Source organism: Lycium barbarum, chromosome 12 (genome assembly GCF_019175385.1).
Source record: "Lycium barbarum isolate Lr01 chromosome 12, ASM1917538v2, whole genome shotgun sequence".
NCBI classification, from domain to species: Eukaryota; Viridiplantae; Streptophyta; class Magnoliopsida; order Solanales; family Solanaceae; genus Lycium; species Lycium barbarum.
In genome coordinates this window covers 44,092,135-44,164,223 of record NC_083348.1, presented here as the reverse complement: position 1 = coordinate 44,164,223, position 72,089 = coordinate 44,092,135, and positions in this window count along the sequence as shown.

The following is a 72,089-nucleotide window of genomic DNA, read 5'->3' as shown; positions in this document are numbered from 1 at the left end:
CCTGATAAAGCCTTTTTCTAGCAAATCTTTCAATTACTTTTTCAACTCTTTCAATTCTTCACGAGCCATTCTATAAGAAGGAATAGATATGGGCTTAGTATTCTGTATCACATCAATGGCGAAATCAATCTCCCGTTCTGGTGGGAGACCTGAAAGCTCGTCCAGGAACACATATGGAAACTCATTAACTATTGGAACAGATTGAAGCGTTGGCGAATTTGCTTTTGTTTCTTGGACCCGGACTAGATGATAAATACAACCTTTAGCAGTTATTTTCCTTGCCTTAAGATAAGAAATAAATCTATCTCTCGGAGACGCTGTATTACTCTTCCACTCTAAAACTGGTTCTCCCAGAAACTGGACACGAGCTATTTTGGTTTTGCAATCAACACTAGCATAACAGGAGGCCAACCAATCCATACCCATAATAACATCAAAATCTACCATATTCAGCTTAATCAAATTAGCCATGGTATGGCGGTCACAAACTACAACCACACAATTTCTATATACCCGACTAGATATCACTGGGTCACCAACGAGTGTAGACACTTCGAAAGGTTTAATTGACTCAGGTTTCACCCTAAATCGACCAGCAACATAAGGAGTAACGTATGACAATGTAGAACCTAGATCAATCAATGCATATACGTCATGAGCAGATACTGATAATATACCTATGACAACATCGGGGGGGGGGGGGGGGGACTCAAGATCCTATTGTCCAGCCAGTGCATAAATACGGTGCTGAAGGCTACTCGAACTGGACGCTCCTCCTCTACCTCTACCACGGCCTGCTGGTATCTGTGAACTTTGCCCCGGAGGGTGTACCGATGATGAAGAACCATCTGCTGATCCTGTGGGCTGGACCCTACCTCTACCACCTATCGATGGATAGTCACGCATAATATGACCTGGATGACTGTAGGCATAACAAACAACTGAACCTAATCGGCACTGTCCCCAATGTAATTTACCACAATGAGTACATTGTGGTAAGAGTGGTCTCATCTGGCCTGAATCACCCCTATAGTGAGAACCCAAAGCTCTGAATGTCTGACCTGGTCCTGAGTGAATCGGTCGATCAAATCTCTGACCCACAAATCGTAAAGGTGTACTAGCCGCTGAATGGCCTAAGTGCCTAGAATGCTGCTACCTCTGACCCCCTCTGAACTCACTAACAGGACCTAAGGATCTGGCCCTCTTATTGTTACCCCTGTCATGCTCACGCTCACTCCTCCGCTGTTGCTGTCGTTCTTCGAGATCCTGTGCATGGGGCTGTATACAAGAAATATCCATACCTTCTTGGAGTGAGGCTGTCAAACAATCATCTATCAAATGTGTCCCAAAACCATTCACAAATGGATTAACACGATCTTCCGTATCAGCTACCATAGCTAGAGCATACCGAGCCAAATAATTAAAATGAAGGCTATACTCTCGGGCACTCAGAATCCCCTATCTGAGGTTCAGAATTCTATCAGCTCTGGCCCGTCGAACCTCTGGCGCCAAGTAATGATGAAGGAAAGCATCCAAAAACTCTTGCCACACCCGTGGAGGCGCGCTCACCCCTAGAAGACATCCAGATGGTATACCAATGAACAACAACATCCCTTCATCTACAAGAGGCTAACTCTACTAACTCAACATCTGAAGCATGCATTACCTGCAATGTTCTCAGCATCTCATCTATGAAGTTCTGCAGGTCCTCATCCGGTTTTGACCCAAAGAATTCTGGAGGGTCCAAGTTAATGAAATCATGGACTCTGGTACTGACAGCCCTGTCACTATGACCCATACCCTGCCGTTGGGCCTAAGCAGCTACTAACTTGGTCAGCAAATGGATGGCCTCTCTCATCTCACGGCCTGAGGAATCCGGTGGAGGAACTGGGGGCGTTGGAGCTGCAGCTAAGGTTCCTCCATGCTCCTCTAGAGCAGGTGGAGTATGAGAGGACCGAGATGGAACAACATTCTAGGACTCGCCCTCATCTACTTCTGTAGGTGGTACCCGTTCAGTCCTCCTACCTTCCACTGACTTGCCCTTCTGGGCTGCTGTAGCTTTTCTCTTCACAGGCATCGCTGAAATCATAACACACTATTAGAAAAAGGAGAGTCCTCATAACCTGGCTCTATTGCAGGATCTAAGATGAGAAATAGGGGTTAATCATTCCTAAATGCCCGCAGCCTCCCGTTTATAAGTGTGGCGCGCTTCACACCCATAAACAAGACTCTACTGGACACAGCTTGTAGACACACCTTAGGAAGAACTGGTCTGATACCCAATCGCAGGGCCATGACGGGCAACCGGAGCTAACCTACCGAGCACCTCTTAGCATACTTCTGGTAATTATATCTTGATGGACCACATGGCTAACTCATAATCATCATGATCTGGGATAGACACCATTTCAATAAATATAAGCACGTCTATGTAAACATCATATCCTATGCCCATATGTACAAGCCAACAAGGCTGCCAAAATGATATACAAAACATGAACCGATGAGGTTACGAAACATCTAACTATATATATATGTCTACGAGCCTCTACAAGGAGTGCATAACATGATAAAGAAGGGACGGGACCTCACCATGCCTATATGTATATAAAAGAATAGTACCAGCTAATCTGCAGCTCCAAAACAAATGCAGCGCTCCCATACAATCACTGAAGTAGCAGCCTAGGGGTCTTGTCTGTCTCCCTATCTACCTGCGGGCATGAGCGCAGTGTCCACAAACAAAAGGACATCAGTACGAATAATGTACTAAGTATGTAACACATGAATAACAGCATAATGAAAATATAAAGATAACATGAAATAAAGAGATCAATTTATACCTCATAATACCTCTTAACGCGACTGTCATGTATATTTAACATTTCTCTGAAGAAAATGTAAACATTCCATATCTACATATATAATGATACTGTACCCGGCCATATAGGCTCGGTGTCACCCGTACCCGGTCATAGCAAGGCTCGGTGTTATTCGTACCCGGCCATAACAAGGCTCGGTGTTATCCGTACCCGGCCATATAGGCTCGGTGTCAGAAAATAACTTTATACACATATATATATCAAGCATGAGAATTAAAAGGAAACATTACAATTTTATCGGAGTGACATATGGTCGGTGAACCTCCGGTTACCATTACGGAATCATCAATATCATTATATCTTTCCTTAAAGGGTAAACTATCATAAGATGAGATCAACGATGATGAACAAGGTCAGCAAGATCATGAGAACATCAAGAACCATAAGCTTCTAGCATTGGTAGAAGTAGGGAGATTTTGGATATCATATATATATAGGTTTACAACAAAGGAATCATGCCTTAATAAAAAAAAAGGGTTAGCCTTAACATACCTTTACGTCTCCTGAATTACTTAACATTCTCCTCCCAAGCCCGCAAATCTACATTTAAGAGGATTCATACTAAAGGTTAAGTCTTAAAACACCCATAAGTTCACACTAGAGTAACGAAGGAGCTAGCAGAATTTGGGAAGCACTTCCCCTATTTTGTCTACTTCCACCAATTACCAAAACAACTCCCAAATAACCATTACAACATCCAAAATATCATAATCAACAAATTATATTCAATATAATCTCAAATTAATCAAAAATCTCCTTTCAAGTTCACCTCATGGTCATCAACTTCAATTCAACACTTTGCGGCTTCTCCACTTTAATTCTTTTCCTTTCAAGAGTTACTAAACCTTTAAATAAAATCAATCATATAAATAAGATGAAACACATACCTTATAATAGAAAAAACTTAACCTCACTCAACGTCTCTCAAGACCAAGTTCATCACAATCTTGAAGAGAAGCAAGAACATTCATCTTCCATGGATTATCTTGAGGTTTTGATGTTTGATCTTCTCTCTTGATGATAAAGAAGGGTTTGGAATATTTTGCAACCTTCAAGAACTCTCAAGATCTTTCTAATAATGTGGGGAAATAAGTGAGGGAGGTGGATATGAAAATGGGATCTTTTGGGACTTAGAAAGGTCTTAAAGACGCCCCCCTCCCCCGCTACAATTTGCGGTGGAGATGCGGCTCAACATAATAGATATGCGGCCGCATCTCCCCAATCTCCATGGGGAGGAGGTTGGGAAGTGAGTCCAGCCATTGTGATGAGTTTGTAGCCAATATGCTGCCCAACAAACTCAGTTTGCGGCTGTATATTGGTCCACAAACTCCAGTTTTCGCGAAAACACATTCTTTTCAATTCGTTTGACCTCCAATCTTTATGGAACCTTCTTGGCACTTGTATAAACTTCATTAAACATCTAAGCTGCCCTATATCTCCCTCTTAAGGTGATTCTAAGCTATTCATAACTTAAATAACACGAAATCTCCCCAAGACATTGCTCAAGTTTCCAATCTCTCAACGAAATTACTTCCGCCGATTCATTTAACTTCGAAACCTTAAGGTAAATACTTAAAGTTATCAAATACCATCATTAACCTTATACAAGATTCATTTACACTATAGGCTTGCATTATTTTTACTCATAATGCAAACGACACGAAATTTCCAAAGTGTAACACTTTCGGACTTGTCTTGAAAAAGAGTCCCCACCCAATTTTAGGAAATTAGGGAAACCAAGGGTGAGGGTTTATTCAAGCACTCTGAAAAATCCTTCGTAATACAAAGTTCTAGGTAAGGGTTTCGGTGATCCCATAGGGAAGGTATTAGGCACCCTAGTATTAAGGATCCGTACTATACGGTTGACCTTCGAATTACAATGCGTGGTTGTCTGCTTAAATTGCTTATTTAGTATTTAATCTCCCGCATTCTATAAAATACTGTCATTATTTTCATATTTTGTTTTAGAAAAAGAACTGAATGTATTCCCCTTATATATAGGGTACTTTAGGCTCGGATTTATAATATCCGGGTAAGAATAGGCTCCTTTATATGAGGATAGTGTATTTTATCTTGTAAAGTATAAAAAATATTTTGGCTATTGAAAATGCGTATGTACGTATAAGTTTGTATATATATCCATGTTTTAATCACACACTTCGTTTCGGGTCAATCCGTATGATACGTTAGAACGTCTTATCTTAAACTTCTTATTTACGAACATTATTTCAATCTTTTTGAATATATCCGATTTTATAAAAAAGGTGGTTTAGTTTTACTCTTATAAGTTCGTGTATACATGTGAACATATAAGTAGGCTTTAGCCCAAAACCATCTTTCTTTCTCATTTTAAAAAACTGGGTTGTGGCCCAAAGTAGTGTAAATTTTAAGTGGGTTTTGCCTCCCAAAATCTTTGGTTTCGCTACTAGGCTTGGCCCAAAATCAACTCATTCCTATTCAATTGCTGTCCAAAACTGGTGTTAACTTTGAAAATACACCATTCTAGTGAAAAACTGAGTTGTTTTTCTTAGAGAAATGACATAATATTTGTGGTGGTTTTTGAAACCTTTTATATCCATTTTGAACTTGTATCAAAACTATTTTATTTTGTTATTCATTTAAGCTTCGAAAATCCATACACTAGATCTGGGTTTGCAAATTTGTTGCCATTTCTTATTCGAGCTTTGCATAAAATCGTTAGCTTAACCAGTTTTATCGCATTCGAAAATCGTTGTGTTTTGACGGGGTTTGAAAAATCACTTGGGGGCCTAAAGTCATTTAACGACATAAGCACCGTTATCCTAAGATGTCTAGTTCATAGCATAAGTATTCCACTATAATACATGTTTTTACAAGTACAATGAATACAATGCAGATTTTAATAAAAATAAAAAGAAGAGTTAGGCTAGTGGCGTACCAAGCCCCTAGTTGGCCATTTTCACCTATGGCTGCACCTTTAGCGCATTTTCTCCGATATTTCTTCCTTTCCTCGTTTGTACTTGACCGTTAATTAGAACGAATTGGTCAGTAGGGCCTCAGCCCAACAAACTTGGTTTGACCAGGCCCAAATGGCCAATGCAGTGAAGGAGGAGGAAAAAACAAAAGACCCCGGTTAGATTCAATTGACTGATCTTATGACACGTATGTACAATCACACATATATAAAGGAAGCATATATAGATATACACATTATGCCAAACCATACAACCCACAGTTTGCGTTTAAAAGGGAAAATTTACTTAGGCCATATCCTATTTCCTTTTGCTTCCTATTTCCAATTAGGCATGATCCATAATCTTTTCTAAAGGTTCTGAAATGGGCTGAGCCCAATTGCCTTTTGAGTTAAATTGGCCCAGGACTAAGGCCCATGGCATTCACAAAATGCAACTGCCCTCCTCTAATTTTCTAATGGTGTGTCTATGGTATGTGTATGTTAACTGCATATCCTATGGATACTTCTTTGTTTCTCAATAACTTAATCTGCCTTTTATGTTTAATCTAGCTTTAAACGTGTCCTAAACCAATAGTCCTACTAACACTCTAAACAACTATCTCAAATTTTACAAGTAATGATACTCATCCCACACAAAGGCAAATTCAAGTTCATGCTAGTTTATTCAACACTAGGCAGATGGGCTACTCACACAGATTCAGTAAGTCCTTAAGCATTAACAGTTAGCACAGCAATACACAAGGAAATTTAATTGAGCATGTTGACTACTTCATAATGATAATAGGGAAGCCAAATTCCTATTGGGAATCAAACTCAAAGAAGCCACAGAGGGGTCATGGAGAAGAGTTTTCCATGTTAACAACAAATAGAAAGCCAAGTATAAAACCTATCATTTGAACAAAGAGGCACAACACAAGGCAGAACAATGTTCAAATAAGTTGTAGACGCTCAAAGTAGTAGGAGAATTGCCTTCAAGTCCTAGTCAAATTGGTGGATGCAAATGCAAAGGTATACCGGCTACATAAGTGAAATGAGAAGAAGGAAAGAGACAACCATGATATCCAGTTCCAACAACAATTGAGAAGAGAGATAGCATAAAATGCACATAGGTCAATTGACATAGATTCAATGCTTTTCTTTTTTTAAGCAGAAAGGGCTACTGTTCGGGTTTTAGTTTAGTCAACTCCTTTCCCTTATCTAAGAATTAATCCTCTTAAGTTGATAGTCCCTTTCTCTAACTATGCTAGCCATTCTTGATCACTTGGCAGGTTCATTCTCTTGAAATCTATGGTTTTAATGATAAGAATAGAGGACCAAATAGCATGTAGTCAGCAAACACATATCCCATAGACCTAAGGGCATGCCATGGCACCTCTTATTTTAGGGGGAAAGATATTACGGATCAGGTTGTACTTGGTTATTCTCAATCCCCCCATTCTAAGGTCCTTTTAAAAGGCTTCCCTAGGTCATGTGACTCAGAGTTCACATACACACATTATGACCTCCTCCCCATTATTTAACCAAATCAGGCACCAACAGCAGAGACAACTATCATTTTATAGGTTAATTAAACTTAGGAGATTGATTAGGCACCAACAGCAAAGGAAACTATGATTTTATAGGTTAATTCTACTTAGGAGATTGATCATGACAAGACTCTGACCCTATTCTCTACTTTTTGTTTAAAAGAAACATAGTGCCCAAAAATCCTTCCCCAGATAAATTTTAGTTTTTTCTTAACCAACATAGATCCCTTATGAGTCCCATAGCCATGGGAATGAAGCTTAGGAGGGAAAAAAGGACCTCAGGGTCCTAAAAGAGAAATAGGATAGGGTGAGGGTCATCACTTCCCCAACCCTTTCCTAAATCATACTTCCAGTAAAAAAGGGAGCAAATGTTCCATTGGTCATCACTTCCAACTCATGCCTAAGCTCACCTTTTACTCTCATGAGACACCCTCAACCCCTTCAGCACATCCTCATGCCTTAGTGACAACCACTAGAGACTCTATAGTTAAGATTAACCTAACACATATCCTTAAGTTGAACCCTAGTTAATACTTAACTAAATGAGTTGTTCCTATCAAATAAGCCTAGGATTTTAATCAATGAAGCTGTTTTTGAATCTCTCTCATCAGGACCAGGGATAAAGAACAAAGAGCAGATCATAGAGACATGTAGATTAAGATATACCTTTTAAGACAAAAGGTATATCTTTGAGCACACAATATCACTTTCTTATTATTACCTTTTGAGCAGGCAGTATCACTTTCTTATTAAAACCAGCTTTCAAAATAACCATGATTAGTTTGTGCCAAAACTATCAGTTTGAATAACCTTTGTCAAAAGAAAGAGTCAAAATCACACACATAGGGATGGGATAAAGGATAATGCATGAAGGGGTCAGAGGGTTTCCTACTTATCCTTTCTTTTTTCTTCTTCATGTTTCGGATTTCAAATTACTTATAAGAGGGAAAATGTCTAGCCTTTAGGGATTACTCATAATTAATTTCACACATCATCCAGTTCAAACAGTCTTGAGTGATAAGCAGGCCAAGTGAAGTGCATCTTAACTCTTCTAGTTTTTCTTTCCAGGTTATTTAGACAAAATTTTACAATACACGTGCAGAGGTTTACCTTCAGCCATTGATTCATATAATTACCGAGGACTTCTGCCTATATCACATTCTTTTACTTAAGTTTATGAAAGCAAACCATTCCACAATCGTATCTAGGTCATTTCAAGCACACATTTAGACATATTCAGCCAAAAAAGACTCCAGTCATACTTAGCCAGATCTAAACTAAGCCAAACATAGTTAAGTCTACCTGAATCTTTACAAATGTTTCAAAAGAAAAGAACAGGTTTTGAACTTTTTTCAAATGCACTTACATTTACCAAAGCCTTTTTGGGAATATCCAATCAGATGATCCACCACAAAAAAAAGGAAAACATGCAATCACATAGAGGTTTCCAGGTATTAACAAATATTCAAATCATCTTTCCGAAGATGTCATGCAAGTCTTATTTTGAATAGACAAAATGACAACCAAGAAAATTTCCTAAGGTCCTATGATCAGTTTAGGATGAAACCACATATACAGCATGTTAGCCTGCTTAAAGGCTTGCTAGGACTCCCATCCCCCCTCTTTTTTCCCATTCTATAATGATCCATGCACAACAGGACATCGTAAGGTCAAACAAAGTATTTTGACAACCCTCAGAGCCCAGACCATCCCATTTTAGTTCATTCATTTCTCTATGGTAATTGTGTATTTCCCTTTTGAACATAGACACTTAGCAGTCAAGACACCCTATTAATTGTCACACCCCACTCTTGGTAAGGTGTGATTGGCACCCGACACCTTACAGGAACCGAGCGAACCAACTTATACCTTACATCCTTCGTGTCTCAAATGGAAACAATAAGATCAAGAGGCTAAATATGAACATAATATCATGCATAAGTAAATGTACAATAGACCCATGATGCCGATATTACTACTGTCACACTATGACTAAGCTGTACACAGGAACTGTCTGCAAAGCCTCTATGAACATGATTGAAGTATCTAAGTCGGGACAGGGCCTCTATGATACCTCGTACTCTTCTTAAGATCTCTGTCATGTAAACTACTCGTCTATAGGAAAAACATGTGATACACATCCATACACAACATACATACATATGCATTCATACACACTTACTATATATACATCTATCATATCTGTACCCGGCCCTTTCGGGACTCGGTGTCATCCCAACCCGGCCCTTTCGGGACTCGGTGTCATCCGTACCCGGCTCTTTCGGGACTCGGTGTCATCCGTACCCGGCCCTTTCGGGACTTGGTGTCATCCCCAGCTGATCAGTGGGACGCAATGCATACATACATACATAAAAATGCATAAATGAAATCAACATCATCATTAGCATTAACATTATCACTATATCATTCCTTGAAGGATCAACCATCGTTAGATGAAATCAATAATGTCATGAGAGTATCGAGAACCATGAACTTAGATAGCATTAAAAATAGAATCGTCATCGCTATATCTCACCTCAAAGAACAAGTATTATGAGGTGGGATCAATCACAAAGAATAGTCTCAAGATCATGAATAAGCTCAATAATATCATAAGGACCATGAGATTCATAGACTTCTAGCATTTGTGGAAGCAAGGATATTATGGATATGGCACAAAGGTTTATAACAAAAGAATCATGCCTTTAGAAAGAAAGGGTTTAGCCTTAACATACCTTTTTGGTCGCTTTAACTTTAACTACTCAATGCTTGTCTTAGTCCTTCAAATAAATCTTTTTAGAATTTGCCGATATTTCGGCAGCATCTCCCCTGTTTATATGCCTAGCCCAAAATAGTAATTCAGCAACCAACAACAACAACATCAATACCAACATTAATCATAATATTCTCAACACCAAAATACTCCATAAACATCCCACACGATGTTATCCCAATTTCCACAACCAACCAACTCGCTATACAATTATTTAACGACTTTATCTCCGTAAATAAACCAAAATTAACATTCATAATAGGAGATTCATACCTTATTCTTGTTAAAATAGAGATATCTTCAATATCTACCTTGAATCCACCGCAAAACCATACTAGAATCACATCCATGCGTTTATCCGAGCTTCGATCAATACTCCTCGCTTGAAAATTGCTCACTTTGTGATCCCCCTCTCTCTCTCTTCAATTTTCTGGAAATTTCTGGGCAAATCTGGTGAAAAACGTTTTTACCCTTTTTATAAGGGTCAAATTCGGATCTAGTTCACTGTACTGTAGCACGCGTTTCTGCTCTGTCAACTGAACTTGTAACGTCCATAATTCTCTAGTTCGATGTCCTATCGATGAGCAGTTTGTTGTGTTGGAAACCAGACTCGACGAAATTCATCTTAGGCTTTTGTTTCACCTTAAAACACTTCATATGCTAAGAGATATGCATCCCCCAAGTTGGACAAAAATGTTCACACAAAACATTGCCCATCTTTTCTCCAAAGTCGTACTACTTCATTTCTTCCACTCATTTTGTCACGACCCAACCCCGTAGGCCGTGACTAGTGCCCGATCTGGGCACTCAAACGCATTCTAGTATATGGCAAAAGCCGACAAGGCTTTATTTCAAATTTAGATAATTTCCAGAAAAATTTCGGCAGAGTTTCCTTTGTTTTACGGACTATCCCATATACCCTGCACGCAGAAAATACCAACAAAGGCCACACAGGGCCAACAAAGCAACATTTAAATATATGCGGACCGGCCGCCGCGGCGAATGGGATCGCCCAAACACAACATAAGCACACATCTGTACAGAAAGACCCCAACCCACAACCATGTCCACAGACCTCTAAACAGACCGACAGAATCATATGGCGGGACAGGGCCCCGCCGTACCCATGAACGAGAATATACATATACGGTGATGACAGACTGTACCAAAAGATGGGCTCTGGAGGAAAGAGCGCTCCAAAATAGCAGAATAAGATCCTAAGCGGGCGGATCTGCAAACCTGTCGTTGGTACCTGCGCGGCATGAAAACGCAGCCCCCGAAGAAAGGGGGTCAGTACGAAATAGGTACTGAATATGTAAAGCCTGAATTACAGAAACAAACTCATAACTGGTGCAGAACATACAGAAAGTAAACGGAAAATCCAGAGTATCAGATACATAATTTCAAAACATGCAGAGTGTGTACAGAAACATATGTCATATCAAATCCGGCCCCTGCCAAGGGACTCGGCAGACAGAACGTGGCCACCCTCCCGACGCTGGTGCCACAACACAGAAGAATCAGAATAGGGGCATAACCCCGTAGCATAACATGTCATATCAAATGGCCATAGCAAATCATATCAGAACAAGCGGACATGGCACATCATACTCCACAAACCCATGTACGCAAATACCTGCCCCCTCACATCGAGGCACGGCGAACAATGCAGAGGATCACGCTTGACAACATATCCTGGCCCGGGCTCAGTGTGGGAATCATTGGGGCATCCACGAATGGAGTAGTGAGAGACTAATGCAATTAAAATATCATAAATGTTTTCAAGGACTCAATGAGGCATGTCAAGGGCAAACAAATCCAATGAAGTCGGACGGGATCATAATAAAAGCATTTCGGACATCATAATAAATCACAGAAGTATAACCTTCCTGAAGTCGTTCCGAGTGTCAAAATAATTTATCAGGCTTAATAGAATATTTAAAACCATATTCGTTAGGTAATTAAAAGGGTAGTCAAAACGTTTCTTTCAAAAATCGCTCGAAAAGAAGACTTTAGTACATTAAGGGCAAAACCGGGAATAGCGGGCCCGCCTCGGGACAAACAAGGCGGCGGGCTCAAATTATGCCCTCTAAGCTTACGGGGTCACCTAAAAAGGTTCTACGAACATTCTATGGCTTTCCAAGTAATTTAGAGCAAATCTGCATATTCTTAGGAAAAGCATACCAAGATGGTTCAATTCTACTGAAGGAAAAGACGAGATTTTCTCTTGCGGATTCCGACGGCCAGGAAATCTTTCGAGGCCCGAATCCGACCCTAACACACTAAGGGCATGCCAAGGGAAGAATTGGGGTAGCTTTACATACCTTTTGAGCTTTTTAAGTCTATCCAAGCTCACTTCCCGTTTCTCAAAAATCTGTAAATGGTCACATTTACCAATTGTGAGTTTTGGATGCCATGATTTCAACTTAATGCATATTTGTCTACCGAAATTTCGGCAGCACTTCCCCTATACATATAGCGCCCCCGAGAATTTAACTCGGCTCAAAGTCATCAACAACAACCCAAACAACAACATTAACATCAATAACGAACATTAGAAACACAATATGGCACAACTAGTTCTACTTGCCGACAATTGCCATAACCTTCATTCCAACCCAAACTTTCAAACTAATATCAATGATTCCACATTCATTAACAATCTAGATCATCACAATATAATCTTAGAAACACTTCATATCGTTTTCCTCAAGTTATACACACGATATACATAATATACAACCTTCCGCCAAAGTCGTGACTTGTTCAAAACATCTAATCTTTGGCATACATATTCATAACATGTTTCCAGCTTCCAAATTCATCAATGATTATAACAACTAACAACCAAATAACTTCATTTTTCTAATGTCGGAAAAATCATGCTAAAACAACATAAGTTTCTACGTTCCATTTCAATACAAACTTATATCATTTTATCTTCATTTACATCGCAAACATCACAATAACCCATTAACACACTAACCAACTTAATTCATTTCCATTCCAAGTCCAACATACCATACGACCATATACTCACTCTATCAACTTCAACTAAATTCATTCAGCTTCCAATTCCAATATGCATTTCATCATAACCATAACTAGAACATAACATGAATTCAACATCTTATGGCTATACAACATATACATGCACACGGCCACACACTTATAACACACACCCACTTTGCAAACTTCCATTTTTCCATACAATCAACACATTTCTATATGCTACAACACAAACAAGACTTTATAACACAAGAATAAGGAATAAATTCTAACCTTTTCCTCAAGTCTTCTTCACTTGAACTTGTGTTCACTTTGATGAAATAAGGTCTCCTCTCTCCAAACCAACTACACCAAGTTAATAAGGGTACTAAACTTAGTAGAAATTCAACAAGACAAGAATTTTTGGAGCAATATTTTTTTAATGGTGATTTTTCTCCACCATACCCGAAACCCCTCTCCCTTTCACTCTTGTTTTTTGCTTTGCTTCTTTCTTGCTTCATCTAAGAGATAAGGACCACTATATAAAATAAGGTCACTTATATTAATTAGGCACATGGAAAATTAAAAGAACCATGGGTTTGGGCCATTGACTTGGCCGGCCACCCCTAAAGTCTTTGGGCCTCATTTCATTTCAATTTTTGAGCCCAATGACTTATGAATCATATTTTGTGATTCCCAAAACTAATTTTCAAAATTCCAAAAGTGCCCTTAGCCTTATTCGACACTTCCACATTAATATTCGTTCATACACAACTCTTATGTCAAATAAAAATTAATTATGACCTTATTTCTTACAAGTCAAGAATATTTCCAAAAAATTTCCAACGTGTGAAAACATGGGATATAACATCCTCCCCCCCTTTAGAACATTCGTCCTCGAATGTTAAATTAATCTTATAGGGTCTGAAATGGCTCCGGGGGAGTTTTTGTTTATAGACAGCACATATGGTACACATTCATAATTGAATATAATTAAACAAGGATTTTAAATTACCTGTGGGCATAGGGAACAAATGAGGATATTTCTTCTTCATCTCCTCTTCGGCCTCCCAGGTCATTTCCTCCCTATTATTGTTCCGCCACAGCACCTTAACAGAGGCTACATCTTTGTTCCGGAGCTTTCTTACCTGGCGGTCCAAGATGGCTACGGGCTGCTCCTCGTAAGATAACTGCTCCGTCACCTGAATGTCATCCGCAGGAAATATTCTGGAGGGATCACCAATACACTTACGGAGCATAGATACATGAAATACCGGATGTACCGCTTCCAAATCAGATGGCAGATCTAGCTCATAGGCGACATTTCCAATTTTTCGCACAATCAGATAAGGCCCAATATAACGCGGACTAAGCTTACCCTTTCTGCCGAACCGCATTACGCCTTTCATAGGCGATACCTTCAGAAATACCCAATCACCGACCTGGAATTCCAAAGGACGACGCCGTTTATCTGCGTATGACTTCTGTCAACTCTGGGTTGCTAACAGTCGCTCTCGGATAAGGTTCACCTTATCAACGGCCTGCTGGATCATATCTGGGCCAATTAACTTTGTCTCGCCAATATCAAACCAACCAATAGGTGACCTGCATTTCCTGCCATACAAAGCCTCGTACGGAGCCATCTGGATGCTGGAATGGTAACTGTTATTATAAGAGAATTCAATCAATGGCAAGTGATCATCCCAGCTACCTCTGAAATCAATAACACAGGCCCGCAACATATCTTCAAGCGTCTGGATAGTGCGCTCGGCCTGTCCGTCACTCTGAGGATGGAAAGCTGTGCTCAGGCTCAGCTGAGTCCCTAATCCTTCCTAAAAAGATCTCCAGAAGTTCGTTGTGAACTGGGCACCTCTGTCAGTGATAATAGATATAGGAACTCCATGAAGTTGTACAATTTATTTAATATACAGCCTGGCATAATCCTCAGCGGAATAAGTAGTTCTGACGGGGAGAAAATGGGCTGATTTTGTCAGCCTATCAACAATAACCCAGATGGAATCATACTTCCGTGGAGTGCGAGGCAAACCTGTAATGAAGTCCATTTTAATGATCTCCCACTTCCACGTCGGAATTTCCATTTCCTGCAACAGTCCACCCGGTTTCTGATGTTCAATTTTGACCTGCTGACAATTTGGACACTGGGCGACGAACTCTGCGATATCCCGTTTCATACCATCCCACCAGTATAGGCATCTAAGATCGTGGTACATCTTCGTAGAACCAGGATGAATAGAATAGCGAGCATAGTGTGCCTCGCCCATAACCTGCTGCCGTAGCCCTGCAATATCAGGTACACACAACCTGCCTCTGTATAGTAAGGTTCCGTCTGGTGTAAACTCAAACGGAGTCTTTTCCTTTTCATGGGCTGTGTCTCTGTACCGAGCTAAAACAGGATCTTCATATTGATGCCGCTTAATATCTTCCTTAATGGACGATTCGGAAGCCCCTTGGACAGAAATCCGTGTACCGCCAGAATCGGCCAGACGAACCCCAAGATTAGCCAACTGATGAATATCACGTACTATCTCTTTCCTGTCTGGCTGTAAATCTGCTAAACTGCCCATAGATTTCCGGCTGAGTGCATCTGCAACAACATTAGCCTTGCCCGGATGATACAGAATATCCACATCATAGTCCTTCAGGAGCTCCAGCCACCTCCGCTGCCGCAAATTAAGCTCTTTCTGCTTGAAAATATACTGGAGAATCTTATGATCTGTATAGATATCAACATGCACGTCATATAAATAGTGTCTCCATATCTTCAGAGCATGAATCACCGCTGCGAGCTCCAGATCGTGGGTAGGATAATTCTTTTCATGCTTTTTGAGCTGCCGGGAAGCATACGCTATAACTCTGCCGTGCTGCATTAATACACAGCCTAACCCCATGCCAGAAGCGTCACAATAAATAACATACCCGTCCGGTCCTTCAGGAAGAGTCAGAACTGGGGCTGTAGTCAGCTTCTCCTTCAGCAACTGGAAGCTCCGTTCACAAGCGTCAGACCACTGGAACTTAGCTCCTTTCTGAGTCAGCCTTGTCAAAGGCGCTGAAATCGAAGCAAACTTCTCCACAAATCTCCTGTAATAACCTGCTAACCCCAGGAAACTGCGTACCTCTGTGGGCGTCGTAGGTCTGGGCCAATTCTTTACTGCCTCAATCTTCTATGTGTCCACCCGGACACCATCAGCTGCAATAATATGCCCCAAGAAAGCCACTGAAGCCAGCCAGAATTCACACTTAGAAAATTTTGCATATAATTTCTGATGCCGAAGTACCCCTAATACCGCTCTCAGATGATCTGCGTGCTCTGCCTCGGACCGAGAATAGACCAGAATGTCATCGATAAATACAATTACGAACATATCCAAGAATGGCCTGAATACCCGGTTCATTAGATCCATGAATACCGCAGGAGCATTAGTTAACCCAAATGACATAACTCTGAATTCATAATGCCCATATGTGGTCCGGAATGCTGTCTTAGGAATACCGGCCTCTCGTACCCGTACCTGGTGATAGCCTGACCGAAGGTCTATCTTCGAAAAATATTTGGCGCCCTGCAACTGATCAAACAAGTCATCAATTCTGGGGAGGGGGTATTTATTCTTTATAGTTACCTTATTCAGCTGCCGGTAATCAATACACATACACAGCGACCCGTCTTTCTTACGCACAAATAATACCGGGGCTCCCCAAGGCGAAGTACTGGGTCTAATGAAGCCTTTTTCTAACATATCCTTCAACTGCTCTTTCAGTTCTTTCAATTCTGCCGGTGCCATTCTGTACGGGGGAATAGATATAGGCTGAGTATCTGGAAGCAAATCAATAGTAAAATCTATCTCCCGCTCTGGAGGAAGGCCTGGAAGCTCATCCGGGAATACATCTGGAAATTCATTAACCACGGGAACTGACTGAAGAGTCGGCGTTTCTGCTTTCAAGTCTTGTACCCGAACCAGATGATAAATATAACCTTTTCTGATCATTTTCTTCGCCTTAAGGTATGAAATAAACTTACCTTTCGGCGATGCTGTATTACCGGCCCATTCTATAACTGGCTCCCCGGGAAACTGGAAACGAACTACCTTATTTTGGCAGTCAACATTAGCATAACAGGAGGCTAGCCAGTCCATTCCCATAATAACATCAAATTCAATCATATCTAATTCCACCAGATCTGCCTTAGTGTCTCGGCCACATACAGTTACAGAACAGTCTTTATATACCTGTTTCGCTACAATAAAGTCCCCAATCGGTGTGGCTACCTCAAACGGCTCTATAGGCTCGGACGTTATACCAATTTTACTAGCAACAAGGGGCGAAATATATGACAAAGTCGAACCTAGATCAATCAATGCATACACAGACCGAGAGAAGACCAATAATGTACCTGTAACGACATTAGGCGATGCCTCCTGGTCCTGGTGGCTGGACAAAGCATAAATGCGGTTCGAAGGACCGCTAGTACCAGAAGCTCCACCACGGCCCCTGCCGCGACCTGCCGGTGCTGATGTACCCGGCCCTGTAGGGCGCATAGCCACTGACGAAGATGATGACCCGGCGGCTGATCCGGTAGGCTGCGCTGCACCACCCGAACTACCCTTATACGGGCAATCTCTCACAGAATGGCCCTGACGGCCACAAGAAAAACATGCACCGGTGGCTCTGTAGCACTCCCCAGGATGGTATCTTCCACAATAAGAACACTGAGGCCTAGGTGGCCTCGTCTGACCAGAACCCCTATCTGTCCGCGAACCTGAAGCCCTGGAGCTCTGACCTGCTCCTGAATACCCTGGGCTATCAAATCTGCGACCTATAGGCTGTGGAGGTGCGCTCTGTGCCGGCTGGGATAGATGTCTGCTAGGCTGCTGCGGCTGCTGAGGCTGTCTGCCCCGAAAATCTCCAGAATACCCAGATGATCTGGCCCTCTTGGGCTGTCTCCGATCCTGACTCCTATCAGGCTGACGCTCCCTATGCCGGTCCTCCATGCCCTGGGCGTGCGCCTGAATCCGGGCAATATCCATGCCGGGCTGAGCAGCCAATACCAAACAGCTGTCGACAAAATAACGGTCCAGCCCCATAATGTACCTGTGCATCCGGTCAGCCATAGTAGCTACCACAGCAGGTGCGTATCGGGCCAATGAGTCGAACTCCATACTGTACTCTCGAACACTGCGACCCCTCTGTCTCAGCAATAAAAATCTGTCAGCCTTGGCCCGCCGTAACTCCGGAGGCAGAAAATGGCTAAGAAAAGCCTGAGAAAAATCATCCCAAACTGCTGGGGGAGCACCGTCCCCTCTGGATAACTCCCATGACTCGTACCAATTAGCCGCTACATCATACAACCGGTACGAAGCTAATGTGACTGACTCTGTCGCGGAAGCATTAATCAACTGTAAGGTGCGCCGCATCTTCCTGATAAACTCCTCAGGATCCTCCTCGGGCTTTGTCCCGAAGAACTCTGGAGGGCCACAAGTCAAGAACTCACGAGCTCTCGAACTGTCACGCCTATATGATCGGTCACCTCCCAATCCGTGCCCCTGAACCTGTCCCGCCACAAGTCTGGTCAATAGCTGGACTGCCTCTCTCATAGTCTGATCCTCAGTCCCTGGCCGTGGAGCTGGAGGCTCAGGTACTGGAATCTCGGGAGCTGGCGGTGGAGCCGCCCCTCGACCTACAACCGTTGCTGCTCCAATCTCCTCTATGTGTGGCGGTGTGGAAGAGCCCTCTGCCGGGGGCAAAATATCAGGGGCAATATGTGCATGGGCCCTGGTAACCCTCTGGGCCTGACTAGTCTCTCCCACAGCTGCTGCCTTGGCCTTTTGGGCCGCTGTCGCCTTTTTTGGAGGCATAACTGCAAATATAACAATTCGTTAGGGAGGAGTCATCCTGATAACACAGCTCTATTGCACGATCTAAGACAGAAAGAAGGGTCGTATCCTAAATGCCCTGTAGCCTCCTATCTATAGGTGTGGTGCACAACACACCGATAAACAAGACTCTACTAGACACGGTCTGTAGACATTCCGAGGACGAACCGCTCTGATACCACTTTTGTCACGACCCAACCCCGTAGGCCGTGACTAGTGCCCGATCTGGGCACTCAAACGCACTCTAGTATATGGCAAAAGTCGACAAGGCTTTATTTCAAATTTAGATAATTTCCAGAAAAATGTCGGCAGAGTTTCCTTTGTTTTACGGACTATCCCATATACCCTGCACGCAGAAAATACCAACAAAGGCCACACAGGGCCAACAAAGCAACATTTAAATATATGCGGACCGGCCGCCGCGGCGAATGGGATCGCCCAAACACAACATAAGCACACATCTGTACAGAAAGACCCCAACCCACAACCATGTCCACAGACCTCTAAACAGACCGACAGAATCATATGGCGGGACAGGGCCCCGCCGTACCCATGAACGAGAATATACATATACGGTGATGACAGACTGTACCAAAAGATGGGCTCTGGAGGAAAGAGCGCTCCAAAATAGCAGAATAAGATCCTAAGCGGGCGGATCTGCAAACCTGTCGTTGGTACCTGCGCGGCATGAAAACGCAGCCCCCGAAGAAAGGGGGTCAGTACGAAATAGGTACTGAATATGTAAAGCCTGAATTACAGAAACAAACTCATAACTGGTGCAGAACATACAGAAAGTAAACGGAAAATCCAGAGTATCAGATACATAATTTCAAAACATGCAGAGTGTGTACAGAAACATATGTCATATCAAATCCGGCCCCTGCCAAGGGACTCGGCAGACAGAACGTGGCCACCCTCCCGACGCTGGTGCCACAACACAGAAGAATCAGAATAGGGGCATAACCCCGTAGCATAACATGTCATATCAAATGGCCATAGCAAATCATATCAGAACAAGTGGACATGGCACATCATACTCCACAAACCCATGTACGCAAATACCTGCCCCCTCACATCGAGGCACGGCGAACAATGTAGAGGATCACGCTTGACAACATATCCTGGCCCGGGCTCAGTGTGGGAATCATTGGGGCATCCACGAATGGAGTAGTGAGAGACTAATCCAATTAAAATATCATAAATGTTTTCAAGGACTCAATGAGGCATGTCAAGGGCAAACAAATCCAATGAAGTCGGACGGGATCATAATAAAAGCATTTCGGACATCATAATAAATCACAGAAGTATAACCTTCCTGAAGTCGTTCCGAGTGTCAAAATAATTTATCAGGCTTAATAGAATATTTAAAACCATATTCGTTAGGTAATTAAAAGGGTAGTCAAAACGTTTCTTTCAAAAATCGCTCGAAAAGAAGACTTTAGTACATTAAGGGCAAAACCGGGAATAGCGGGCCCGCCTCGGGACAAACAAGGCGGCGGGCTCAAATTATGCCCTCTAAGCTTACGGGGTCACCTAAAAAGGTTCTACGAACATTCTATGGCATTCCAAGTAATTTAGAGCAAATCTGCATATTCTTAGGAAAAGCATACCAAGATGGTTCAATTCTACTGAAGGAAAAGACGAGATTTTCTCTTGCGGATTCCGACGGCCAGGAAATCTTTCGAGGCTCGAATCCGACCCTAACACACTAAGGGCATGCCAAGGGAAGAATTGGGGTAGCTTTACATACCTTTTGAGCTTTTTAAGTCTATCCAAGCTCACTTCCCGTTTCGTCAAAAATCTGTAAATGGTCACATTTACCAATTGTGAGTTTTGGATGCCATGATTTCAACTTAATGCATATTTGTCTACCGAAATTTCGGCAGCACTTCCCCTATACATATAGCACCCCCGAGAATTTAACTCGGCTCAAAGTCATCAACAACAACCCAAACAACAACATTAACATCAATAACGAACATTAGAAACACAATATGGCACAACTAGTTCTACTTGCCGACAATTGCCATAACCTTCATTCCAACCCAAACTTTCAAACTAATATCAATGATTCCACATTCATTAACAATCTAGATCATCACAATATAATCTTAGAAACACTTCATATCGTTTTCCTCAAGTTATACACACGATATACATAATATACAACCTTCCGCCAAAGTCGTGACTTGTTCAAAACATCTAATCTTTGGCATACATATTCATAACATGTTTCCAGCTTCCAAATTCATCAATGATTATAACAACTAACAACCAAATAACTTCATTTTTCTAATGTCGGAAAAATCGTGCTAAAACAACATAAGTTTCTACGTTCCATTTCAATAAAAACTTATATCATTTTATCTTCATTTACATCGCAAACATCACAATAACCCATTAACACACTAACCAACTTAATTCATTTCCATTCCAAGTCCAACATACCATACGGCCATATACTCACTCTATCAACTTCAACTAAATTCATTCAACTTCCAATTCCAATATGCATTTCATCATAACCATAACTAGAACATAACATGAATTCAACATCTTATGGCTATACAACATATACATGCACACGGCCACACACTTATAACACACACCCACTTTGCAAACTTCCATTTTTCCATACAATCAACACATTTCTATATGCTACAACACAAACAAGACTTTATAACACAAGAATAAGGAATAAATTCTCACCTTTTCCTCAAGTCTTCTTCACTTGAACTTGTGTTCACTTTGATGAAATAAGGTCTCCTCTCTCCAAACCAACTACACCAAGTTAATAAGGGTACTAAACTTAGTAGAAATTCAACAAGACAAGAATTTTTGGAGCAATATTTTTTTAATGGTGATTTTTCTCCACCATACCCGAAACCCCTCTCCCTTTCACTCTTGTTTTTTGCTTTGCCTCTTTCTTGCTTCATCTAAGAGATAAGGACCACTATATAAAATAAGGTCACTTATATTAATTAGGCACATGGAAAATTAAAAGAACCATGGGTTTGGGCCATTGACTTGGCCGGCCACCCCTAAAGTCTTTGGGCCTCATTTCATTTCAATTTTTGAGCCCAATGACTTATGAATCATATTTTGTGATTCCCGAAACTAATTTTCAAAATTCCAAAAGTGCCCTTAGCCTTATTCAACACTTCCACATTAATATTCTTTCAGACGCAACTCCTATGTCAAATAAAAATTAATTATGACCTTATTTCTTACAAGTCAAGAATATTTCCAAAAATTTTCCAACGTGTGAAAACACGGGATATAACACATTTCCTTATAAAACCTTCCAGTATACCTTATATACATCCTTCACTCGTTAAATATACTTAATAATGCTTGCTCCTTATATTCCAAAGTGGTTTTACTTAACCCTAACTCAACGTACTTATGTTTCAAATTTGATAAGTGCTTTTTGAAGATACGGGGTGTAACATTAATTTAGGCTTGACTATCTAAGATAAGAACCACGTTGCTTTTTCCATTCTTAACTCACAGGGTCCCACTGGGACACTTTACTTATTTTATTCTTAGTGCATACTAGTCAGATTACACCACAACCACACTTATGCCATTCTGATAGAGCCCAAGCAGACTTGAGCACGCTTATGCACAAGTCTAGCCTATTCAGACTCCCTTAGATGCTTGAATCATGTTTTACAATACTCAGTTAGTCTTGCACACATCTAGAAGTAGTCAAACTTCATTGATATACCTTCTAATACCTTGATCACATTTTAAGGCCTGTATGAGCATGTTTACCCACTAGGCCCTGTTTTGACCAACTATGACTCTTTACTTAGCCTAATCAGGACATGCAACTAGTTATAACATAAGCAAACATATTTGACTCAGAAAACAAGTTTAAGATTTTAGGATGGCATGCTAAAGTCAACTTACGGTAATCATCATCATTTATTGATAGTCTTGCATATTCAAACAGGATCAAGTAGTGTTATTATAGGATCGTTCAAGTCATTTGTGTCAAACAACTTATACCATCATACTAAAGGATAAACAGTTAAGCAGAGATCCAAGCATTATTCATAAACATCCAAGTCTATAATGTCCATACTAGTAAAGCACCATCAAAATTTTTGTTCAAACATACATATACAGTCCATTGGCTTCTCTGAATCAGCTAAATAATTATAACAAGATTAGGCATATGATTTAACTCAAATAAAAATTTCAGGGAGACCCAGTTCAAACTCATAACAAGTCTAACCATATGCTAAATTACTCTATCACTAATTAAGCTAAGAACACTTGATAGAAAGGGCGTTATCATAAAACTAACTGGAAAATAACTAAAGATAAGAAACAAGATTAAAGCATTACCCTTTTTTTTGGCGTAGCCGTGAATCAAGAATGAATTTGAAGCCTTTTGCTTCCAAATCCCAAACTCAACCACCAATACACAAAAAGAAAAAAAGTAAGCTTTGGAACTAAAGACTTAAACCTAAAAGAGTTTAAATATATATATATTTTTTTACTAAACATAGCTTAAATCTGAGTTTTACACTCAGTATTCAAGCGTTGCGATTCTGAAAACTTGTTTGAGTGTGAGGGTTGGGGTTCTATGTATAGAACCCCAAAATTGGTCCCAAAATTTTGAGATAGCAATGTGGGACTTGTGATTTTTTCACAAAGCCTTACTTGACACATTAAGTGAACGAATAGGATGAGAAGAGGTTACAATCAACAACAAGATTTGAGCCTTATTCACCCCAATCTACTTGCAACACAGCAAAATAAAGGACAAATATAAAGAAAAAGTGTAGGTTGTACCTCTTAGGCGTGTTTGGGTGGTTTTTCTTGGTGTAGGACTATGAATAAGGATGAAGCATTTATGGTTTCGTCCTTTTTCTTCCATGTTGACGCCTTACAGACCTACTCCTCTACAGTCCTACCTAAACGACAATGGGACAGGAAAGAGAAAAAAATGGAGGAGAATAGGGCGGCGGCGCTAGGGTTCTATACCCTAGCCGCAGATGGCAAAGACCCCCTTTGGGGTTTGATTTTTGTGATGAGGGAGTATATATATTTTGTGGGTTGGGCCGGGTCAAGTCCGTTGTGGACTGGGCTCAGCTGACCACAAAAGAAATGAAAATGGGTCCTTTGACATATATATACACACAATGTATATATGTGTGTATACATGTGTATATATGTGTATAAAGTGCAAAATGGGCAGTCCAATAAGTAGGTGAAAATTAAAATATCAATTATTATCCATGATATTTTAATTATAATTAAAGTTATGACATAATTAAACGGTTAATACCATTAACAAGCTGATTTTGCAATAATGACCTTAATCAATTCGAGTCAAATGAATTTGGCTATTTCAGTTATGGCCATTAAAAGGCTAATTTTAAAAAAAATGACCCTGATTGCCTTTAACCATGAATTGGTTAATTCAATTGTGGCCGTAACTAAATAATAAAAACTCAAATTTGCAATAATTTCCCTCTAATTGACTCATTATCCTAATTAAATACTAGAAACAAATTATGGCAAATTATGCAAATGTACAAAATTAAGGATTGAGGGGCAAAATGGTCAATTCTTTTAATTAATCAAATTCCTTCGATTTAAAGGGAATAATATATTTGCTAATTTGATTTTTGACAATTTAATCAAACAATTAAATAAATGATTATTTTGAAATTTCTTTTCTTTGATTAAATCTAACAAATATCTCATAAATGACATAAAATGTACGAATTAAGTTTCAATTGATTTATAATATTATAGAAATTATTTCACTAGTTGAAAGGGGTGAATATTGACCCAAATAATTTTATAAAAATAATTTTGACCTTTTTAAATCTATGATTTACTTTGTTTGTCATCCAAGGACTCTGAGTAATTAAAATAAATTATGGGAGGTCAAAACTTAGGTGTCAACAACTGCCCCTTCAGTGTTTGGGCATAGCAGGACCATCCCTGAGCAATGAAATTTGACTAATCCTAATTTTTGACTGACCTGACTCGCTCTACCTCTCGTTTTTATGCCGTTTTCAAATATGTGGTCGGACCCCGATTTATGGGTTTCCTACATATCTCGGGATGTAAGAGAATTCAGGCCACTTGTAGTTCGACTCAACTGAGGACTTTAAGTGATTTGGAAGGAAAGTCCTGAGATCTCCCGCATTGTGACTGAAATTTCTTCGAACGGCTGTTAAAGTGTGATCTGCTCTCTGGTCTTGATCCTGCTTACATATCCCTGGTCTCTGGAAATTAGGTCACATGTAGTTTGATTCGCTGGAGAATAGTATGCCCCTTATGTAGGAATACCTTCGGAGTTCCCAGTGTGTATCCGACCGGTCGCGATTTTTAGTAAAGAAAAAATAAATAACAAACAAAATTGTGGTTGAGTCTATGATCAGATGGCTTTCAAATCCTAGCCGGAGAGCTTGACTCTTATGGGCACCCTATCTTGACGGGTTGTGTAAGAAAAAGTTCCACATTTGCTCCGCAATTTGCCAGGATCTGGTTTTGCAAATCGGCACCTCTCTGGCGGCCATGCACCTGTTTCCTGAATTTGACAACATGCAGATATTCTTCATGGTATTTGGATGAATGGCCCTTTTGGCTGTTTGAGTGAATGGACCTTTTGGCTATTTGCATGAATGGCCCTTTTGGCTATTTTGAGTGAATAGGGATATTTGCATGAATGGCTCTTTTGATGGTTCAATATGAGGCCCTTTTGATTGTTCGAATGAATGAATGGCCCTTTTGGCAATTCGAAATGAGCAAATGGCCCTTTTGGCAATTTGAAATGAGCCAATGGCCCTTTTGGCAATTTAAATGCATAAATGGACCTTTTGGCAATTTAAATGAATGAATGGTCCTTTTGGTAATTTGAAATGAGTGAATGGCCCTTTTGGCAGTTTAAATGCATAAATGGCCCTTTTGGCGTGTAGATGACAGATATGGCCCTTGTGGCGGGATAATCTTTCTTTCTTTCGTTGTATTGGCTACGACCCTCGTGGTTGGATATGCCCCTTTATTTTTGTCATGATCCTTTTGGTCAAATGCGTCTTTGTGCTCATCCACTGCGACCCTGTTGGCCTGATATGTCTTTATTCTTCGTTCTTTGTATGACCCTTTTGGTCGGATATGTCTTTATCGTTCATTCCTTGTATGACCCTTTTGATCGTTTGATGTCTGGTTGAATTTTGCCCTTCATCTTTGTAGCGGGTAAGCAGGCTGATGACCTATCCGCCTTCCTGTTTAAAAACCTGTATTCACTGGAAAAAAAATTAGTTTCCTAAGAGGCCGATCAACTCGTTTTTCTCCCGTCTGGTGTCTTCTCTTGATGTCCGTTCGAATCCTTTTAATCTCGATAAATCAAGAGATGGTTTTCAGAGTGAACTTTTACTAATTTTGAAAATAAGATATAAAAGTAAGGCTATAAAATGCACATTGTTTGTTTTTTTAAATCTTTGTTTCTTTTAGACATCATGACATGTGTTTTTTGAGTGAGGTCTTTCGATCTTCCAGGAGGTCCCATTATTGAGTCCTGGACTGGGAATTTTTGAGATCCTTCTAAAATTTCTGCCCAGTTTCAGGTCTTGCTTTGACTAACCCTTGTATTGTCTCGTCATACAGGAATTTTTGAGGTTTTCTAACACATTCTGCCCCAGTGTATGTGTCACGACCCAAATAGGGGCCATGACGGGTACCCAGAGCTGACTGTCGAGCACCACTTATCATGAAAGAAGCTCCAAACATCTCCCTAAATATATATATATATATACACACACACATAGGCCCAAAGGGCAATAAAAATGATGTAAAAAATAGACAATGAAGATGGTCACATGACATCTACCACGCACACATAAGTATCTACGAACCTCTAACTGAAGACTAAAATCATAAGGACGGGACAGGACCCCGCCATGCCCCATTATATACACAAAAGAATGTACTAAGATGTGGCAACTCCGGAGCAGTGGAGTGCTCCTGTATAACTGCTGAGTAAGCTCCTAAGTGTCTGCACCGTCTCCCGGTCCACCTGTGGGCATGAACACAGTGTCCATAAAGAAAAGAACGTCAGTACGAACAATGTACTGAGTATGTAAGGCATATATGATAACATAATAAGGAAACATAGAAAACACAACAGAAGAAGATAAATGTAACTGCTTGCCCCTTGAGGCGGAATCATGCATGCTCACTCTTACCTTCCAAACATACCACATATACGTACATAGTTTGTCTGAATCACTAACTTCATTATCCCGCGTCCGGGCCTCCCGCGTGCAAAGTAACCATCTCACACTGCCCACTAGTGGTGTCATGCCCGGCCAAGTAGACACGGTGTTATCATTAACCATAAGCCGCCCACCCAAGTGGTGTCATGCCCGGCCAAGTAGGCATGGTGTAATCATACATATATACTTATCCTGAAGCATGCATAGGAGCTCAAATAAAAGCTATCAATCTGTTGGAGTGACGTTCGGTGGAAAACCTCCGATTACGTTATGGAACAATCGACATCGCTATGCTTCGCCTTGAAAGAACTAATATCATGAGGTGAGGCAACAACAAGAAATAACATCAATGAGATCACAAACATAGGATTATCAATCTCATGAAAGCATCATTATCATTATCGTTATCATAGAATACATATATCATAAGGAGCTCTTAAGGATCTTTATCTTTCATCTATAAGGATGTAACAAGGTCATGGAAATTTAAGGAAGAAATCACAATGTAAGAGTCATTCCTTTGAAAGAAGGGAAATAGCCTCACATACCTTTGTATCTCTTTAACTCTATCGTCTAATTGTTTGCCTTTCAAGCTCACGATTCTACCTTCAAGAGAATTTGTACTAAGATTAGATAGTCGGAAACATACTTAAGCTTAGCTAAAGCAACTAAGAGTTAATGACAATTTGGCGACATTTCCTTCCTTTCAACAACTTCTTCCATAAAATAAGACAACTCCCAAGCCATAATAAGGACATCCATAATATCATAATCAATAGATTATTCAAGTTAAACATTACTTACTTCCAAAATCCATATCCAAGTCATCCATATCCATAACTATAATACAACACCCTATTCACTATCATATAATATTCCTTTAGCATATTTTTTGTATTATTCATCACAAGATTGTACTCATAACATGTCAAGAACTATAATTCAAGTCAAGTCATTATTCAAAAATATCACTATTTCCATATTTGCACCCCACCTTATTCTTCCTTCCATAATCCAAGTCTTTTAACCACTCAATATCATTAATAACATGAAATAAGTGCAAAACTCACCTTTGAATATGTAGGAATAGTCTTTGGGTGACAATACTTCACTTGGAGAAAAAAAAACCCCACTTCAACACTAAAGTGGTTCTTGATTTCCACAAACCCTAGTGAGCACCCACACCCTTGATTTTCACTAATCCTTGGTGTTTACTCCTTGATTTCCCTTGGATATATGATAATATGATGAGAGGATTATTTATAACCTTCAAGACTTAGAGAGAGAATGAAATCTGAAAATTTAGAGCATGACTCGGCTATTTATAGCTGGAACCAGAAAATTCCAGAGAGACAGTTCGACGGTCGGGTCGACGGTCCATCGACTCACGCCTGCAAATGCCTGATTGCAGAAACGCAAGGACGGTACACATCTACTGTCCGTCGACATGTCGACGGCCCGTCGACCGTGACTGGTGCCTGCAGCTTTTCCTGATTCAGTTCAAATTTCGCTAATTCAATCTGTTCGACTTATAGTCCTGTAAATCACCAAGAATACCTGTTGGTACACTTGTACACGGGGTAAGGCGCTCTTTGCCTTAACTTTCTCCAACGAGCTCTTGCCTCTCTCCTTAAGTGTCTTTGGAATCTTCATTAGAATCATTAAGTATCCTTTCTTACTTGTAGGGACACCATAACACCATAACTCACGTTAGTCGGTCTACCGCGCAACAACCCGAAATTCAGAGGCGTAACATTCTCCCCCCTTAAGAACATTCGTCCCCGAATGTTAAGTTCTCGGGGATTCTACAGAAATTTGGCAAGAGTTTCCCCTATAATATGGAACTACTATCCTGTCACAACAACCCATAATAACATCGCCTCACAGGGCCGCAATAACAACAGCTAGAAAATATGGCCACACACGGCCAAAAACATTAAAAAGAAAGTATTACATACCTCATGATAATGGTGTCTCATCTTGAATCTCTTTCGGGGGCGGAAACAACTGCAGATATTTGGACTTCATGTCTTCTTCCGCTTCCCAAGTCATTTCTTCTCGGTTATCGTTTCTCCATAAGACCTTCACTGAAGCTACCTCTTTGTTCCTAAGATTTTGCACTTGCCTATCTAGTATGGCAATGAGTACCTCTTCATAAGCTAACTTCTCCGTAATTTGAACATCATTCACCGGTACAATCCTAGAAGGGTCTCCAGCACATTTACGGAGCATCGATACATGGAAAACTGGGTGGGCCGATTCAAGTTTCAGGGGGTAAATCTATCTCATAAGCCACTTGGCCTACTTTGCGTACAATCTTATAACGTCCAATATATCGAGGACTAAGCTTGCCCTTCTTGCCAAACCTCATTACGCCTTTCATCGGTGACACTTTCAAGAACACCCAATCATTGATTTGGAATTCCAAGTCTCGTCGGCGATTATCCATATAGGATTTTTGGTAACTTTAGGCTATCAGCAATCGGTCTCTGATGAGCTTGATCTTTTCCATCACTTGCTGAATCAATTCTGAACCTATCAGTTGTGTCTCCCCGACTTCAAACCATCCAATTAGAGATGAACACCATACAAATAATGTCTTCATATCTTCAAAGATTGAATAACTGCAGCAAATTCAAGATCATGGGTCGGATAATTCTTTTTATGTTTCCGCAGTTGCCTGGAAGCATAGGCAATAACCTTGCTGTTCTGCATCAACACATAGTCCAATCCGACACCGAAGGCATCACAATAAACAACATAGCCTTCTGACCCTTCTGGAAGTGTCAGGACTGAGGCCGAAGTCAATCTATCTTTCAATTCCTGGAAACTACGTTCACAGGCATCAGTCCATTGGAATTTTGTTAATTTCTGCGTTAACTTCGTCAGTGATGCTAATATAGAAGAAAACCCTTCTACAAATCTTCTGTAGTAACGAGCCAATCCCAGAAAGCTACGGACTTCTGTAGGCGTTGTGGGCCTTGGCCAAGTCTTCACAGCCTCAATTTTCTGAGTGTCTACGCAAATACCATCAGCTGAAATAATATGGCCCAGAAAAGTCACAGAATTCAACCAAAATTCACATTTCGAAAACTTAGCATATAATTCACGAGTCCGAAGAATTCCGAGGACCGTACGTAGATGTTCCGCATGCTCTGCTTCTGACCAAGAATAAACCAGAATGTCATTGATAAATACGATCACAAATAGATCTAGAAAAGGTCTGAATACATTATTCATCAGATTCATAAACACTGCTGGGGCATTAGTCAAACCAAATGACATAACTCGAAATTCATAGTGGCCATATCTGGTTCTGAAAGTCGTTTTCGGAATATCTTCTTCTCTAACTCTCACTTGATGATATCCCGACCTCAGATCAATCTTGGAAAACCACTTGGCACCTTGTAATTGATCAAACAAATCATCGATTCTCGCAAGTGGATATTTATTCTTTATCGTCACCTTGTTCAGCTGCCTATAGTCAATGCACATTTGTAGAGAACTATCTTTTTTTCTTATGAATAAGACAGGTGCTCCCCATGGTAATGAACTAGGCCTAATAAATCCCTTCTCGAGCAAATCCATCAGTTGTGCCTTTAGCTCTTTCAACTCTGCAGGAGCCATTCTGTAAGGAGGTATAGATATAGGCTCGGTGTCCGGTAGCACATCAATAGTAAAATCAATTTCCCGTTCCTATGGAAAACCTGGAAGTTCATCTGGAAATACATCTGAAAAATCATTTACTACCGAGATAGATTGAAAAGTCGGGGGCTTTGCTTCGGTGTCATGAACTCGGACTAGATGATTAATATAGCCTTTAGCGATCATCTTTCTTGCTTGGAGGTAGGAAATAAACCTACCCCTTGGAGATGCTGTATTGCCCTTCCATTCAAGCACTGGTTCTCTTGGAAATTGGAATCGAACCATCTTTGTTCTGCAAACCACACTAGCATAACAAGAGGCCAACCAATCCATGCCCATAATCACATCAAAATCTAACATTTCTCGTTCAATCAAATCAGCTGTAATCTGGCGATCACATACCAAAACCACACAATTTTTGTATACTTGTCTAGCTATTATTGGATCACCAATCGGAGTAGATACCTCGAAAGGTCTAATTGGCTCGGGTATCACCCCAATACGACCAGTAATATAAGGGGTGATATAGGACAACGTAGATCCCAGATTAATCAATGCATAGACATCATAAGAAAATATGGTCAATATACCTGTAACCACATAAGGGGAGGACTCAAGATCCTGTCGTCGGGCTAAAGCATAAATATGGGGCTGCTGGGGGCCACCTGAGCTGGATGCTACCCCTCTGCCCCTATCACGACCTGCTGAAATCTAAGGAGTCTGCCCTATCGGACGCACGGATGAATAATAATCTGCTACTGACCTTGTAGGCTGGGCCCCAACTCGACCACCCATCGATGGGCAATCACGCATCATATGCCCAACTTGACCACAGGCATAACAAGCGTCTGATCCTTGGAGACACGGACTCGAATGTAACTTTTTGCACTGGCTGCATCGTGGAACCTGTGGTCTCCTCTGACTAGGATCACCTCCAAACTGGAGACCTAGGACCCTCGACCTCTGACTTGGACCAGAATAAATAGGGCAATCAAATTGCCTGCCCGCGAACCGAAGAGGTGCACTAGTCGCAGAATGGCCTGAATATCTGGAATAAGACTGCCTCTAACCCCCTCTATACTCACTACTAGCACCGATAGATCTGGCCCTCTTGCTCTGCCCCCTATCAATATCACGCTCACCACGGGGTGGCTGCTGCTGCTCTTCCAGATTTTGAGCGTAGGCCTGAATACAGGAGATGTCCATCCTCTCGTGGAGTGAAGCTGTCAAACAATCTTTGAAAAAATGCGGCCCTAAGCGACTCACAAATCTATGTACCTTGTATCTCATATCGGCTATCATAGTAGGGGCATATCTAGCCAATGAATTAAAACGGCGACTATACTTTCGAGCACTCATATTCCCTTGCTTTAGATTCAGAAACCGGTCAGCTCAGGCCCTTCAGACTTCGGGTGGCAAATAATGACGGATGAAAGCATTAACGAAATATTCCCAAATCGGGGGAGGTGCATTTTCCCCTCTTGAAGATATCCAATTATTATACCAAAGAACCGCCACATCACGGAGCCTATAAGATTCCAACTCCACGAACTCCGTATCGAAAGCATGGATAATCCTCAGCGTCCTCAACATCTCATCTATAAATCCCTGTGGGTCTTCATCCGGCTTTGACCCAAAAAATTCTGGCGGGTTCAAACTCATAAAATCACAGGCCCTGGCAATAGTGGCTCTATCACCCGAAACCGTGGCGGGTTCAAACTCATAAAATCATAGGCCCTGGCAATAGTGGCTCTATCACCCGAACCCGCACTCTGCCGCTGAGCCTGGGCGGCAACTAGTTGAGTCAATAGCTGAATAACCTCGGTCATCTGCTCACCTGAAGTGCCCGGTGGAGGAACTGGGCTGGAGCTAAGGCCCCTTCATGCTCCTCCAAAACAGGCGGAGTGTGGGAGGTGTGAGATGGAGCCTCATTATGGGACTCACCCTCCACTATCTTTGCCAGGGACTCCTGTTCAACCCACCTTCCTGTCGCAGTCTTGCCCTTCTGGGCGGCTCTTGCTTTTTTCTTTACTGGCATCGCTGAAATCATAACGCACAATCAGGAAAAGAATAAAATCTCATAACATAGCTCTATCGCACGATCTAGGAAGAAGAAAAACGGTCATTATTCCTAAATGCTCTGCAACCTCTTATTTATAAATGTGGCGTGTTTCATACCCATAAATAAGACTCTACTGGACATGGCTCGGAGACACACCTTGGGACAGAATAGCTCTGATACCACTTCTGTCACGACCCAAATAGGGGCCATGACGGGCACCTGGAGCTGACTGTCGAGCACCACTTACCATGAAACAAGGTCCAAACATCTCCCTAAATATATATATATATATATATATACATATATACACACATAGGCCCAAAGGGCTACAAAAATGATGTACAAAATAGACAATGAAGATGGTCACATGACATCTACCAGCCACACATAAGTATCTACGAGCCTCTAACTGAAGATTGAAATCGTAAGGACGGGACAGGACCCGCCATGCCCCATTATATACACAAAAGAATATACCAAGATGTGGCAACTCCGGAGTAGTGGAGTGCTCCTATACAACTACTGAGTAAGCTCCTAAACGTCTGCGCCGTCTCCCGGTCCACCTGTGGGCATGAACACAGCGTCCATAAAGAAAAGAACGTCAGTACGAACAATGTACTGAGTATGTAAGGCATACATGATAACATAATAAGGAAACATAGAAAACACAAGAGAAGAAAATAACTGTAACTGCTTGCCTCTTGAGGCGGAATCATTCATGCTCACTTTTACCTTCCAAACATATCACATATACGTACATAATCTGTCTGAATCACTAACATCATTAGCCTGCGTCCAGGCCTCCCGCGTCTGGGGTAACCATCTCACGCCGTCTACTAGTGGTGTCATGCCTGGCCAAGTAGGCACAGTGTATCATTAACCATAAGCCGCCGACCAAAGTGGTGTCATGCCCAGCCAAGTAGGCACAGCTTAATCATACATATTTACTTATCCTGAAGCATGCATAGGAGCTCAAATAAAAGCTATCAATCTGTCGGAGTTACGTAAAGTCGAAAACCTCCGATTACGTTATGGAACAATCAACATCGCTATGCCTCGCCTTGAAAGAACTGATATCATGAGGTGAGGCAACAACAAGAAATAACATCAATGAGATCATAAACATAAGATTATCAATCTCATGAAAGCATCATTATCATCATCGTTATGATAGAATACATATATCATAAGGGGCTTTTAAGGATCTTTATCTTTCATCTATAAAGATATAAGAAGGTCATGGAAATTTAAGGAATAAATCACAATGTAAGAGTCATTCCTTTGAAAGAAGGGAAATAGCCTCACATACCTTTGTATCTCTTTAACTCTATCGTCTAATTGTTTGCCTTTTAAGCTCACGATTATACCTTTAAGAGAATTTGTACTAAGATTAGATAATCGGAAACATACTTAAGCTTAGCTAAAGCAACTAAGAGTTAATGACAATTCAGCGACATTTCCTTCGTTTCGACAACTTCTTCCATAAAATAAGACAACTCCCAAGCAATAATAAGGACATCCATAATATCATAATCAATAGATTATTCAAGTTAAACATTACCTACTTCCCAAATCCATATCCAAGTCATCCATATCCATAACTATAATACAACACCCTATTCACTCTCATATAATATTCCTTTAGCATCTTTTTTATTACTCATCACAAGATTGTACTCATAACATGTCAAGAACTATAATTCAAGGCAAGTCATTATTCAAAAATATCACTATTTCCATATTTGCACCCCACCTTATTCTTCCTTCCGTAATCCAAGTCTTTCAACCACTCACCTTTGAATATGTAGGAATAGTCTTTGGATGACAATACTCCACTTGGCGAAAAAAAAAACCCCAATTCAACACTAAAGAGGTTCTTGATTTCCACAAACCCTAGTAAGCACCCACACCCTTGATTTTCACTAATCCTAGGTGTTTACTCCTTGATTTCCCTTGGATATATGATAATATGATGAGAGGATTATTCTAGAACCTTCAAGACTTAGCGAGAGAATGAAATCTTAAAATTTAGAGCATTACTCGTCTATTTATAGCTGGAACCAGAAAATTCTAGAGAGACGGTTCGACGGCCGGGTCGACGACACGTTGACGGATCGACGATCCGTCGACTCACTCCTGCAAATGTCTGATTGTAGAAACGTAGGGACGTTACACATCGACGGTCTGTCGACATGTCGACAGTCCATCGACATGTCAACGGCCCGTCGATCGTGACTGGTGCCTGCAGGCTTTTCCTGATTCAATTCAGATTTTGCCGATTCGATCCGCTCAACTTATAGTCCTGTAAATAACCAGGAATACCTACTGGTACACTTGTACATGGGGTAAGACACTCTCTGCCTTAACTTTCTTCAATTAGCTCTCCCCTCTCTCTTTAAGTGTCGTTGGAATCTTAATTAGAATCATTAAGTATCCTTTATTACTTGTAGGGACACCATAACACCATAACTTACATTAGTCGGTCTACCACGCAACAACCCAAAATTCAGAGGCGTAACTGTATGGTTTGGGTTCGTCATCTCCTTTGTTAGTTGCTTCTGATGGGAATTTTTTAGGTTTCGGTAACCTTTTATGTGCAAAAGTGGGGACACCTAATATCTACCCAAAATGTAGCTCTGCGAGTTGCTGTCCTTACGAACTCGCTCTCTCATTTTTGTTTCTTCTCAGCACTGTGGTGGGAGGATGACCAAAATCACCCCCGTCTTGATCATATGCTTAAGCTCAACATGTCCCATAGCTCCCGTATGGTACAAGAAATAATTGTTCCTGTTGGGCCCTATTGGCACAGGCTTGTGGACAGGTTCCACGAGTCTGATTTTCCTCAAAGTAGCTAAAGTTGAGAAGATGTGGGCATATGTCTCCTCAAAGACTGTGAAATCATACCGCCATATCTGATGATAAAGTTCCAATGATCCTATCATCAATTAGGCTAACAATCCTTCTCCTTAATCCCAAACATTCGTTCAGGGTATGGCCCGCTTGACTGCGGTGAAACATGCATCTTTTAGAGGTATAGACCAACTTGGGGATTGGCAGTCAGACTCAAGTGGTGTAAGGTATTCCCACAACTTGCATCTTCTCGAACACTTCCTTACAACAAATGGGTCTAGGAGCTACCCTGAACTAAAAAGATCGGGCTTTAAAGGCGACACTCTACTAGGGGGGTGGATGAGGGTTTGCTGTTCAAAAATTTCCTGATACCATGGTGGAGGCAGCTGGCACCGGCTCAAGTGAGAGTGCATAGAAATCAGATCCCTCGTTGGTAGGGGCCTAATAGTCAGACTCATCATTCACATCATTTTCTTCTTCTTGAAACTCGAGGAATATCCTAATAGTCTCTTGGTCCTCCTCGATCTCTATGTCCACAGGTTCAGACTCTTTTTGTTCCATATCTGTTACACCTTAGAAATTTCGTGTCATTTGCATTATGAGTGAACTAAAGCAAGAATAAAGTGGAAAAGAATCCCTTATAAGGTCAGGAAGGGTATTTGATAATTTTAAGTGTATACCCTAAGGTTTCAGAGTCATATGAAGCGGTGGAAGTAAGATCGTTGGAGAAATTAGAGTTTGAGTCATGTTCTGGGAAGATTTCGTAGCATTTGAGTTATACATTGCTTAGCATTACCTTGAGAGGGAGATATAGGGCCCCTTATATGGTTAATGATGTTTTATACAAGTGCCAAGAAGGTTCCATAAGGATTGGAGGTCAAACGAATAGACAAGAACACATTTCCGCGAAATAGGTGAAAAATGGGCAATATACGGCCGTAAACTCCCCATTTTGGGTGATATTTCTTCCCAACACCACCCTCATGTTTTGGAGGTAGTATGCGGCCGCATACTCAGTATGCTGGGCCGCATACTCAGTATGCTGGGCCGCATACTCAGTATGCTGGGCCGCATACTCACCGCAACACAGAGCGGTGAGGCGAATTTGTCACCTTTTTAAACACCAAAAGACCCCACTTTTCACATTAACTTCCCACACTTATTTCCCCACATTAAAAGAAGGTTCTTGGGAGTTATTGAAGGTTCCCAAATGTTCTAAACCATTCCATATCATCAAGAGAGTAGATCAATATCAAAACCCAAAGATAATCCATGGAAGGTGATTGTTCTTGCTTCTCTTCAAAGTTGTGATAAACTTGGTCTTGAAAGGAGTTAAGGAAGTTGAGTGAGGTGAAGTTCTTCTACTATAAGGTATGTTATTCATCTTATTCACATGATTGAGTTGATATAAAGGTTTAGTAACTCTTGTAAAGGAAAAGATTTAGAGTGGAGAAGTCATAGAGTGGGGTGAAGAAGATGACTATGAGATGAACTTAAACAGGGATTTTGGATAAATTTGAGATTAAATTGGATATAACTTCTTGATTAGGATACTGTGGATGTTGTTTCGGAGATGTTTTATGATATGGTTGAAGTTGATAAAATAGGGGAAGTGATGCCCAAATTTCATTAGCTCGTTAATTATGCTAGTTTGAACTTAAGAATGTTTTCAAGACTTAACCTTAGTATGAATCCTCTCGAATGTAGATTTTGCGAGCTTTGGAGGAAAACGTTAAGTAATTAAGGAGACGTAAAGGTATGTTAAGGCTAACTCTTTCTTTCTAAAGGCATGATTCCCTAGTTGTGAACCTATACAAGATATCCACGATATTCCTATTCCTAGAAATGCTAGAAGCTCATAATTCTCAAGATTCTCATGATATTGTTGACAATGTTCTTTCTGATGATAATGATAACGATTATGATGATGATTTCAATTCTAGAGTTCTTAATGTTCTCATGATACTATTGAGCTTGTCACATGATTATCAATTGTATCCATTGTTGCTGATCTCATATTATAATAGTTGTTCTTCCAAGGTGAGATATAGCGATGATGATGATTCCATAATAGAAATAGGAGGTTTACCCACCTTACGTCACTCTGATAGAGTAGTAACATTTCATTTGGGATCTCATGCATGTTTTATATATATATATATATATATATATATATATATATATATATATATATATATATATATATATATATATATGTATGTATGTATGTATGTATATTCTCACACTGCGTGGTGCTATAGCCGGCCAGGTAGGCACGTAGATGTGCACACCACTGCAGTGGGCAGCTTATGATATCGTCCCGAATGTGGGATAAAGATGATGAAATGGTGATGACACCGCGCCTATATGGTCGGGCAATATACTATATATATGTGAGTATGTATAAGATGTTGTTTTGAAAGGAAAAGCTAAGCATGCATGATATCCGCCTTAAGAGGCAATCAGATGTTCAGGTTACCTCTTTATCTCATGCTCCTTTATATATTTATTATGTTGTTATTCATGCCTTACATACTCAGTACATTATTCGTACTAATGTCCTTTTCTTGTGGACATTGCGTAAATGCCCGCAGGTAGGCAGGGAGTCGGATCAGATCCTTAGGTGCTTCATCAGCGGATTCTCAGGAGTGCTCCATTTGCTTCGGAGCTGTAGTCTCATGGTGTTACTGTCACGACCCAACCAGAGGGCCATGATGGGTACCGGTGCTAACCCACCCGGGCACCTCTAATCGTACGTTCACATTTATATCTAGGTGAGCCACATAGCTTAATCATGCTTTCTATCCATCATTCATGCTAATCCCATTAGGCAACAATACATTTATATCACCATAAAAAACTATGCCCATATCAGTGTACATAAGCCGACGAGGCTATCAAAATGATATACAAAATATAAGCCGACAAAGCTAAAAACATCAAACCATATACACATGTCTACGAGCCTCTAAGGAGAGTAAGTCACATCATATAGGCAGGACGGGACCCCGCCATGCCCATAAGTATGTACACAAAAGAATAGATACCAAAAGTTGTAGCTCCGAATGCAACGGAGGTCCTCTACGTAGTCCCTGAGTAATAAAGCTATGGACCAAGCCTATCTCTCTGGCCACCTGCGGGCATGACGCAGCGTCCACAAACAAAAAGGACGTCAGTATGAATAATGTACTGAGTATGCAAAGCATGATCAACAACATTATTGAAGCATAAGAGACAGCATAAGAAAATAGTATAAGATGCGAGGGAGTAGAGCTATCATCACAAATACTTACTTGCCTTTCATAGGGACCTTCCATTTCTAATGTGTGTTTGTGTACATACACGTGTACATATACATACTTTCATATCCATATTTGTTTTCGTATTTATATCCATATTCATATTCATATTAATAGCATACCCGATCATGAGGGTTCGGTGTTTCACATACCCGGCCATGGCAAGGCTCGGTGATTATACATACCTAGCCCTACCAAGGCTCAGGGTTACCCGTACCCAACTGCAGTGGTGCACGCGCGACACATATCATACCCGGCCATATAAGCTCGGTGTTACATAATAGTCATACATAGACACATATACATAAGAGCTCAGAAGAATCTTTGACATCATTACTATCGTCATTTAATTATGTCTACCCTCAGAGGATCACCCATCATATAAGGAATTTAGTAAAATCGTACACATAATGAGAATCATGAGCTTTAGTAGCTTTAAAGATAGAATCATTTGGAGGACATTATCAATTCATGAAAGAATATATTTATAGCCAAGGAACCATGCCTTATTGAAGGAAGGGTTAGCCTTACATACCTCTTTGTCTTCTCAACTATCTAACGTTCACTGTTAAAGCTTGAATAATCTACATTAGAAGGATTCGTACCATGGTTAAGCCTTAATGATACTCTTAAATTCAAGCTAGAATAATTCATAGTCTAATGAAAATTGGGCAGCATCTCCCCTATCTCATCAACTTCCACCATATAACCAAAAAACTCCCAACAACCACAATAACACCCACAATACACTTATAATATCATAACAACGTAGTCACATTACACTAGGGTTCCAACACTCATCATTATGTTCAACTTATGCCAACAACGTCATACCCATTTTAGCACATTTTCATATAACACTTCTTCATCACCATTATTACCTTCCATAACATGATTATATCCATATCATACTAAGAACAATGACTCAATATAGATTACCACTCATAAACATCATGAAAGCCACATTTAGACTTCACGTTCTACTTTCTACTTCCACCCATGTTTTGCTACAACCAAACATTCCCAACACATGAAATAAGCATGGAAACTAACCTTTTCATCCCATAGAAACAAGCTTTTGAGCAGCTATCAACTTTGTGCAAAACCCTAGCTACAATGCCCAAGTATTTCTTGTAGTCCTCTAACCCTAGGAAGCCTTTTAACACATGAACACTTTGATTCTAGTCTTTTGATCTTTGTTTCTCTTGGATTTGAGTGGAATGTGCTTAGAGAAGGGTTTTGAGCTCTCAATACTTGTAGAAGATGAAAAATGAAATGAAAGAACCCAAGGCATCAATTTATACAAAAACTAAAAATCAGCCCGTCGGATATTATACGGGCACTTGTACGGTCCGTATAATATTGTAAGATCCGTATAAGTGGCCGTGGTTCACCACCATGAAAAACATCTCCCTGCTGGGAGTTGTACGGACCCCTTATACGGACCGTATAAGTGGTCGTATAACTCCACTTCCCTGAAATGGTTTTCCGTCGTTTCGTTCGATCTCCAATCCTTATGGAACCTTCTTGACACTTGAATAATACTTCATTAACCATAAAATAGGCTCTATAGCAGCCCCTCAAAACATCACCACCTAAACAATAGCTAAATCGGAACCTTTCCGAACACGACTTACATTTCTCTCCCTTCAACAAACTAAACTTCACATATTCATATAACTTCGAAATCTTATTGAATGCACCTTAAGCTATCTAATCTTTCGCTTAATCCCGTAGGGATTTCATAACCACCTCAAACTCACATTAGCCTATCCATAAGGCAACACATATGGAATTTCCGAGGTGTAACATTCTTCCCCCCTTAAAAACATTCGTCCTCGAATGCTAGGTTCTCGGGGATTCTATAAAAATTTCGCCAGAGTTTTCCCAATAACATGGCACTACCATCTTGCACAACAACCCAAAATACACCGCCTCATAGGGCTACAACAACAATATCAATAACCATGGCAACACACGACCAAGAAAAAATCAAGAGAAGCATTACATAACTGAGGATAATGGCGTCTCTGCCTGAGTCTCCTCTGAGGGTGAAAATAAATATGGGTATCGGAATTTCATGTCTTCTTTGGCTTCTCACGTCATTTCCTCTCTATTATTATTCTTCCATAAAACTTTAACTGAAGCTACCTCATAATCATCATGAATGCCACCTTTAGACTTCATTTTCTACTTTCTTCTTCCACCCAAGTTTTGCTACAACCAAATATTCCCAACACATGAAATAAGCATGGAAACTAACCTTTTCATCCCATAGAAACAAGCTTTGGAGCAGCTATCAACTTTGTGCAAAACCCTAGCTACAATGCCCAAGTAGTTCTTGTAGTCCTCTAACCCTAGGAAGCCGTCTAACACATGAACACTTTGATTCTAGTCTTTTGATCTTTGTTTCTCTTGGATTTGAGTGGAATGTGCTTAGAGAAGGGTTTTGAGCTCTCAATACTTGTAGAAGATGAAAAATGAAATGAAAGAACCCAAGGCAGCTATTTATACAAAAACTAAAAATCAGCCCGTCGGATACTATATGGACACTTGTTCGGTCCGTATAATATTGTACGGCCCGTATAAGTGTCACGACCCGGCTAGGGGCCGTGACGGGTACCCGGGGCTAACCGCCAAGCACCGCTCGTACTAGTACTCCTTAGGCTTATTTAACAATCATTTATCAGATTCATGCTTAATTTATAAGAAAACCCATTTTCCTTTAGAAACATAATGTTTTTGTACACATGAGCCCTTCGGCTAGCAAAATAATATATATGTATATGTTTACACAATGACCACGCCGTGAAACCACATGACCCACATTGAGTATCTACGAGCCTCTATGAGATGACATCTACAATTGTACGCAAAAGAATCATCATTGGCACCTCCAGGACAATGGGGTGCTTTCAGTCAGCTAACAGCCTCTAAGAATCTGGAGCAAGATCTCCTCCCTGTCTACCTGTGGGCATGACCATAGCGTCCAAAGAAAACGGTCGTCAGTACGAATATTGTACTGAGTATGTAAGGCAGGAATGAAATGAACAAACATAATAGAGGTATCAGGAATCATGAGAGAAGGATATAACCTGAATGTATATCGTGGATAACCTACTCTCTACATATATCACATTTTACAAAATCATAGTATACATATTATCACATCCCATACATCATCAAATACATCATCATATACGTCATATACGTCATCACATACATCATCACATCGTAATCCGCATCGCCTGGAAGGAAATAAAGCATAAGGCGAGTGTTAAAAATAATAACATCATTAGCATTTTAGGAACATCGTACCACAATTTCTTGAATCCCTATGCTCTAACTCATTGTCCTTATTATCATGCTTATAGGTGATTCGATATATAGAAGGACTCATAAGCTTCATCTTATAGAAGGATTATGGAAAACTTGAAGGGTTCATGCCTTTTGAAAGAAGAGTTAAGCCTCACATACCTTTCTTGTTTAAGCAATCTAGCGTTTGCTTATTCTCCTTCAATGTCATGTCTCTACCTTCAAAAGAGGATTCGTACTAACGTTAGTTAATCAACTATAAGAACGCACTACTATTTCTAGAGACAATTGGGCAGCACTTCCTTTGTTTTATACTACTTTTACCATATTACATATCAACTCCCAACACCCACAACAACAATTACAATATAGCAATCAACAATCATCATTCATATACAATGACCATGATCCACCATTTCTCTTCATTTTTCCCACATTTATGGTTTTGGGTTCGCTATCTTATTTTCTCATGTATCACACTTATCTCATGGTATACATGTCATTTATAACATATTCATACTCACAACACACTAACATTCATCATTCAATTCAACTACCATTCGCTTATGGCACTATTCACTCATTTATGACCCATTTGCTATGCTTTTCTACAATTCGAGTATCATAACCTTCCAATACCTTAAACAACATGAAATGGTCATGAAACTTACCTTGCATGATGGTGGAACAAGCCTTGAGTGGAGTTGCTACTCTAGCACCAAAACCCTACTTCACTTCTTTTAGTTTTCTTTGAGGAAGATGAACTTGAGCTAGGTTTCACACTCTTGTTTTCATGAATTTGGCGTTGTTGATCTTGATTTTCCCTTGATTCTCTTGAATTCTTGTGGATGAAGTGTTTTGGAGTATTCTAGAGAGTTCTTGAATTGTGAAGATGAGAAATGAAATAAAATGAGCTTGGGGTCCCTTCTTCTTAACTTAAAAATCTGATTTTTGTGAACAGTAGTCGGGATGCACAGTGGTCGTAAACCCAGTTTATGGGTCGTATTCTGGTTTAGGGTCCGTCCTTCATGATCGTATTTAAGCATATCAGAAACAGAAAGGTTTACTATAGGTCATGGTGGTTTACGGTCACAGTTTACGGGCCGTATTTCGATTTACGGTCCGTATTCTGAGTCGTATTTAACCACTTCAACATTTGACAGAAAGTTGAAGTTTTGATAGTTGGAAGACGATGGCACTTTACGGTCTGTAAATCACTTTACGGGCCATATTATGTTTTACGACCACTAGGTCAAAATGCAAATCTGCAACCTTCGCGTTTTCAAAACTCATGGGTAGTCATTCCCTTCTTAGTAAAACATCGTACACTCATACTCTTCGTTGGTCTATTAATTGTATGCTCACGGAAAATTTTTCGAGGTGTAACAATAAGTGGCCATGGTTCACCACCATGAAAAACATCTCCCTGCTGGGAGTTGTACGGACCCCTTATACGGACCCGTATAAGTGGTCGTAAAACACCACTTCCCTGAAATGGTTTTCCGTCGTTTCGTTCGATCTCCAATCCTTATGGAACCTTCTTGACACTTGCATAATACTTCATTAACCATAAAATAGGCTCTATAGCAGCCCCTTCAAGACATCACCACCTAAACATTACCTCAATCATAGCAGAACCTTTCCGAACACGACTTACAATTCGCTCCCTTCAACAAACTAAACTTCACATATTTATATAACTTCAAAATCTTATTGAATGCACCTTAAGCTATCTAATCTTTCGCTTAATCCCGTAGGGATTTCATAACCACCTCAAACTCACATTAGCCTATCCATAAGGCAACACATACGGAATTTCCGAGGTGTAACATTCTTCCCCCCTTAAGAACATTCATCCTCGAATGTTAGGTTCTCGGGGATTCTATAAAATTTTTGTCAGAGTTTCCCCTATAACATGGCACTACCATGTTGCACAGCAACCCAAAATACACCGCCTCATAGGGCTACAACAACAATATCAATAACCATGGCAACACACGACCAAGAAAAAATCAAGAGAAGCATTACATAACTGAGGATAATGGCGTCTCTGCCTGAGTCTCCTCTGAGGGTGAAAATAAATATGGGTATCGGAATTTCATGTCTTCTTTGGCTTCTCACGTCATTTCCTCTCTATTATTATTCTTCCATAAAACTTTAACTGAAGCTACCTCATAAACATCATGAAAGCCACATTTAGACTTCATTTTCTACTTTCTTCTTCAACCCAAGTTTTTCTACAACCAAATATTCCCAACACATGAGATAAGCATGGAAACTAACCTTTTCATCCCATAGAGACAAGCTTTGGAGTAGCTATCAACTTTGTGCAAAACCCTAGCTACAATGCCCAGGTATTTCTTGTAGTCCGCTAACCCTAGGAAGCCTTCTAATACATGAACACTTTGATTCTAGTCTTTTGATCTTTGTTTCTCTTGGATTTGAGTGGAATGTGCTTAGAGAAGGGTTTTGAGCTCTCAATACTTGTAGAAGATGAAATATGAAATGAAAGAACCCAAGGCATCTATTTATACAAAAACTAAAAATCAGCCCGTCAGATACTATACGGACACTTGTACGGTCCGTATAAGTGGCCGTGGTTCACCACCATGAAAAACATCTCCCTGCTGGGAGTTGTACGGACCCCTTATACGGACCGTATAAGTGGTCGTATAACTCCACTTCCCTAAAATGGTTTTCCGTCGTTTCATTCGATCTCCAATCCTTATGGAACCTTCTTGACACTTGCATAATACTTCATTAACCATAAAATAGGCTCTATAGCAGCCCCTCAAAACATCACCACCTAAACAATAGCTCAATCATAGCGGAACCTTTCCGAACACGACTTACATTTCGCTCCCTTCAACAAACTAAACTTCACATATTCATATAACTTCGAAATCTTGTTGAATGCACCTTAAGCTATCTAATCTTTCGCTTAATCCAGTAGGGATTTCATAACCACCTCAAACTCACATTATCCTATCCATAAGGCAACACATATGGAATTTCCGAGGTGTAACATTCTTCCCCCCTTAAGAACATTCGTCCTCGAATGTTAGGTTCTCGGGGATTCTATAAAAATTTTGTCAGAGTTTCCCCTATAACATGGCACTACCATCTTGCACAGCAACCCAAAATACACCGCCTCATAGGGCTACAACAACAATATCAATTACCATGGCCACACACGACCAAGAAAACATCAAGAAAAGCATTACATACCTGAGGTTAATGGCGTCTCTGCCTGAGTCTCCTCCGAGGGTGAAAATAAATATGGGTACCGGAATTTCATGTCTTCTTTGGCTTCTCATGTCATTTCCTCTCTATTATTATTCTTCCATAAAACTTTAACTGAAGCTACCTCTTTAGTTCTGAGCTTTCGTACTTGCTTATCTAAAATGGCAATGGGGACTTCTTCATAAGACAATTGCTTTGTAACTTGAACCTCATCTATTGGTACAATTCTAGAAGGATCTCCAATGCACTTACGAAACATGGATACATGAAAAATGGGTGCACTGACTCCAAATCAGGAGGCAAATCTTACTTGTAAGCCACTTTGCCTACCTTGCGTATAATCTCATAAGGCCCAACGTACCGGGGACTAAGCTTCCCCTTTTTGCCAAATCTCATTACGCCCTTCATCGGCGATACTTTTAAGAATACCCATTCTTCCACTTGGAACTCTAAATCCCTTCGACGATTATCTGCATAGGACTTTTGATGACTCTGAGCTGTTAGTAATCGATCCTGTATAAGCTTGACTTTCTCTATAGCTTGCTGGACCAAGTATGGCCCTATCAATTTTGTCTCTCCTACTTCGAACCACCCAATTGGGGATCTGTACTTTCTCCCATATAAAGCCTCATATGGAGCCATTTGGATGCTAGAATGATAGTTATTATTATAAGCAAATTCAATAAGAGGTAAGTGATCATCCCAACTACCTCCGAAGTCCAATATACATGCTCGTAGCATATCCTCAAGAGTCTGAATGGTACGTTCAGCTTGCCCATCTATCTGTGGGTGAAATGCCGTACTAAGGCTCACCTGAGTCCCCAAACCTTCTTGGAAAGATTTCCAAAAATTAGCTGTAAACTTAGTATCTCTATCAGAGATAATAGATACTGGAACGCCGTGAAGCCGCACTATCTCTTTAACATAAAGCTTTGCATAATCTTCTGCTACATATGTAGTTCTGACCGATAAGAAATGAGCTTACTTCGTAAGTCTATCCACAATCACCCATATAGAATCATACTTACGTCGGGAACGGGGTAAGCCTGTAATGAAATCTATGTTAATTACTTCCCATTTCCAAGTTGGAATTTCTATAGCTTGCAACAACCCGCCTGGCTTTTGATGCTCAATTTTCACTTGTTGACAGTTGGGACATTGAGCTATGAATACCACTATATCCTTCTTCATCCCATTCCACTAATATATAGATTTAAGATCATGATACATTTTCGTTGCTCCGGGGTGGACAGAATAACGGGAACAATAGGCTTCTCTCAATATTTGGTGGCGTAATACTGCCACATCAGGAACACATAATCTGCCTCGGCATCAGAGAACTCCGTCTCCTGAGATCTCAAATGATGACTTCTCCTTCTGGGGAAGTGTATCTCTGTAATGAATTAGCATGTGATCTTCATATTGTCGCTCCTTCACTTCCGCTACAACCGACGAAACTGTTGAATTCTAAATGGTAGCTCCCATGCTACCTCAGTCCACTACTCAAACTCGTAGGCTAGCTAACTGCTGGAACTCACGAGCCATTTCTCTTTTCTTTGGCCGAACATTACATAAACTTCCCATAGATCTACGGCTAAGAGCATTAGCCACAACATTCGTCTTTCTCGGATGATACAGGATATCAACATCATAGTCTTTTAGCAATTCCAACCACCGTCGTTGCCGTAAATTTAACTCTTTCTGCTAGAAGATATATTGAAGGCTCTTATGATCGGTATAAATATCGACATGGACACCATATAAATAATGTCTCCACATTTTCAGTGCATGAATCACTGCAGCCAATTCAAGGTCATGGGTTGGATAATTTCTCTCATGTTTTCGTAATTTCCTTGAAGCATACGCAATCACCTTACCATGTTGCATCAACACACAGCCTAGCCCAACGCCTGAAGCATCACAGTAAACAACATAACCTTCCAATCCCTCTAGAAGTGACAGGACTGGGGAAGAAGTTAATCTATCCTTTAGCTCTTGGAAGCTATGTTAACAAGCATTCGTCCAGTGAAACTTAGCTAATTTCTAGGTCAACTTTGTGAGTGGTGCAGAAATAGAAGAAAAACCTTCTACAAATCTCCTGTAATAACCTGCTAAGCCCAGAAAGCTACGAACCTCCATAGGTGTTGTGGGCCTTGGACAAGTCTTCACGGCCTCGATCTTTTGGGTATCTACCCGAATACCATCGACTCAAATAATATGCCCCAGAAAGGTCACTGAATTCAGCCAAAACTCACACTTAGAAAATTTTGAAAATAATTCTCGAGTTCAAAGAACTCCAAGAACGGCACGCAAATGATCCGCGTGTTCTGCCTCGGACCTAGAATACACCAAGATATCTTCGATGAATACTATCACAAATAAGTCTAGGAATGGCTTGAACACATTGTTCATCAAATTCATAAACACTGCCGGCACATTAGTTAGCCCAAACGACATTACCCAGAACTCAAAATGGCCATATCTTGTTCTGAAGGCTGTCTTGGGGATATCCTACTCAAAAGTTAAAGATTCATAATTCCTATGTGTGGTTCCACATATACTTTTATCCTCTTCCTACCTCTAAAAGTTGGACGTTCATGATCCTTAATAAGTTTCTTATGATACTAAAGAAGAGATATTTTCTATAATGATCATGATGACGATGATGAGTTCATGTTTAAAGGTTCTAAGCTTATGGTTTCAAGGTGAAAATGAATATGAGCATGATGAGCTATTTCTTGAGTCTCAATTATTCATTGATAATGACTCTTTTTCAAAAGGTTCCAAAGTATGTAAATTGACGCTTTATGAGGATTATGATCTTATTCTATGTCTTCCCTTGATGTTATTCTTCATTGATAGTCTCACCTCATAATGTTAGTTCCTTCAAGGTGAGGCATGACGATAATGATTATTCCATAATACAATCGGAGGTTACCAACCTTACGCTACTCCGATAGAGTCATGGCTTTTGATTGGGCTTTTATGCATGCCTATGTGATGATGATTACACCGCACCTATACGGTCGGGCAGCACCACTACAGCGGGCGTAGTTGGCGGCTTATACACCGTGTCTATATGGCACGGGCAGCACCACTAGTGGGCGGCGTGAGGTAATTTACCCCGAACGCGGGAGGCTCAGACGCGAGCTAATGATATTATTGATTTAGACAGTTTATGTATATATATGAATGATATTTTTTAAAGGTAAAAGTGAGCATGCATGATCCCGTCTTAAGAGGCAAGCAGTTACAGTATACCTTCTTCGTATGTCGTCTATATTTCCTTGTTATGTTGTTGTTCATGTTCTGTATATATTATCAGGTTATCATTCATGCCTTACAAACTCAGTGCATTACTCGTACTGACGTCCTTTTCTTTTTGGACACTGCGTTCATGCCCGCAGGATCACGTAGCTAGCCAAGCGAGCCAGACCAATAGGATCTCTCTTCCGCCTCAGCCAGCAAGCTCCATTTGGACCGGAGCGACCGCCCTTTTGGTATGGTCTTTTGATATACGGGGATGAAAGGGCCTTGTCCTGTCTTTTCTACTGTCTGTATTCTATAGACGTCTGTAGAGAGTGATATGTAGCCATGATGTTATCCAGCCTCGTTAGCGCTTGTTTTGTTATACAGTATATGTAGCGGCCTAATCGGCTTGCGCTGTTACTCTCCGTATTTATGTTTATATGTATGTGTTGTTCGGGGGTTCTTGAGATGGTGTTTCTCGTGTTGATTGTTCAGGACACAATATAGCTCAGTTATAGATTGTATATGGGCCAAGATTAATCAGTTAAAAGTAAATGCAAGCATAGGAGTGCTTGGCCAGTAGTGGTGGGGTACTCGTCATGGCTCATCGGTTTAGGTCATGACAGGCGTGGTATTTCTTCAGCATCGAAACATGAAAGACCGGATGGACTCCCGCTAAGCCTTGCGGTAATGCCAACTCGTAAGCTAGATCGCCAATACAGTCTGCAATCTCAAACGAACCAATGTACTTGGGGCTCAACTTGCCCCTCTTACCAAACCTCATAACACCCTTCATGGGTGAAACTTTCAATAAAACCTGATCACCAATAGCAAACTTCAAATCCCGAACCTTTCGGTCCGCATACATCTTCTGCCAGCTCTGAGCCGCCACAAGTCTGGCCTGAATAACTCTAACTCTCTCAAGGGACTCTCTCCACAGATCCGTGCTCCCAGGTCGAGTCTTAAACCCATCGAACCAACCAATCGGAGATCTACACCTCCTACCATATAAGGCCTCAAAAGGCGCCATACCAATACTCGAATGATAACTGTTGTTGTATGCAAACTCCACCAAGTGAAAATGTAGATCCCAATGACCACCAAAATCAATAACACATGCTCTCAACATATCCTCGAGCACCTGAATGGTCCGCTTGGACTGTCCATCGGTCTGGGGATGGAAAGTTGTACTAAAGTCCAATCGGGTATCCAACTCATCATGAAATGCTCTCTAGAATCGGGAAGTGAAGATAGTACCTCGATAAGATACAACAGAAATAGGGATCCCATGTAATCTCATAATATCTCGAATATACATCTTGGCTAACTTCTCCGCGGTATAAGAAACTTGAACCGGGACAAAGTGAGTAGACTTAGCCAATCAATCCACTATCACCAAATAGAATCAAACTTGCAAAGGGTCTTCGGAAGACCCATGATAAAATCCATGGTAATCCTCTCCCACTTCCACTCGGGAATGGGCATCCTCTGAAACACCCCACCGGATCGCTGGTGCTCATATTTTACCTGTTGACAATTTCCATACTTAGCCACAAAATCAACTATATCCCTCTTCATACGGTGCCACCAATAGTGCTGTCTCAAATCACGGTACATCTTAGTCACTCACGGATGAATGGAATAGCGAGAGCTATGGGCCTCAGATAAGATCAACTGAATCAAATCACCAATACGAGGAACGCATACGCGTCCCCTAATCCTTAGAATGCCTTTAGAATCGATCACAGCCTTCTTGGCCTCCCCTCTCGACACCCTCTCTCGGATCTTGCTCAACTGAGAATCCTGAAACTGATGAGCCTTGATTCGATCCAATAACGATGATCTAGCCTCTGTACAAGACAAAATTCTGCCCGGGGATGTCAAGACAGACGAAGCTATTGGCCCGAGTCTAAACCTCCACAGCCAACGGATGCTCGGAAACAACCAATGGAGTTAAACTCCCCATACTCACTGTATTGCGACTCAAGGCATCAACCACCACATTGGCTTTACCAGGGTGATACAGAATAGAGATGTCATAATCCTTCAAGAGCTCCATCCATCGGCACTACCTGTAATTAAGATCTCTCTGGGTAAACACATGCTGAAGGCTATGGTGATCGGTAAAAACCTCACAATGGACACCGTATAAGTAATGCCTCCAAAGCTTCAAGGCGAAGACTATGACCAATAACTCCAAATCATGGGTAGGGTAATTCTTCTCATGAACTTTCAGCTGACGAGAAATATAATCTATCACTCTACCCTCCTACATCAACACTGCACCCAAACCCATATGGGAAGTGTCATAATAGATCGCGAAGTCCTTGCCCTCCACAGGTAAGGCTAGGATCAGGGCTGTGGTCAAAAGAAGCTTGAGCTTTTGAAAGCTCTCCTCACAATCATCGTTCCACTGGAAGGATCGGGGAGGGCTAGGATCGGGGTTGTGGTCAAAAGAAGCTTGAGCTTTTGAAAGCTCTCCTTACAATCATCCTTCCACTGGAAGGGAACATCCTTTTGACTCAATCTGGTTAAGGATGAAGCAATGGCAGCAAAACCCTCAACAAAGTGACGGTAATAACTGGCCAAACCCACAAAACTACGAATCTCGGTAACAGTAGTGGTCCTCGCCCAACCCCTCACAGCCTTAATCTTCTCTGGGTCAACCATAATTCCCTCTTTGGACACCACATGACCCGAGAATGCCATAGACTCTAACCAGAAGTCACACTTAGAAAATTTCGCAAATAGGCTATGTTTCTTCAACAATCTAAGGATGGTACGAAGATGGCTCTCACGCTCCACTCTACCCTTGGAATACACCAAGATGTCTTCAATAAACACAATCACAAAAGAATCAAGGAACGACCTAAAGATGCCATTCATCAAGGTCATAAGCGTAGCTGGGGCATTGGTAAGCTTGAAAGACATCACTAGAAACTCATAGTGGCCATATCTCGTCCGAAATGTTGTCTTTGGAATATCCTCTGCCCTAATCTTCAACTGATGATAGCCGGAACGTAAATCAATCTTAGAAAACACGGAAGCACCTTGAAGCTGGTCAAATAGATCATCAATACGAGGCATAGGGTAATTGTTCCGGATAGTAACCTTGTTGAACTGGCAATAATCAATGCACATCCTCATGGTCCCATCTTTCTTCTTCACAGATAACACTGGAGCACCCCAAGGGGCGACGCTCGATCTAATGAACCCCTTGCTCAATAAATCCTGCAATTGTTCCTTAAGTTCTCTCCACTCGGCTGGTGTCATCCGATATGGTGGGATGGAAATAGGACGAGTACCCGGGTCCACGTCGATACAGAAATCAATGTGACGATGTTATACCCCGTATTTTTATACGTCGAATTATTCGCAAGAAAATCGACTCAAGTTAAAGACAGGGTTATTTCCGGACATAAAATAGGAACCTTTAATTTTCAATTATAATTAAGCACATAAATTGTTTATAAATTTTATTTAGTGTAAAAATGTTATTGGAGATTAGGAATTAATTAATTGTGATTAGATTACTAAATGAGAATTAGTGATTAATTAAATTAATTAAGCTTAATTATTAAAGTGGGTCCCACCCGAAATTAATTATTTAACAAATATATATATATAAATAAATCAAATATGTTCAAGAAAGTGGAATAATGACTCATAAGGGGGGGGGGGGGGGACACGTGTCCCCCTAGGATCAAGCATATATATACATGAGATTTAGTGAATAAGTTTCATTTTTACAACTTTTTCACAAAAATTCAAAAAACAAAAAAACAAAAAAGGAAATCAGCCATGGCTGCTCTCGGCCAGCCATGGTGGTGAATAAAATTGTGTCTTTGAATATTTGGATCAAATTCAAGTGAATTACAAGTTCAAGGAGGTGATAGCAATATTGGATATTGAATCGAGAAAGAAGAAATTGCGAAATTGGAGCAATTAAGGGTAGAAATTCCTCCGAGAAAATTAAAGTAAGATTTTCTTGTTCTATGGTGTAATTGTGTTAATAGTGTTGTAATGGAGCTAATAAAATTGGGTTGGACGAAATTGGAAGTAAGAAAATGCATGAAATTGTTATTTTGTGAAATCGTGGGTTGAAATGGATTTAGAATTGTTATGGGCTGAGTTGTGAGAATTTTATGTGTATATCATTGTTGGTATTTCTGTGTTGACAGGAGGACAATTAGAAATTCGGGTTAGGCGAATATATAGGGGAAATGCTGCCCGATTTTTGTTAAGTCCTTGAATAATGAGAGAAACCCTAAACGAGGAATATAAGTTAAAAGAATAAGTTCTATAAGTGATGGCCTACGGATTTATGAACTAGAAAATATAGTTACTAATGATAACGTTACTCTTATATTAAATAGGCTAAAAGAGCGACGAGGCGAACGGATTTACGAATAGTCGCTAACAGGTATGTAAAGCCGTCCCTTCTTTCTTTTGGCATGTCTTAGATGTAAGTGAGGAATGATATGAACTTTGGGGTAATTCTATTCATAAGTTTTGAGTGTGATTTATGATTCTTATTCACTTCTTGATGTTAGAGCTCTTAAGTGATTGAGCTTCCCTCTTCAGTTTTCTATACGTTGGATAATAGTCGATATATAGAAGCTCCGATTCCTAGAAACTCTACGATAACTGATGTCCTTGACTTCTATAAGTTGTTTCATACTATATTGACATATGTCTATGGTTCCTAAGGCTCTTTTGATATTATTTATGTTATAGCCCGTATTTTGTACGTTCGGATAATTCAAGATAATTGTGAGAAGTTAAGGGCAAGGCTGTATGTTGATCTTGTTTAATACATAAGTTGTTTATGAATATTATTGGCATGGAAATATTGAGAAAGGCTAAGGGTAAAAATAAAAATTCATAAGGTGGCCCATGGTAATATTGTGGAAGGCTAGGGGCAAAATGGGAATTTCACAAAAGAATTCAAGAAAATTCTTGAATGGACCATTTTGGCCATGTGGGCGTCCAAGTTAAGGTGGGTGTTATATCCCGTGTTTTCACACCTTTGGAAAATTGGAAATAATTTGGACTTGTATGAAATAAGGTCATAATTGAATTTATGTAACCCTTGAGTTGTTATGAAAGAATATTAATATAGAAGTGTCGAGGAACGCTAAGGGCAAATTTGGGATTTCGAAAATTAGTTTCGGGAATTACAAAACGGGAACTATAATCCATTGGGCCCAAATAATTGAAAGAAAAATTTGGGCCCAACTCAAAAGGGGTGGCCGGCCAACATACTTGGCCCAAACCCAAGTCACATGGCAACCATGTGACAATTTAATTAAGGGGCTATTATATACATTGGATAGTTCAAGAAAAACTTAGAAGACAAGAAAAACAAAGCAAGAGAGGAGAAAGAGAAGAGGGTTTCGGGTTTGGAGTGCAAAAATAAGCCACAAAAATCTTGCTTCAAAAATTTATATTTTGTGGTTTTCCTACTAATTTGGGTAGCCTCTTCAACTTGGTGTAGTTGTCTTGGTGGAAGAAGCACTTGGTTCCTCAATTTGATCACTAGTTCAAGTAAAGAAGACTAGAGAAAAAGGTAAGGATTCATTCCTTTTTATTGTGTTATGAAGTTTTGGTTGTGTTGTAGTATGTGAGAATGAGTTGATTGTACGGAAAAATAGAAGTTTACCAAGTGGATATGTATATAGGCATGTGGCCGTGTATATATGTATGTGTATAATTGTAAGGTGTTGAATTTATATCATATTCTAGTTGTGGTTGGGATGAAATGCATCTTGGAAATGAAAATTGAATGAATTGGACAGTAGTTGGTAGTGGGGTGTTTGGCCGTGTGGTATGGGGTGTGTGGAATGGAAATGGATTAAGTTTGTCTAGTGTGTTAATTGTGTTATTGTGATTCTTGCAATGTAAATGAAAGTAAAACGATATGAGTTTGCTTTGAAATGGAATGTAGAAAACTTATGTCGTTTAAGTATGATTTTGCGACATTATGAAAATGAAGTTATTAGGTTGCAAATTATGACGGGTATTGATGAATTTGGAAGATGGAATCATGTTATGAATACGTAAGTCAAATATTAGAAGTTTCGAATGCGTTATGACTTTGGCGGAAAGTTTGTATATTATGTATATCGTATGAATATGTTGTGGAAAACGATATGAAATGCTTTTAAACTATGTTGTGGTAATCTAGATTGATAATGAATGTGAAATTGTTGAGAATAGTTTGAAAGTTAAGGTTAAAGTAAAGGTTATGACATTATGTCGGCAAGTAGAACTAGTGTTGCCATATTGTGTTTCTAATGTTTGTTGTTGATGTTGCTGTTGTTGCTTGGGTTGTTGTTGATGTTGATGTTGTTGCTTGGGTTGTTGTTGATGATTGTGAGCCGAGTTAAGTTCTCGGGGGTGCTATATGTATAGGGGAAGTGCTGCCGAAATTTCGGTAGACAAATAAGAGTTGAATTGAATCTGTAGCATCTATAACTTACAATTGGCAAACTTGACCATTTGCAGATTTTTGACGAAACGGGAAGTGAGTTTGGAAAGGCGTAAGGAGCTTGAAAGGTATGTAAAGCCACCCCGATCCTTCTTTGGCATGTCTAAGTGTTTTAGGATCGGATTCGGGCCTCAAAAGACCTTCTTGGCCATCGGAATCCGCAAGAGAAAATCTCAGTTTTTCCTTCAGTAGAATTGAACCATTTTGATATGCTTTTCCTGAAAGTATGTAGACTTTCTCTAAACTCCTTGAAAAGCTATAGAATGTACGTAGAACCTTTATAGGTGACCCCATAAGCTTAAAGGGCGTAATTTGAGCCCACCGCCTTGCTTGTTCCGTGGTGGGCCCGCTATTCCCGATTTTGCCCTTAATGTACTAAAGTCCCCTTTTTGAACGATTTTTGAAAGAAACGTTTCGACTACCCTTTTAATTACCTAACTAATATGGTTTTAAATATTCCATTAAGTCTGATAAATTGTTTTGATACTCGAAACTCATTTACTATGATTCCTTCCGACTTCATCGGATCGGTTTGTCTTTGATATGCCTCATCGAGTCTATGGAAACATTTATGATATTTTACTTGCATTAGTTTCTCACGACTCTATTCATGGATGCCCCAATGTTTCCCACACTGAGCCCGGGCCAGGATATGTTATCAAGCGTAATCCCCTGCATTGTTCGCCGTGCCTCGATGTGAGGGGGCAGGTATATGCGTACATGGGTTTGTGGAGTATGCTGTGCCATGTACGTTTGTTCTGATATGATTTACTATGGCCATCTGATATGACATATTATGTTACGGGGTTATGCCCCTATTCTGATTCTTCTGTGTTGTGGCACCAACGTCGGGAGGGTGGCCACGTTCTGTCTGCCGAGTCCCTTGGCAGGGGCCGGATTTGATATGACATATGTTCTGTACACACTCTGCATGTTTTGGAAATTTGTATCTGATACTTTGGGTTTTCCGTTTACTTTCTGTATGTTCTGCACCAGTTATGATTTTGTTTCTGCAACTCAGGCTTTACATATTCAGTACATATTTCGTACTGACCCCCTTTCTTCGGGGGCTGCGTTTTCATGCCGCGCAGGTACCGACGACAGGTTTGCTGATCCGTCTGCTTAGGATCTCATTCTGCTATTCTTGGAGCGCTCTTTTATTCAGAGCCATCTTTTGGTATTGTCTGTCACTTCTATATATGTATATTCTCGTTCATGGGTACGGCGGGGCCCTGTCCCGTCATATGATTCTGTCGGTTTGTTAGAGGTCTGTGGACATGTTGTGGGTCGGGATCTTTCTGTACAGTTGGGTGCTTATGTTGTGTTTGGGCGATCCCATTCGCCGCGGCGGCCGGTCCGCATATATTTAAATGTTGCTTTGTTGGCCCTGTGTGGCCTTTGTTGGTATTTTCTGCGTGCAGGATATATGGGATAGTCCGTAAAACAAAGGAAACTCTGCCGAAATTTTTCTAAAAATTAGCTAAATTTGAAATAAAGCCTTGTCGGCTTCTGCCATATACTAGAATGCGTTTGAGTGCCCAGATCGGGCACTAGTCATGGCCTACGGGGTTGGGTCGTGACAAAAGTGGTATCAGAGCGGTTCGTCCTCGGAATGTCTACAGACCGTGTCTAGTAGAGTCTTGTTTATCGGTGTGTTGTGCACCATACCTATAAACAGGAGGCTACAGGGCATTTAGGATACTACCCTTCTTTCTGTCTTAGATCGTGCGATAGAGCTGTGTTATCAGGATGATTCCTCCCTAACGAATTGTTACATTTGCAGTTATGCCTCCAAAAAAGGCGACAGCGGCCCAAAAGGCCAAGACAGCAGCTGTGGGAGAGACTAGTCGGACCCAGAGGGTTACCAGGGCCCATGCTCATATTGCTCCTGATATTTTGCCCCCGGCAGAGGGCTCTTCCACCCCGCCACACGTAGAGGATATTGGAGCAGCAGCGGCTGCAGGTCGAGGGGCGGCTCTACCGCCAGCTCCCGAGATTCCAGTACCTGAGCCTCCAGCTCCACGGCCAGGGACTGAGGATCAGACTATGAGAGAGGCAGTCCAGCTATTGACTAGACTTGTGGCAGGACAGGTTCAGGGGCACGGACTGGGAGGTGACCGGGCTTACAGGCGTGACAGTTCGAGAGCCCGTGAGTTCTTGACTTGTGGCCCTCCAGAGTTCTTCAGGACAAAGCCCGAGGAGGATCCCGAGGAGTTCATCAGGAAGATGCGGCGCACCTTACAGTTTATTAATGCTTCCGCGACAGAGTCAGTCACATTGGCTTCTTACCGGTTGTATGATATAGCGGCAAATTGGTACGAGTCATGGGAGTTATCCAGAGGCGACGGCGCTCCCCCAGCAGTTTGGGATGATTTTTCTCAGGCTTTTCTTAGCCACTTTCTGCCTCCGGAGTTACGGCGGGCCAAGGCTGACAGATTCTTATTGCTGAGGCAGAGGGGTCGCAGTGTTCGAGAGTATAGTATGGAGTTCGACTCATTGGCCCGATACGCACCTGCTGTGGTAGCTACTATGGCTGACAGGATGCACAGGTACATTATGGGGCTGGACCGTTATTTTGTCGATAGTTGTTTGGTATTGGCTGCTCAGCCCGGCATGGATATTGCCCGGATTCAGGCCCACGCCCAGGGCATGGAGGACCGTCATAGGGAGCGTCATCCTGATAGGAGCCAGGATCGGAGACAGCCCAAGAGGGCCAGATCATCTGGGTATTCTGGAGATTCTCGGGACAGGCAGCCTCAGCAGCCGCAGCGGCCTAGCAGAGATCTATCCCAGCCGGCACAGAGCGCACCTCCACAGCCTACAGGTCGCAGATTTGATAGCCCAGGTTATTCAGGAGCAGGTCAGAGCTCCAGGGCTTCAGGTTCGCGGACAGACAGGGGTTCTGGTCAGACGAGGCCACCTAGGCCTCAGTGTTCTTATTGTGGCAGATACCATCCTGGGGAGTGCTACAGAGCCACCGGTGCATGTTTTTCTTGTGGCCGTCAGGGCCATTCTATGAGAGATTGCCCGTATAAGAGTAGTTCGGGTGGTGCAGCGCAACCTATCGGATCAGCCGCCGGGTCTTCATCTTCATCAGTGGCTATGCACCCTACGGGGCCAGGTACTTCAGCACCAGCGGGTCGCGGCAGAGGCCGTGGTGGAGCTTCTAGTACTAGCGGTCCTTCGAACCGCATTTATGCTCTGTCCAGCCGCCAGGATCAGGAGGCATCGCCTAATGTCGTTACAGGTACATTATTGGTTTTCTCTCGATCTGTGTATGCATTGATTGATCCAGGTTCGACTTTGTCATATATTTCGCCTCTGGTTGCTTGTAAAATTGGTATAACATCTGAACCTATAGAGCCGTTTGAGGTAGCCACACCGATTGGGGACTTTATTGTTATATCCCGTGTTTTCACACGTTTGGAAAAATTCGATAAATATTGGATTCTTGAGATATAAGGTTAAATTTGATAGTTTGTTGAACATAAGAGTTATGTATGAAAGAATATTATCGTGGAAGTGTGGGATAAGGCTAAGGGCAAAACGTGGAATTTCGGAAATTGGTTTCGGGAATTGCAAAAATAAAATTTGTAGCCATTTGGGCTTGCAAAAATAAGAAGCACAATGAGGCCCATTTCTTGATATGGCCCAAACCCATGCCTTTAAGATATTTCCCATGTGCTAATTAGTGAATATTAGTCTTTAACTCTTAAGAAGGTTCAAGAGAAAAATAAGACAAGGAAAGAAAAACAAGAACAAGAGCAACACTAGAGACCATTTCGGGTTTGGCATAGAAAAATTACCCCCTCCAAATCTTGCCTCCAAAATTATTTTCTTGTTGGAATCCTACTAATTCTAGGTCCCTTCTCAACTTGGTGTAGTTGGTTTGGAAGAAAGAGGTCTTGTTCCTTCAAGTTGACCTTATATTCAAGTGAAGAAGATTGAGTAAAAAGGTAAGAATTTATCCCTTATTATTGTGTTATGAAGTCTTGTTTGTGTTGTAGTATGTAGAAATGAGTTGATTGTGTGAAGAAATGGAAGTTTGCAAAGTGGGTGTGTGTTATAGCTATATGGCCGTGAGTATGTATATGTTGTATAGCCACAATGTATAGAATTCATGTTATATCTTAGTTGTGGTTGTGTGAAATGCATATAGGAATTGAAAGTTGCATGAATTTAGTTGATGTTGATAGAAGGGCATATGGCCGTGTACTATGTAGAAGTTGGAATGGAATGGATTAAGTTTGTTTAGTATGTTAGTTGTGTTATTGAGATTCTTGTAATGTAAATGAAGTTAGAATGATAAAAGTTTGTATCGAAATGAAATATGGAAGCTTATGTTGTTTTAGTACGATTTTATGACATTATGAAAATGAAGTTATTAGGTTGCTAATTATGACAAGTATTGATGAACTTGGAAGAAGGAAACATGTTATGAATACGTATGCCAAAGATTAGGAGTTTTGGATAAATTATGACTATGGCGGAAAGTTGTATATTATGTATATCGAGTGTATAACTTAAGGAAAATGATATGAAATGTCTCTAAATCTATATTGTGATGATCTTGAGTGATAATGGATGTGAAATCAATGATGTTAGTTTGAAAGTTTGGGTTAGAATGAAGGTTATGTCAACTTGTGAGAAAAATGACTAGTTGAAGGATAATTGTGTTTTTAATGTTCTTTGTTGATGTTGATGTTGTTGTTTGGGTTGTTGTTGATTGATTTGGCCGAGTTGAATTCTCGGGGGTGCTATATGTATAGGGGAAGTGCTGCCGAAATTTCGGTAGACAAATAAGAGTTGAATTGAACTTGTAGCATCTATAACCTACAATTGGTAAATGTGACCATTTGCAGATTTTCGACGAAACGGAGAGTGAGCTTGGATAGGCTTAAAAAGCTCAAAAGGTATGTAAAGCTACCCCGATCCTTCTTTTGGCATGTCTAAGTGTTTTAGGATCGGATTCGGGCCTCAAAAGACCTTCTTGGCCATCGGAATCCGCAAGAGAAAATCTCAGTTTTTCCTTCAGTAGAATTGAACCATTTTGATATGCTTTCCTGAAATTATGCAAACTTTCTCTAAACTCCTTGAAAAGCTATAGAATGTCCGTAGAACCTTTATAGGTGACCCCATAAGCTTAAAGGGCGTAATTTGAGCCCACCACCTTGCTTGTTCCGAGGTGGGCCCGCTATTCCCGGTTTTGCCCTTAATGTACTAAAGTCTCCTTTTCGAACGATTTTTGAAAGAAACGTTTCGACTACCCTTTTTATTACCTAACGAATATGGTTTTAAATATTCTATTAAGTCTGATAAATTATTTTGACACTCGGAACGACTTCAGGAAGGTTATGCTTCTGTAATTTATTATGATGTCCGAAATGCTTTTATTATGATCCCGTCCGACTTCATTGGATGTGTTTGTCATTAATATGCCTCATCGAGTCTCTGAAAATATTTATGATATTTTAACTGCATTTAGTTTCTCACTACTCTATTCGTGGATGCCCCAATGATTCCCACACTGAGCCCGGGCCAGGATATGTTGTCAAGCGTAATCCCCTGCATTGTTCGCCGTGCCTCGATGTGAGGGGGCAGGTATACGCGTACATGGGTTTGTGGAGTATGTTGTGCCATGTACGTTTGTTCTGATATGATTTACTATGGCCATCTGATATGACATATTATGTTATGGGGTTATGCCCCTATTCTGATTCTTCTGTGTTGTGGCACCAGCGTCGGGAGGGTGACCACGTTCTGTCTGCCGAGTCCCTTGGCAGGGGCCGGATTTGATATGACATATGTTTCTGTACACACTCCGCATGTTTTGAAAATATATATTTGATACCTTGTATTTTCTGTTTACTTTCTGTACATTCTATACCAGTTATGATTTTGTTTCTGCAACTCAGGCTTTACATATTCAGTACATAGTTCGTACTGACCCCCTTTCCTCGGGGGCTGCGTTTTCATGCCGCGCAGGTACTGACGACAGGTTTGCCGATCCGTCTGTCTAGGATATCTTTTCCGCCATTTGGAGCGCTCTTTTATTCAGAGCCATCTTTTGGTACAGTCTGTCACTTCTATATGTGTATATTCTCGTTCATGGGTACGGCGGGGCCCTGTCCCGCCATATGATTCTGTTGGTCCATTTAGAGGTCTGTAGACATGTTTGTGGGTTGGGATCTTTCTGTACACATATGTGTATGTGTTGTGTTTGGGCGATCCCCTTCGTCGCGGCGGCCGGTCCGTATATATTTAGATGTTGCTTTGTTGGCCCTGTGAGGCCTTTGTTGGTATTTTCTGCGTGCAGGGTATTTGGGATAGTCCGTAAAACAAAGGAAACTCTGCCGAAATTTTTCTGGAAATTATCTAAATTTAGAATAAAGCCTTGTTGGCTTCTGCCATATACTAGAATGCGTTTCAGTGCCCAGATCGGGCACTAGTCACGGCCTACGGGGTTGGGTCATGACAAAAGTGGTATCAGAGCGGTTCGTCCTCGGAATGTCTACAGACCGTGTCTAGTAGAGTCTTGTTTATCGGAGTGTTGTGCACCACACCTATAGACGAGAGGCTACAGGGCATTTAGGATACTACCCTTCTTTCTGTCTTAGATCGTGCGATAGAACTGTGTTATCAGGATGATTCCTCCCTAACAAATTGTTACATTTGCAGTTATGCCTCCAAAAAAGGCGACAGCGGCCCAAAAGGCCAAGGCAACGGCTACGGGAGAGACTAGTCGGGCCCAGAGGGTTACCAGGGCCCATGCTCATATTGCTCCTGATGTTTTGCCCCCGGCAGAGGGCTCTTCCACACCGCCACATGTAGAGGAGATTGGAGCAGCAGCAGCTGCAGGTCGAGGGGCGGCTCCACCGCCAGCTCCCGATATTCCAGTACCTGAGCCTCCAGCTCCACGGCCAGGGACTGAGGATCAGAGTATGAGAGAGGCAGTCCAGCTATTGACTAGACTTGTGGCAGGACAGGTTCAGGGGCACGGACTGGGAGGTGACCGGGCTTACAGGCGTGACAGTTCGAGAGCCCGTGAGTTCTTGACTTGTGGCCCTCCAGAGTTCTTCGGGACAAAGCCCGAGGAGGATCCCGAGGAGTTCATCAGGAAGATGCGGCGCACCTTACAGTTTATTAATGCTTCCGCGACAGAGTCAGTCACATTGGCTTCTTACCGGTTGTATGATATAGCGACAAATTGGTACGAGTCATGGGAGTTATCCAGAGGCGACGACGCTCCCCCAGCAGTTTGGGATGATTTTTCTGAGGCTTTTCTTAGCCACTTTCTGCCTCCGGAGCTACGGCGAGCCAAGGCTGACAGATTCTTATTGCTGAGACAGAGGGGTCGCAGTGTTCGAGAGTACAGTATGGAGTTCGACTCATTGGCCCGATACGCACCTGCTGTGGTAGCTACTATGGCTGACAGGATGCACAGGTATATTATGGGGCTGGACCGTTATTTTGTCGACAGCTGTTTAGTATTGGCTGCTCAGCCCGGCATGGATATTGCCCGGATTCAGGCCCACGCCCAGGGCATGGAGGACCGGCATAGGGAGCGTCAGCCTGATAGGAGCCAGGATTGGAGACAGCCCAAGAGGGCCAGATCATCTGGGTATTCTGGAGATTCTCGGGGCAGGCAGCCTCAGCAGCCGCAGCAGCCTAGCAGACATCTATCCCAGCCGGCTCAGAGCGCACCTCCACAGCCTACAGGTCGCAGATTTGATAGCCCAGGTTATTCAGGAGCAGGTCAGAGCTCCAGGGCTTCAGGTTCGCGGACAGACAGGTGTTCTGGTCAGACGAGGCCACCTAGGCCTCAGTGTTCTTATTGTGGCAGATACCATCCTGGGGAGTGCTACAGAGCCACCGGTGCATGTTTTTCTTGTGGCCGTCAGGGCCATTCTGTGAGAGATTGCCCGTATAAGGGTAGTTCGGGTGGTGCAGCGCAGCCTACCGGATCAGCCGCCAGGTCTTCATCTTCATCAGTGGCTATGCGCCCTACGGGGCCAGGTACTTCAGCACCAGCGGGTCGCGGCAGAGGCCGTGGTGGAGCTTCTAGTACTAGCGGTCCTTCGAACCGCATCTATGCTCTGTCCAGCCGCCAGGATCAGGAGGCATCGCCTAATGTCGTTACGGGTACATTATTGGTTTTCTCTCGGTCTGTGTATGCATTGATTGATCCAGGTTCGACTTTGTCATATATTTCGCCTCTGGTTGCTTGTAAAATTGGTATAATATCTGAACCTATAGAGCCGTTTGAGGTAGCCACACCGATTGGGGACTTTATTGTAGCAAAACAGGTATATAAAAACTGTTCCGTAATTGTATGTGGCCGTGACACTAAGGCAGATCTGGTGGAGTTAGGTATGGTCGAGTTCGATGTTATTATGGGAATGGACTGGCTAGCCTCCTGTTATGCTAATGTTGACTGCCAAAATAAGGTAGTTCGTTTCCAGTTTCCTGGGGAGCCAGTTATAGAATGGGCCGGTAATACAGCATCGCCGAAAGGTAAGTTTATTTCATACCTTAAGGCAAAGAAAATGATCAGAAAGGGTTATTTTTATCATCTGGTTAGGGTACAAGACTTGACAGCAGAAACGCCGACTCTTCAGTCAGTTCCCGTGGTTAATGAATTTCCAGATGTGTTCCCAGAAGAGCTTCCAGGCCTTCCTCCAGAGCGGGAGATAGATTTTACTATTGATTTGCTTCCAGATACTCAGCCGATATCTATTCCCCCGTACAGAATGGCACCGGCAGAATTGAAAGAACTGAAAGAGCAGTTGAAGGATCTGTTAGAAAAAGGCTTTATTAGACCCAGTACTTCGCCTTGGGGAGCCCCGGTATTATTTGTGCGTAAGAAAGACGGGTCGTTGCGTATGTGTATTGATTATCGACAGCTGAATAAGGTAACCATTAAGAATAAATACCCCCTCCCCAGAATTGAAAATTTGTTTGATCAGTTGCAGGGCGCCAAGTATTTTTCGAAGATAGATCTTCGGTCTGGCTATCATCAGGTACGGGTACGGGAGGCCGATATTCCTAAGACAGCATTCCGGACCAGATATGGGCATTATGAATTCAGAGTTATGTCTTTTGGGCTGACTAATGCTCCTGCGGTATTCATGGATTTAATGAACCGGGTATTCAGGCCATTCTTAGACATGTTCGTAATTGTATTTATCGATGATATCCTGGTTTATTCTCGGTCCGAGGCAGAGCACGCAGATCATCTGAGAGCGGTATTGGGGGTACTTCGGCATCAGGAATTATATGCAAAATTTTCTAAATGTGAATTCTGGCTGGCTTCAGTGGCATTTCTGGGGCATATTATTGCAGCTGATGGTGTCCGGGTGGATACACAGAAGATTGAGGCCGTGAAAAATTGGCCCAGACCCACGACGCCCACAGAGGTACGTAGTTTCCTGGGGTTAGCTGGCTATTACAGAAGATTTGTGGAAAAGTTTGCTTCGATTTCAGCGCCTTTGACAAGGCTAACTCAGAAGGGAGCCAAGTTCCAGTGGACTGATGCTTGTGAACGAAGCTTCCAGTTGCTGAAAGAGAAGCTGACTACAGCCCCAGTTCTGACTCTTCCAGAGGGACCCGATGGATATGTTATTTATTGTGACGCTTCTGGTGTGGGATTGGGCTGTGTATTGATGCAGCACGGCAGAGTTATAGCGTATGCTTCTCGGCAATTGAAAAAGCATGAAAAGAATTATCCTACTCACGATCTGGAGCTTGCAGCGGTGATCCATGCCCTGAAGATATGGAGACATTATTTATATGGCGTTCATGTTGATATCTATACAGATCATAAGAGTCTCCAGTATATTTTCAGACAGAAAGAGCTTAATTTGCGGCAGCGGAGGTGGCTGGAGCTCCTGAAAGACTATGATGTGGATATTCTGTATCATCCGGGCAAGGCTAATGTTGTTGCAGATGCGCTTAGCCGGAAATCTATGGGCAGCCTGGTAGATTTACAGCCAGACAGGAGAGAGATAGTACGTGACATTCATCAGTTGGCTAATCTTGGGGTTCGTCTGGCCGATTCTGGAGGTACACGGATTTCTGTCCGAGGGGTTTCTGAGTCATCTATTAAGGAAAATATCAAGCGGCATCAATATGAAGATCCTGTTTTGGCACGATACAGAGACACGGCCTATGATAAGGGGAAGACTCCGTTCGAGTTCACTCCGGACGGGACTTTATTATTCAGGGGCAGGTTGTGTGTACCTGATATTGCAGGTCTTCGGCAGCAGGTTATGAGCGAGGCACATTATGCTCGCTATTCGGTCCATCCTGGGTCTACAAAGATGTACCATGATCTCCGATGCTTATACTGGTGGGATGGCATGAAACGGGATATCGCAGAGTTCGTCGCCCAGTGTCCCAATTGTCAACAGGTCAAAATTGAACATCAGAAACCGGGTGGACTGTTGCAGGAAATGGAAATTCCGACGTGGAAGTGGGAGATCATTAATATGGACTTCATTACAGGGTTGCCTCGCACTCCACGAAAGTATGATTCCATCTGGGTTATTGTTGATAGGCTGACAAAATCAGCCCATTTTCTCCCCGTCAGAACTACTTATTCCGCCGAGGATTATGCCAGGCTTTATATTAAAGAAATAGTGAAGCTTCATGGAGTTCCTATATCTATTATCACTGACAGAGGTGCTCAGTTCACAGCGAACTTCTGGAGATCTTTTCAGGAAGGATTAGGGACTCAGCTGAGCCTGAGCACAGCTTTCCATCCTCAGAGTGACGGACAGGCCGAGCGCACTATCCAGACGCTTAAAGATATGTTGCGGGCCTGCGTTATTGATTTCAGAGGTAGCTGGGAGGATCACTTGCCATTGATTGAATTTTCTTATAATAACAGCTACCATTCCAGCATCCAGATGGCTCCGTACGAGGCTTTATATGGTAGGAAATGCAGGTCACCTATCGGCTGGTTTGATATTGGCGAGACAGAATTAATCAGCCCAGATATGATCCAGCAGGCCGTTGATAAGGTGAAACTTATTCGGGAACGACTATTGGCAGCCCAGAGTCGACAAAAATCATACGCTGACAAACGGCGTCGTCCTTTGGAATTCCAGGTTGGTGATTGGGTATTTCTGAAGGTATCGCCTATGAAAGGCGTAATGCGGTTCGGCAGAAAGGGTAAGCTTAGTCCGCGTTATATTGGGCCTTATCTGATCGTGCGGAAAATTGGAAATGTCGCCTATGAGTTAGATTTGCCATCTGACTTGGAAGCGGTACATCCGGTATTTCACGTCTCTATGCTTCGTAAGTGCATCGGTGACCCATCTAGAATATTCCCTGCAGATGATATTCAAGTGACGGAGCAACTATCGTACGAGGAGCAGCCTGTATCTATTTTGGATCGTCAGGTACGGAGGCTCCGTAATAAGGATGTAGCCTCTGTTAAGGTACTGTGGCGGAACGAGAATAGGGAGGAAATGACATGGGAGGCCGAAGAGGAAATGAAGAAGAAAGACCCTCATCTGTTCCCTATGCCCACAGGTAACCTTGAATCCCTGCTTAATTTCATTTTAATACCAATCGTATGTCATATGTGTTGTCTATAATTAGAAACTCCCCCAAGTTATTTTCCAACCCTATAAGATTAATTTTACATTCGAGGACGAATGTTCTAAAGGGGGGGAGGATGTTATATCCCGTGTTTTCACACGTTTGGAAAAATTCGATAAATATTGGATTCTTGAGATATAAGGTTAAATTTGATAGTTTGTTGAACATAAGAGTTATGTATGAAAGAATATTATCGTGGAAGTGTGGGATAAGGCTAAGGGCAAAACGTGGAATTTCGGAAATTGGTTTCGGGAATTGCAAAAATAAAATTTGTAGCCATTTGGGCTTGCAAAAATAAGAAGCACAATGAGGCCCATTTCTTGATATGGCCCAAACCCATGCCTTTAAGATATTTCCCATGTGCTAATTAGTGAATATTAGTCTTTAACTCTTAAGAAGGTTCAAGAGAAAAATAAGACAAGGAAAGAAAAACAAGAACAAGAGCAACACTAGAGACCATTTCGGGTTTGGCATAGAAAAATTACCCCCTCCAAATCTTGCCTCCAAAATTATTTTCTTGTTGGAATCCTACTAATTCTAGGTCCCTTCTCAACTTGGTGTAGTTGGTTTGGAAGAAAGAGGTCTTGTTCCTTCAAGTTGACCTTATATTCAAGTGAAGAAGATTGAGTAAAAAGGTAAGAATTTATCCCTTATTATTGTGTTATGAAGTCTTGTTTGTGTTGTAGTATGTAGAAATGAGTTGATTGTGTGAAGAAATGGAAGTTTGCAAAGTGGGTGTGTGTTATAGCTATATGGCCGTGAGTATGTATATGTTGTATAGCCACAATGTATAGAATTCATGTTATATCTTAGTTGTGGTTGTGTGAAATGCATATAGGAATTGAAAGTTGCATGAATTTAGTTGATGTTGATAGAAGGGCATATGGCCGTGTACTATGTAGAAGTTGGAATGGAATGGATTAAGTTTGTTTAGTATGTTAGTTGTGTTATTGAGATTCTTGTAATGTAAATGAAGTTAGAATGATAAAAGTTTGTATCGAAATGAAATATGGAAGCTTATGTTGTTTTAGTACGATTTTATGACATTATGAAAATGAAGTTATTAGGTTGCTAATTATGACAAGTATTGATGAACTTGGAAGAAGGAAACATGTTATGAATACGTATGCCAAAGATTAGGAGTTTTGGATAAATTATGACTATGGCGGAAAGTTGTATATTATGTATATCGAGTGTATAACTTAAGGAAAATGATATGAAATGTCTCTAAATCTATATTGTGATGATCTTGAGTGATAATGGATGTGAAATCAATGATGTTAGTTTGAAAGTTTGGGTTAGAATGAAGGTTATGTCAACTTGTGAGAAAAATGACTAGTTGAAGGATAATTGTGTTTTTAATGTTCTTTGTTGATGTTGATGTTGTTGTTTGGGTTGTTGTTGATTGATTTGGCCGAGTTGAATTCTCGGGGGTGCTATATGTATAGGGGAAGTGCTGCCGAAATTTCGGTAGACAAATAAGAGTTGAATTGAACTTGTAGCATCTATAACCTACAATTGGTAAATGTGACCATTTGCAGATTTTCGACGAAACGGAGAGTGAGCTTGGATAGGCTTAAAAAGCTCAAAAGGTATGTAAAGCTACCCCGATCCTTCTTTTGGCATGTCTAAGTGTTTTAGGATCGGATTCGGGCCTCAAAAGACCTTCTTGGCCATCGGAATCCGCAAGAGAAAATCTCAGTTTTTCCTTCAGTAGAATTGAACCATTTTGATATGCTTTCCTGAAATTATGCAAACTTTCTCTAAACTCCTTGAAAAGCTATAGAATGTCCGTAGAACCTTTATAGGTGACCCCATAAGCTTAAAGGGCGTAATTTGAGCCCACCACCTTGCTTGTTCCGAGGTGGGCCCGCTATTCCCGGTTTTGCCCTTAATGTACTAAAGTCTCCTTTTCGAACGATTTTTGAAAGAAACGTTTCGACTACCCTTTTTATTACCTAACGAATATGGTTTTAAATATTCTATTAAGTCTGATAAATTATTTTGACACTCGGAACGACTTCAGGAAGGTTATGCTTCTGTAATTTATTATGATGTCCGAAATGCTTTTATTATGATCCCGTCCGACTTCATTGGATGTGTTTGTCATTAATATGCCTCATCGAGTCTCTGAAAATATTTATGATATTTTAACTGCATTTAGTTTCTCACTACTCTATTCGTGGATGCCCCAATGATTCCCACACTGAGCCCGGGCCAGGATATGTTGTCAAGCGTAATCCCCTGCATTGTTCGCCGTGCCTCGATGTGAGGGGGCAGGTATACGCGTACATGGGTTTGTGGAGTATGTTGTGCCATGTACGTTTGTTCTGATATGATTTACTATGGCCATCTGATATGACATATTATGTTATGGGGTTATGCCCCTATTCTGATTCTTCTGTGTTGTGGCACCAGCGTCGGGAGGGTGACCACGTTCTGTCTGCCGAGTCCCTTGGCAGGGGCCGGATTTGATATGACATATATTTCTGTACACACTCCGCATGTTTTGAAAATATATATTTGATACCTTGTATTTTCTGTTTACTTTCTGTACATTCTATACCAGTTATGATTTTGTTTCTGCAACTCAGGCTTTACATATTCAGTACATAGTTCGTACTGACCCCCTTTCCTCGGGGGCTGCGTTTTCATGCCGCGCAGGTACTGACGACAGGTTTGCCGATCCGTCTGTCTAGGATATCTTTTCCGCCATTTGGAGCGCTCTTTTATTCAGAGCCATCTTTTGGTACAGTTTGTCACTTCTATATGTGTATATTCTCGTTCATGGGTACGGCGGGGCCCTGTCCCGCCATATGATTCTGTTGGTCCATTTAGAGGTCTGTAGACATGTTTGTGGGTTGGGATCTTTCTGTACAGATATGTGTATGTGTTGTGTTTGGGCGATCCCCTTCGTCGCGGCGGCCGGTCCGTATATATTTAGATGTTGCTTTGTTGGCCCTGTGAGGCCTTTGTTGGTATTTTCTGCGTGCAGGGTATTTGGGATAGTCCGTAAAACAAAGGAAACTCTGCCGAAATTTTTCTGGAAATTATCTAAATTTAGAATAAAGCCTTGTTGGCTTCTGCCATATACTAGAATGCGTTTCAGTGCCCAGATCGGGCACTAGTCACGGCCTACGGGGTTGGGTCGTGACATTTATTGTAGCAAAACAGGTATATAAGAACTGTTCTGTAATTGTATGTAGCCGTGACACTAAGGCAGATCTGGTGGAGTTAGATATGGTCGAGTTCGATGTTATTATGGGAATGGACTGGCTAGCCTCCTGTTATGCTAATGTTGATTGCCAAAATAAGGTAGTTCATTTCCAGTTTCCTGGGGAGCCAGTTATAGAATGGGCCGGTAATACAGCATCACCGAAAGGTAAGTTTATTTCATACCTTAAGGCAAAGAAAATGATCAGAAAGGGTTATTTTTATCATCTGGTTCGGGTACAAGACTTGACAGCAGAAACGCCGACTCTTCAGTCAGTTCCCGTGGTTAATGAATTTCCAGATGTGTTCCCAGAAGAGCTTCCAGGCCTTCCTCCAGAGCGGGAGATAGATTTTACTATTGATTTGCTTCCAGATACTCAGCCGATATCTATTCCCCCGTACAGAATGGCACCGGCAGAATTGAAAGAACTGAAAGAGCAGTTGAAGGATCTGTTAGAAAAAGGCTTCATTAGACCCAGCACTTCGCCTTGGGGAGCCCCGGTATTATTTGTGCGTAAGAAAGACGGGTCGTTGCGTATGTGTATTGATTATCGACAGCTGAATAAGGTAACCATAAAGAATAAATACCCCCTCCCCAGAATTGACGATTTGTTTGATCAGTTGCAGGGCGCCAAGTATTTTTCGAAGATAGATCTTCGGTCTAGCTATCATCAGGTACGGGTACGGGAGGCCGATATTCCTAAGACAGCATTCCGGACTAGATATGGACATTATGAATTCAGAGTTATGTCTTTTGGGCTGACTAATGCTCCTGCGGTATTCATGGATCTAATGAACCGGGTATTCAGGCCATTCTTGGATATGTTCGTAATTGTATTTATCGATGACATTCTGGTCTATTCTCGGTCCGAGGCAGAGCACGCAGATCATCTGAGAGCGGTATTAGGGGTACTTCGGCATCAGAAATTATATGCAAAATTTTCTAAATATGAATTCTGGCTGGCTTCAGTGGCATTCCTGGGCCATATTATTGCAGCTGATGGTGTTCGGGTGGATACACAGAAGATTGATGCCGTGAAAAATTGGCCCAGACCCACGACGCCCACAGAGGTACGTAGTTTCCTGGGGTTAGCAGGCTATTACAGAAGATTTGTGGAAAAGTTTGCTTCGATTTCAGCGCCTTTGACAAGGCTAACTCAGAAGGGAGCCAAGTTCCAGTGGACTGATGCTTGTGAACGAAGCTTCCAGTTGCTGAAAGAGAAGCTGACTACAGCCCCAGTTCTGACTCTTCCAGAGGGACCCGATGGATATGTTATTTATTGTGACGCTTCTGGCGTGGGATTGGGCTGTGTATTGATGCAGCACGGCAGAGTTATAGCTTATGCTTCTCGGCAATTGAAAAAGCATGAAAAGAATTATCCTACTCACGATCTGGAGCTTGCAGCGGTGATCCATGCCCTGAAGATATGGAGACATTATTTATATGGCGTTCATGTTGATATCTATACAGATCATAAGAGTCTCTAGTATATTTTCAGGCAGAAAGAGCTTAATTTGCGGCAGCGGAGGTGGCTGGAGCTCCTGAAAGACTATGATGTGGATATTCTGTATCATCCGGGCAAGGCTAATGTTGTTGCAGATGCGCTTAGCCGAAAATATATGGGCAGCTTGGTCGATTTACAGCCAGACAGGAGAGAGATAGTACGTGACATTCATCAGTTGACTAATCTTGGGGTTCGTCTGGCCGATTCTGGAGGTACACGGATTTCTGTCCGAGGGGTTTCTGAATCATCTATTAAGGAAGATATCAAACGGCATCAATATGAAGATCCTGTTTTGGCACGATACAGAGACACAGCCTATGATAAGGAGAAGACTCCGTTCGAATTCACTCCGGACGGGACTTTA